This window comes from Triticum aestivum, chromosome 2B (genome assembly GCF_018294505.1).
Source record: "Triticum aestivum cultivar Chinese Spring chromosome 2B, IWGSC CS RefSeq v2.1, whole genome shotgun sequence".
In the NCBI taxonomy this organism is placed as follows: domain Eukaryota; kingdom Viridiplantae; phylum Streptophyta; class Magnoliopsida; order Poales; family Poaceae; genus Triticum; species Triticum aestivum.
The window spans coordinates 506,567,596-506,639,684 of NC_057798.1; positions in this window are offsets into that span (position 1 = coordinate 506,567,596).

Genomic DNA, 72,089 nt, shown 5'->3' on the forward strand with positions numbered 1-72,089 from the left:
AAAGGAGAAGACAAGATAATATGGACTCTTGGTTAGATCAAAAATAATGGATATAAGAGCCACTCAACATTTTCATCATGGTCTTCTCCTCTCGACACACAAAGAAAAGAAAAAGAAATTCAAAGAACAAGAAAAACTATTTACACGGGAAAGCTCCCAACAATCAAAAGAAGAACTGGAAATCTTTTTGGGTTTTCTTATTTAATTACTACTACTACAAGCATGGAAAGTAAACTAGCTAAAGGCTACAACTATTTTTTTTTGTTTTTTTCTAAAGGTTTTTCAAACACACAAGAAGAAAGCAAGAAAACAAAATAAACTAGCATGGATAGTACAATGAAAAAGTATGAACACCGACAACTAGAATGAGTGTGTGAACATGAATGTAATGTCGGTGAGAAATACATACTCCCCCAAGCTTAGGCTTTTGGCCTAAGTTGGTCTATGGCCACGGCTGTCCTGGAGGATATCCAAAGTTGTAGTCGGGGTTGTACTGAGATGCAACAGCTATTGCCTGGAGAGCTGCAGCCTGGAGGCGAGCTGCCTCCGTCCACCTCTCATATTCATTTGCCTCCTGCCTGGTTATAAAATATCTCCTGTTTGCCTGGAAGTTAAAAAAAGTAGGAGCAGGGAGAGTAATATGGACATCACGCCGTGTGTCAAAGATTAGTCGGTACTAGAGGAACTATTTGTTCCTCTCAAGAAACTGATGGCTAACCATAGCATTATAATGTAGAGAAGCAGGTGGCAACTCAATATCATTTCCATTTATAGGTACACCAAGATAATCAGCTAAACGAGTTGCATAAATTTCACCAAATAAATCCCCACTTTTACCATCAAGATGTAACCTCCGTGCAATAATGGCCCCCAAGTTATATTGTTTATCACCTAATACCGCACTCTTGAGGACACTAAGATCTGGAACGCACATGTGACAAAGCTCATCTTTACCGTAATGCATCTACCTATAAAGAGCGCAAATAATGTATGGAAGGGAACTGAATGCTCCCTATGGTAGCTTGTGTGATCTCTCTAGTTTCCCCCACAGTGATACTAGCAAGAAAATCTTTATATTCAGATTTGCGAGGTTCACTAAAGTTGCCCCACTGTGGGGTTTTACAAGCAGTGTTAAAATCTTCAAGGTCCATGGTATATGATTTATCACAGAGGTCAAATAAAACAGTGTGAGTGTTGCGCGTGGATCTCCTCACAAAGGAATCAGTGAGGTAATAGTATTGTCAGAACTTATCTGAGACGAAGTCCTCAAGATCAGCATTACATACATACGCATCAAATTCATCCTTGAAGCCTGCTTGGACCATAAACTCTTCTGACGGTCATTCACAAGGCCGCACTTGAGCTTCCCTTGGTGGTTCAAAGTCCGGCTCACGTATCGCGAGCCTGCTTCTTGCTTCCTTGAAGAACCACCTTGGTACATTTTCCTAAATATTTTTCTTCCTATGAAAAATTTCTGAAATTTTTAGTAACTCAAAATGAAAGTGAACCAAACTCAACAAGATTGATAGCAACTACACCCAGAAGTGCCTAGAGGCTATATCATGCATTAAAACTACTTTGGACCATATAAATTTGACATGCAAGCTCAAGAACAGGGTCACCTCAGCAACAAAAAATTGCAATAAATAAAGCACTAGAAAAAAACTAATTGGACCATTGGAGGAGTCACATACCGAAGAACAATCCCCCAAAGCACTTTTGTGAATGGAGCTTTGAGCAAGGAGATCAAAAATGGCAGCAAAACGAGCTAGAACATGGGTTTGAGCTACGGGTTGATTTTTTCTGGAGGAAGACAAAGTGTGTGGGTGCTGGAATAAGTGGAGGGGTCCACGTGGGGCCCATGAGGCAGGGGGCGCACCCCAGGGGGGTGGCCGTGCCCTGTACCCTCGTGGCCAAATGGTGGGCCCCCCTGGTGTGTTCTAAGTGCCAGAAATTCTTAAATATTCTACAAAAAAGCATACTCCATTTTCAGGGCATTTGGAGAACTCTTATTTTCGGGGTATTTTTTTATTGCACGGGTAATTCAGAAAACAGACAGAAAATACTATTTTTGCTTTATTCAAACTAAATAACAGAAAGTAAAAGGAGGGTACAGAAGGTTGTGCTTTCTAACTTCATCCATCTCATGCTCATCAAAAGGAATCCACTAACAAGGTTGATCAAGTCTTGTTAACAAACTTCTTCGAATAACATGAAACCGGAGAATTTTTGAATAACACTAGGTTACCTCAACGGAGATATGCATGTCCCAACAATGAGAATATCATATTTCTTTTTGACAGTAGGAAGGGGGAATTCAAAACCTCCAATAGTAATCATTGAAAATTTTCCAATAGAATTGATACTATGAAATGGAGGTTGTTTCTTCGGAAAGTGTACCATATGCTCATTACCATTAACATGAAAAGTGGCATTGCCTTTGTTGCAATCAATAATAGCCCCTGTAGTATTTAAAAAAGGTCTACCAAGAATGATCGACATACTGTCGTCCTCAGGAATATCAAGAATAACAAAGTTTGTTAAAATAGTAATGTTTGCAAACACAACAGGCACATCCTCACAAATACCGACGGGTATAGCAATTGATTTATCGACCATTTGCAAAGAGATTTCAGTAGATGTCAACTTATTCAAATCAAGTCTACAATATAAAGAGAGAGGCATAACACTAACACCGGCTCCAAGATCACATAAAGCAATTTTAACATAGTTTCTCCTAATGGAGCATGGTGTAATTGGTACTCCTGGATCTCCTAGTTTCTTTGGTATTCCACCCTTAAAATTATAATTGGCAAGCATGGTGGAAATTTTAGTTTCCAGTATCTTTCTTTTATTTGTGACAATATCCTTCATATACTTAACATAAGGATTCATTTTAAGCATATCAGTCAGACGCATACGCAAAAAGATAGGTCTAATCATTTCAGCAAAGTGCTCAAAATCCTCATCATCCTTTTTCTTGGATGGCTTAGGAGGAAAAGGCATGGGTTTCTGAACCCATGGTTCTCTTTCTTTACCGTGCTTCCTAGCAATGAAGTCTCTCTTATCATAACATTGATTCTTTGATTGTGAATTATCAAGATCAACCACATGTTCAATCTCTACATCATTGTTAGTGCTAGGTTGAGCATCAACACGAACATCATCATTAACATTATCACGAGGTTCATGTTCATTACCAAATTGTGTTTCAGCATCAGAAATAGAAATATCATTGGGATTCTCAGGTGTGTCTATAACAGGTTCACTAGAAGCATGCAAAGTCCTATCATTTTTCTTTTTCTTATTCTTAGAAGGACTAGGTGCATCAGCATTAGTTCTCTGAGAATCTTGCTCAACTCTCTTAGGATGGCCCTTAGGATACAGAGGTCCCTGGGTCATTCTACCACCTCTAGTCATAACTCTAACAACATTATCATTATTCTTATTATTTAATTCATTAAGAAAATTATCTTGCGCCTTAAGTACTTGTTCTACTTGAGTGGTAACCATGGATGTATGTTTACTAATAATCTTAAGGTCACCTTTAACTCTAGACATATAATCACTCAAGTGTTCAACCATATAAGCATTGCGTTTCAATTGTCTACCAACATAGGCATTGAAGTCTTCTTGTTTAACAATAAAATCATGAAACTCATCCAAGCATTGGCTAGCAAACTTAGTAGATGGGATTTCACACTTATCAAATCTATATAGAGAATTTACCTTTACTACCTGTGTCGGGTTATCAAGACCATGTATCTCTTCAATAGGTGGTAAATTCTTAACATCTTCAGCTTTAATACCTTTTTCTTTCATGGATTTCTTTGCCTCTTGCATATCTCCAGAACTGAGAAATAGAATACCCCTTTTCTTCGGAGTTGGCCTAGGAGTTGGTTGAGGAAGTGTACAATCATTATCATTACTCAATATATTATTAAATAGCAATTCAGCTTGCTCAACAGTTCTTTCCCTGAAAACACAACCAGCACAACTATTCAGGTGGTCTATGGAAGCATCGGTTAGTCCATTATAAAAGATATCAAGTATTTCATTTTTCTTGAGAGGATGATTAGGCAAAGTATTAAGTAATCGGAGAAGCCTCCCCCAAATTTGTGGGAGACTATCTTCCTCAATTTGCTCAAAATTAAATATTTCCCTTAAGGCAGCTTGTTTCTTATGAGCGGGGAAACATTTTGCAGAGAAGTAATAAATCATATCCTGGGGACTACGCACACAACCAGGAGCAAGAGAATTAAACCATATCTTAGCATCACCCTTTAATGAGAAAGGAAACAATTTAAGGATATAGTAATGGCGAATTTTTTCCTGATGAGTAAATAGGGTGGCTATATCATTCAATTTAGTAAGATGTGCCACAACAGTTTCAGATTCATAGCCATAGAAAGGATCAGATTCAATCAAAGTAATTAACTCAGGATCGACAGAGAATTCATAATCCTTATCAGTGACACGGATAGGTGAAGTAGCAAAAGCAGGGTCATATTTGATTCTAGTATTCAGAGACTTTTCTTTCAGCTTAGCTAACAGTTTCTTAAGATCATATCTATCATTGCAAGAAAAAAGGTTTCTAGCAGTTTCTTCATCTATAACATAACCCTCAGGCACAACAGGCAATTCATATCTAGGGGAGAATCTTCATCATCACTTTCATCAATATCGTCAGTTTCAGTAATTTCATTTTCTCTAACCCTAGCAAGTTGTTCATCCAGAAGTCCACCTAATGGCACAGTATTATCAAGCAGAGAAGTAGTTTAATCATAAGCATCATGCATAGCAGAAGTGGCATCATCAATAACATGCGACATATCAGAATCAATAGTAGGTGTAGGTGTCAAAAGTTTACTCAAAACAGAAGGTGAATCAAGTGTAGAGCTATATGGTAGTTCCATACCTCCCCTCGTAGTTGAGGGAAAAATCTTGGTTCTTTCATCTTTCAAATTCCTCATAGTGATCAATAGATATATATCCCAAGTGACTCAAAGAATAGAGCTATGCTCCCCGACAACAGTACTAGCAAAAGGTCTTGATAACCCACAAGTATAGGGGATCACAACCATTTTCGAGGGTAGAGTATTCAACCCAAATTTATTGATTCAACACAAGGGGAGCCAAAGAATATTCTCAAGTATTAGCAACTGAGTTGTCAATTCAACCACACCGGAAAGACTTAATATCTGCAGCAAACTATTTAGTAGCAAAGTAGTATGGAAGTAACGGTAAGGTGGCAAAAGTAATAGTAGGAGTTTTGTAGTATTGTAATAGTGGTAACGGAGAAGTAACGCAACAAAGATCAATATGTGAAAAGCTCGTAGGCAATGGATTAATGATAGATAATTATGTCAGATGTAATTCATCATGCAACAGTTATAACATAGGGTGACGCAAAACTAGCTCCAGTTCATCAATGTAATGTTGTCGGATTTTGGGTTCCACAAACCCTTGATAGGCTCGAACTCTGGGGTGCGTGCGGAGATCTCAACCTACCCAGTCTGCCTACTCGTGATCCTCTAGGCCTAGCACATCGAGATCAAAGGATAGAGAGACACAATAGTTTATCCTGGTTCAGGCCACCTTGCGGTGTAATACCCTAATCCAGCGTTTTGGTGGATTGCCTCGAGGGGCTGAGGATGAACTAGTACAGTGGATGGACTAGCCTTAGGAGTTGAGGTGTTATTGAGCTCGGGAGAGCTAGTGAGGTGGTCGAGTGAGAAAATGGATCTGATCTCTCTCTTCGCCCCCCTTCTATGTTGGTAGCTAAGTCCTATTTATAGTGGCCTCGGTCCTCTTCCCAAATGTTGGCGGGAAGGGATCCCACAACGACCAGATTTGAAGGGGGACAAGAAGTACATCCTATCCTGACTAAAGTGGTCTTCGCGTGTGAAAAGCCTCTAGTCGTGACGCTGCGGTGGGCTCGGCGATGACCTCCGTCCTGCCGTCCTGGCGGTCTTGGTCTTATTGCACCAGAATGGAAACCTTTGGCTGATTCCTCGGGACTCCGTGCCTGCTACTTTCCTCCTTTGCACCAAAGAGGAAACTGATACTCTACGCCCGCTGGCGCCCGCCTGGCCTTGGTCGTCATGGCTCACATCAGCTGAGCCTCGTGAGGTGCACCTTGCATAGAAGTCTCCGCTCCTCGGGAGCCATCCTAAGGAGGCCGATCCCCTTGGGGGTCTTGGCGTCATCCGCCTCGTGAGCCTTGGCCCCTCACGAAGGTCTTGAGTTGTTGATGCTGAAGCTGGGCCATAACAGGCCATCGATGGAGGCACGTAGTGGGCCACAGGCAGGCAAGTCTGGGTACCCCCGTATCCAGAACGCCGACAGTAGCCCCCGGGCCCAAGGCGTGCTCGGACTTGGCTTCTAGGCGAAGCCAAAGGGCAAGTGTGGTGCGCCGTGGGCCCTAACCGCCTATGGCCTTGAACGACGCATGGCGATTGATGGGACGTGGGCTTCTCCACTTCCCTATGCTGCCTCGACAACCATTTCCATCTGAAAAAGGGCTGCCACCTGCCGCCGTGCCTTCATTGCCTTCCCTTCGTCTTGCTCTAGATCCCCTTCTCTCAACACCGAAGAAATCCTCCAGATCTGCTGATTCTCCCCACCAAGCTTTCGCCCGATGGCCACCGAGAAAGCCAAAGCTCCAGCCCCGGCTGCTGGCCCCGCCTGGTTCGAGCTGACGCTTATCACGCCCTCCATTGTCGAGGAGAAGCTCTATACCGCGCTTCTCCTGACGGCGAGCGATGATAGTGAATGGGGGAAGACGGCGCCCCAGGTTGCCTCCGCTGTGTCGGAGCCCGCGAACAGCACCTTTTATCCCTTCTTCCTACACAACGTCTATTCGGGGTTGATTCCTCCCTTCTCCCACTTCTACTACGAGGCGTTCATGGGAGTGATGCCCTCCATCGCCATGCTCCGCCACTTCTTCTACCTCCACTTGACTGGCCACCAGCCTGTAGGGTGTGTTGGCTTCATCGCGGCCCATGGCCGCAACGCGATCTCCCACGTTGGGAAGAAGGTAGAGGACGTCTGGAACAAGTGGGTCCTTATGGAAGCCAAGTGCTCCCACGACTAGCCGGAGCTGCCGACCGAGCTCCCGACCTCCGAGAAGGGGTGGTTTTCTGAGAAGATCACCGAACCCCAGCTGAGGCCATTGATGAGGAAGATGGAGGCCGACCTGAAGGCCGAGAAGCTGACGGGGGCCATGATCATCAAGGAGTTTCTGACGCAGTGCCTGGCACCGCTCCAAGATCGCTCCCGCCCCTTGTGGAAGCTTGGGGGCGTCAACGGCAAGATCCGGCTGCGCCAGGACGACCTTCCTGAGGAGGAGCTGAGCAAGATGCTTCTTGATGTCGCTTGAAGCTACATCAATTTTTCCCCAAAGAGGAAGGGATGATGCAGCACATCGGTGGTAGGTATTTCCCTCAGATATGAAACCAAGTTTATCGAACCAAGCAACACAACATAAACAGCCCCTGCACAAAAAGAACAACACCTCGCAACCCGATGTGTTAAAGGGGTTGTCAATCCCTTTCGGGGTACGACGCCTCAAGATAGGCAATAGACGTGAGGTAAATTTGTAGATAGGATAAATAGATCGCGGAACAAATAAATTGCAGCAAGGTATGTTTTGTATTTTTTAGTTTAATAGATCTGAAAATAAATGCAAGGAAAAAGTAGTTTGCAAGGCAAATATATGAGGAAGAAGACTCGGGGGCCGTAGGTTTCACTAGTGGCTTCTCTCGAGAAAAATAGCAAACAGTGGGTGAACAAATTACTGTTGGGCAATTGATAGAACTTCAGATAATCATAACGATATCCAGGCAATGATCATTACATAGGCATCACGTCCAAGATTAGTAGACCGACTCCTACCTGCATCTACTACTATTACTCCACACATCGACCGCTATCCACATGCATCTAGTGTATTAAGTTCATGGAAAAACGGAGTAATGCAATAAGAACGATGACATGATGTAGACAAGATCCGTTTATCTATTGCAGAATATATGGATCCCGTCTTTTTATCCTTAGTATCAATGATACATATGTTTCGGTTCCCTTTCTGTCACTGGGATCAAGCACCGTTAAGATCGAACCCACTACCGGGCACCTCTTCCCATTTCAAGATAAATAGATCAAGTTGGCCAAACAAAACCCAAATATCGTAGAAGAAATACGATGCTATAAGACATCACGCATATAAGAGATCAAAGAACTCAAATAACTTTCATGGATATAAAAAGATATAACTAATCATAAACTCGAAGTTCATCAGATCCCAACAAACATACCGCAAAAAGGACTTACATCATATGGATCTCCAAGAGATCATTGTATTGATAATCAAGAGAGAGAGAGAGAGAGGAAGCCATCTAGCTACTAACTACGGACCCGAAGGTCTACAAAGAACTACTCACGCATCATCGGAGAGGAACCAATGGAAGTGGTGAACCCCTCCGTGATGGTGTCTAGATTGGAATCTCCGTGTTCTGGACTCTACGGCGGCTGGATGAATATTTCGTCGACTCCCCTAGGGTTTCTGGAATATTGGGGTATTTATAGAGCAAAGAGTTGGTCCAGGGGGCACCCGAGGTAGGCACAACCCACCTGGGCACGCCTGGGCCTCCTAGCACGCCCAGGTGGGTTGTCCCTTCCTCGGGACTCCCCCATGTGCAACCAGGGCCCATTGTGTTCCTTCTGGTCCATAAAAAATCATCGTAAATTGGCGTGGTATTTGGACCCCTTCTGATATTGATTTCCTGCGATGTAAAAAACATGCAGAAAACAACAACTGGCACTTGGCAGTATTTCAATATGTTAGTACCAAAAAATGATATAAAATCACTATATAATGATTATAAAACATCCAAGATTGATAATAAAACAGCATGGAATAATAAAAAATTATAGATACATTGGAGACGTATCAGCATCCCCAAGCTTAACTCCTGCTCGTCCTCGAGTAGGTAAGTGATGAAACAGAATTTTTGATGTGGAGTGCTATTTATCATGTCATATCATATTATTTTCTTCATAGCATGGACATTTGGACTTTTATGTGATTTAAAGCAATAGTCTACTTTTGACATAATAATTTAGATACTCAAGCATATCAACAAGCAACCATGTCTTTCAAAATATCAATGCTAAAACAAGTTATCCTGAGCCCATCATGCTCAAACATTGATCCAATCATGAAACACACTCGAATATTAGCTACACCCAAAACTTAAGTACGATCATATTGTCCCCCTAGTTAGTGCTTTTATAAGAGAGGATGAAGACTCAATTTCAAAAGTAAAAATTGCATAAGTAAAAAGGAAGGTCCTTCATAGAGGGAAGTAGTGATTTGTAGGGGTGCTAGAGCTCAAAGCGAAAATTTAGAGATAAAAACATTTTGGGAGGTGTATCCATCTGACCAACGAAAACAACTTGGACCATCCCAACACTTTCCATGCTAGATATATCATAGGCGGTTCCCAAACAGAAAATAAAGTGTATTCCTTTTTCCACCATATCTTTCACTTTCCATGGCTAACCGTATCCACGGGTGCCCTCCATACCAACACTTTCCAAGGAATTTATTATTTGACAACATAAAGTAAATTCATTTTTGCATTTCAGGACTGGGCATCCCTAATACCTTTGCCTTACTCTCGTACAGTGACAAGTGAATAAACACTCATCGTGAGAATAACACATCTAGCATTGAAAATATTAGCTACCCGTTACCGTTCCGTGAGCGAAACAAACACACAAAAGAGAAGTTCATTTTGAAAATTAGAGATGGCACATGCAAATTTGCTTAGAATGTCAAAATAATACCGCATATAGGTAGATATAGTGGACTCATATGGCAAAATTGGTTTAAAGTATTTTGGATGCGCAAGTAGAGGTCATACTTGGTGCAAAATTAAGGCTAGTAAAAAGATTGAGAAGCGACCAACCAAGAAACGAATAATCTCATAAGCAAGCATTAAGCATAATTAAGACCAAATAATTCACCACAAGTAGGATATAATTTTCATTGCATGATTATTGACTTTCGTGCATGCATAGGGAATCACAAACCTTAACACCAATATTCTTACTAGAGCACAATTACTCACCAATATGACTCACATATCACATCATCATATCTCACAACTATTACTAAGAATCAAGTTTATTTTGTCCAATGATCTTCATGACACACACACACACACACACATATATATATAATTTTTCTTCTTTTATCCTTCTTGGATATCTATCACTTTGGGACTAATTTTCATGTGTTGCTTCTCATAAGCTCAAACAAATATAAGTGAAGATCATGAGCACAACATTTTTTCTTTCTCTCAAAATAATTTAAGTGAAGCAAGAGAGAATTTCTTAAAATTTTTACTAACTCTCAAATAAATCTAAGTGAATCAAGAGAGCATTTCTTCAAAAATACTAAGCACACCGTGCTAAAAATGATATAAGTGAAGCACTAGAGCAAGTCCATTGCTCATAAAAATGGATGGGAGGGGGGATCTCAAACTTTGGGACACGCTTCTCTGAAATGTGGGAAAGTTACGAACTGATCTCTCGTTTAAAATTTCGGACATCGCGTCGGTTGGGGATAGGACGGTAATCTCGCATCTTCCAAATATTTGCCGATAAATATTTCAGGCGAGGAGAGGGTGTTTTGCCGCCCACAGTTGGCGCCCACGGTGTATGAACGGGGCTGACAGGTAGGGCGGTTGTGTCATGTCTGAGGGAAGTTACACATCTGCCCCTATTTAAAATATTAGCCTACATCGATTTCGGACGAGGAGAGTTTGTTTTTCCACCCATCGTGTATGAATGGGGAAATGGAGGGAGAGACACATGTCTTTCGGACGAGCTTGAATCAAATGTGTTTTGCCGCCCACGTTTCGCGCCACCGTGTCTGAATGGGCTCAGAGGCCGTCGTGTCACGTCTGATTGAAGTTACTAGTCTACCCCTATCGACAACAGTGTAAATCCGGTCGATTAGGATGTCAAGTGTCAGGGGTAGACAATAATTTCCATCTCGCAAACACTTGCTTTAGGCAGCCCACAAATTATAGTGGGTGTTTAGCCGCTTCGTTCAAAACTTGGGAGAATTAGCATTCATGTTTGCCCTGGGCCCTGGCAAACTAAATTCAAATCCAATTTGTATTCGATTATGAATATCCATAAATAATTCGATGTTTTGTTATTTATTTGTTCAAAACCACAACAAAGATTTATTCCACCTTTATATATGATTATGATTTAGAAATGCCGTGATCTTTGAATTCAGTAGGTTGGGTACACTTTGAGTCAAACAACTATTTCATCCAATACAATATGCTCACACAAAAAACAGTTCACCTTATGTCAATCATACAAGTACTGAGGATTACCTCTCCTAAAAAACTCGGATCATTACAACACATGGACAACATAGGGGATCTTACAACATAATCCATTCAGAGACATGACACAACATGCAAGTACAATAATCTAATGACAATTTCAACTAGTATCTAAAGAAGAACCGAGATTACCCTGGGCTTCAGATAGCAGAAATAGCAGGACCTCCTCCGTCTTCAAATGCAACATTCTTACTTCCTCCAATTCTTGGGTTGCTTGCATAATGCGTGCCGCTAATTCCATAATTTCCAGCCTCAAGATAAAGATTACCTCATTCATGGCAGCCACACCATCTCTTTCTGCCTCTAGTAGAGCCTCAAGAACTATAATATCTATGCTCAGACTGCTCTCTGGCGCTGTTGCCTCTGAACTGCTACCATCTTGTAACATGGATGGCGCACTGCTTCCACAAATAGATTCTGGGGTTGTACATTGTGTCCTAGTGTGAACGACATCCTGAAAGGTTTCCGCTGGACATAAGTAAGAAATAGTTATCACATGATCCAGGCAGTAAGCTTACATGGTAAACGACATACGAATTATTGCCGAGCATGTCAAGCTATATTTAAATGGTTCAAAGCAGCATCAACCAAAAAGAAACTAAAATGGTAAGATGAAATAGGGATGTAAGTGGCAAATAAACGACATCTGCCAGTCCCATCTAGTTAGTTTTTGCTAGCTCCCTAGTTCATTTTCCTCAAAAAAAACTCTTTTGAACTATCATACCACTAGTGGACTTTAATCGGGATTAAACGGGACCCAGTTGACATCCCTAGTTGAAAGGGAGTGTACCACCGCTATATTTAAGTTGCCAAGGCATCTAAGCAGTTGAAATAATATGAGAAAGCACTTAACAGTGTGGCCTCATATAAACTACGAAGACAGTCTTGTGATGAAGTTCAGAGGAAAAGTTAAGGACTCAAATGAACTAGGCATGCATTTCTTTACGATAGTACAGTAGGCACTGCTGACATATTGGCCAACTCAGGTATAGCGTAACAACAAACAAGCATTCAAATCAAGCAATACAGCAAAGCAGACATCTAAACTATTTGTAATTCTGTAGGATTATAGGTTGAGGGCACAAGCCAAGAAAGCAGCCCACTCGGATTACATTTCACCTATACTAAAACACACTAGCTTACCATATGTTGCTGTGAAGCCTCGCTGCTGTTGCAATGTTCTTTGAAGATATCGTCAGCATCCCGTGGTTTCAAATCTAGTTGTTGTAGTTTATTGTGCACCCTCTATTTAGGTAAAATTAATTTTAATCGCATGTTCTGGTCCGAATTGATCATCAATGGTACATTTGAACTAATGAAAGAAGGGTGTGTGCATACACGACAATATATCTGCTTCCCTCTATTTTTAAGCTTGTTCGAGGTGTCAGCCCCAAAAGAACAAATATTTTGCTTGATGGGGTTGGCAGCTTCATAATTAATAGAAGCATGAAATTAGTCATGCAACTTGGGAATATCAAAAACACACAAACAAGTAATGAACAGAGGCTCGGAGCAGTGATGTAATAGCTAGCATTAGAAAATGTAGGGTAAAACGAACAAAAAGCAGCGGAACCACATGCTAGTTTGCTGATGTGTAATTAATCATAGGGAACATTAAGCAGTCTGATGGAACCAATAGGTGACATCAGAACAACACCATTATCATAAATATAGCATTTAAGAAGTAAAATAGTAGGCAGTGATATCTAGGAAGTACAGTAATACTTAGGACAAAACTAAAGCATATTAACTATATGTGCACTGGTATGTAATTTAGCACATGTGACATGTTCACTGCCAGAAGTATGGCCCTAAATGTGCAACCAGAATAACGTGTCTCATGAAAAACTGAATGATGCCCTGAAGAAATTCAAAGGTGCGGTGCTTATGCTAAGAAAGTGAACGTAGGCGTCGGCCGTTGGATAATTGTACCTGATTCTCGGTGGTGTATGGGTATCGTTGTCATACTTGGTAGCTAAGGATCATCGATGGTGCTCATGTTGCGGTTGAGTTTGGGCCGGCTGTCATCGTCGCTGAAGCAGGTCCGGTGCTACGGTTGCGGCGCTTGTCGACATACAAGAAAGCTCCTTTGTGGTAAGTGAACAGTTGCACGATAAAGAGAAAAACTGAAGGAATACAAATCAAAATAACCTGATGAGGCTGCGGCGTCGTTAAAGCAGGGCCGATGGAGTTGAATATGGCGTCCGTGGAGCAGGTCCGGTGCAGTGGACGAAGGCTTCGGCGGGTGCGTCGTGTAGTGCTGTCGGTGAGGCGGATCTGTTGCGGCGGACGAGGGCTTGGATGAAGGGCCAGCGAAGGGGCGGACGAGGGAGTCAGTGAAGGGCCCCTACACTATGGTGGACGAGGGCGCCTGTTAAGCAAATCCGGTGCGGTGGACCATGATGGCGGTCAAGGAGATCTGGAGCAGTGGACAAGTCAGTCACTGAAGCGGCTCCGGTGAAGTGGTGAGTTGGCAGTTGGGGGTTCCAAGGTAAAGAAGGTAGATCCGGCGGGGTGTGAGGTCCACCGCTGCGGCAGAGGACTAGATTCGGCGGCTTGCCGTTGTTGGGGGGAGGGGTCGGGGAGGGGAAGGGGAGGGGTTCTGGGGAAGAATGTTGGGGGCAAAGAGGGGAAACCAATGGAGTTACCAAAGCAGCCCTTTTCCGTTCATGTGGCAGGGGCAAAACAGGAATATCGCATGGCTAAACTTTCGGGCATGAGATATTTCGATGTGAGCGGGAAGTTTGAAAGCTTTTGGCGCCTGAAGTTATATTCTGCTCTTGTACGGCTGACTATAATATCATGGCCGAGAATTTGTTTGTTTTGCACGCAAACAAAGTGCAAGTTTTGAAAATCAATGTCTCCAACTCGAAATTTAGATTGTCCATTCAATTCAAGTTTGGATCATTGAGCTACTACAAGCAAATACCATCATACGGTCCAATTCAAATGAAATTCCAAATGTGTTTATCCTAAATATGATGACAAAAGCAAAAATGTGTATGTGTATGAATAAAGTGGATGATTATAAAGTTTGAACATGCCCGTATGTGTATATCTCTAGGTTTGATATATGAATTTGAAATCACGAAATCCAGGCTTAAAAAATGTACCTTCGTTTAAATGAAATACAAAAGCTAATGATGGGGTCGAATTCCAAAATTCCAATCTTAGGTTTGTAATTCTGGTACATCAAGGTATATCACGCATGTTCAAAAGTATCGTTATCTCATAGTCCAAACCGTGAAACAAATTGATCAACCATGAGTGCACACACGATTGACCATGTATATCTCAATTACACTAAAGTCCCTCAAATATAGACACCTCACTCTTTATCTAAAGCCACCCCCTCGTCGCCCCCCACCCACCCACCCACACACACACATAAGTTGTTCTCTCCCCCAAACACCAATACACGAGCACATTAACACCCCTCTCTCTTCTAAAGTCCGTACCCCAATATAGGTCTCTATCACTTTGTCTCTCGGGCATGCACACATCTCTTCCCCCACTCTCTAGGTCTCTCGGCATCTCTCTTTCCTAAGCACACGCACTATGTAAAGTGTATCTTTCCCATACACACAAAACGTCGCCCCCAAACGTCTATCTCCCTAGTTATGTGGTTCTCGCACACTCACCTCACACACCACCCCCACTGCAAACAATCACACTTTGTCTCCTTGTTCACCACTCTCCTCTTTCTATCTCTCCCACATGCAGACCCGCCCCAACTCCTTCCATGTATACATATATGTCGTGACTCTTTCCATAGCTCCCTAATGTATCATCGTTCTCGATCTCGCACATTGTTCTCTACACCATCTATTCTAGATCTCTCATGAAGTCCCTATCACACACACACGATGACTCGCTTCCCTTGCGTCTTTGTACATAGGCCAATTTTGAACAACATCAACGTTGTTTCCCTATCTATATGCCATTTATGGACACAAACGACCCTCTCTCGCCCCCTCTCTTCCTCTATCTCTCCGTCGCTAGCTCTCTCTCCCTCTCAAGCTCTCACACCCCTCTCCCACACACACTCGATGTCTCTTCCAAATAGTCTGCTCCCCCCACACCCATGCTATCCCACTACTACACATGTCACACAATTCTCCCTTCCCTTATACTAGGTTTACATCATTAGTGGTCTCTCTACTCCACATACACACACTCCCTCTCTCACACAAATGCACGCACAAACATACACGACATGCACAAACACCCATTTATCTGGTTCCTCATCTCTCCCCATGTCCGCATGTGTATCTCACACACTCACTCTCTAATTATGTATATGTGTCTCCATGTTACACAACACAAAGCCCGATGCACATGTCTCTCTCTATCCTCCACACACATAGACACAAAGAATCTGTTATCATTGCCTCGGTCTCTAGACATATCACACACACACATTCTCTCTCTCTCTCTCTCTCTCTCCCTCTCTCTCTCTCTCGCAAACACGCTCAACAAGGGTTTCCCCATGAATAACTTACCGTCTATTCATCAACAGTTGTGGTAGTACAGCGAACACGAGACGTGGAAAAGAATAAATCTACACGTGCTTAGACCACCTAGTATGACTACTAGGACTAGAGCAAGCCAAAAATCTCGCCACCGTCACCCCCTATCGGCGATGGGAAAACCTTTGTTTTACACAGTTGAGAAGTCATTATGCTAAGGCCCCACATGCTGAGGCGTTGAATAGAATGTAGATGCTAGTTTACGGAAACAAGTATCGATAATATGTTTGTATCTCCATACTTATATTTCTTCTCTTATAAAAAACCGAGTTGGTGATGATGGTACGCGTGCCATCTTGCAATATAGACTGTCCGATCTATATCTGACGGATGGAAATTAAACTAAAAGATACCCGCACCCCTCTCCACATTTGCAGACAAGGCCTTCCCTCGCTCATCCTTATCTCCAACAACCTCATTGTTGAGCAATTAAGAATGAAATCCTTTGGAACAAACTAGCCTGGTGGCCGCTGCCGGCGTTGTCAATCCCCATGCCTCTGCTCAGTCCGACCACCAATCACCACCACGCCCCACTTCTCTTCACCTTATCTCCTATTTCTCGAGATATCATTAGTTTTTACACATGGGATTACTCCCGCATGGGTCAATCACAACAAGTGTTTTATAAAAAATGCATCTTGATGTTCCGTGCAATGCACGGATCTTGCTAGTACTCCTACAGAAGACTAAGTTGGTGATGATGGTGTTTCTGCCATCCGTCATTTCTGGCCATTAGATCTACATCTAACGACTGTGAGGTAAGTTGTTGCCTTTTCTCACCAACATCCCAGTTGTCTACCGATTTGCAGAAAAACCCAAAATTAGTATCTTAAAACCAACCACATCCCTCCCTAACCTCACCAAAACAGCCCAAGGAATATATTCTAATTGAAACATAATATATCTCTAGTGATATATGTATATCAAAATTAGAGTGTTTTGTATCAAGTTTGTGAATAAGTATTATTCTAATTATGATTCGTTGCAACGCACATGAAAATTGCTAGTATTTCCAACCATGCAATTTTGTTTCCTAGTATTCGATAGTTTCGAGTTTTCCATCAAGATATTAGTCACTCATGGTTGATATTTACTTTCAATCATGTACACATGTGCACTATGTAACTAGCCTTGCTTATTGGCTTCCAAAGCTTAACTTTCACTCCTACTTACAATATGTAGAATATTTAACAAAAAACTACCACTTTCAACCAGCCCTAGGAAGAATCTGTTGTACAAAAAATAGCAAAAACATACTCAAAATTTCTTAATCCACACCAAAAACTACTACCTAGTACTCCCTCCGTCCCACAATGTAAGACATTTTTGCAAGCTAGTTTAGCTTGCAAAAACATCTTATATTATGGGACAGAGGGAGTACCGATTAGGTTCGTTTAAACCCATTTAAGACAGGGTTGGCCCACATGTCCGTGCTGATGAGGCAGCTTAAACCAACACATTTTGTTTGACCGTTGACACGAGGGACCCACATCTGACCTTCTATCCTGTTATTCCCCCTCAAATCATTATTTTTCCTGAACAATACTTCACACAGTATTGATGCGTGTTCTCGGTGGCGCCGGTGATGGGCGAGTTGGCCGCCGCTCCGCCGGACGGGCCGGACGCCGCGCTGGCCTCCCCACGGGTTGGCAGGCTGGCCCGAGCGTGACTCACGAGCGAGCAAGCCGCCTCGCTGGCCTTCACTCGAGCCAGATGGCCGGCCTTAGCGCGGCACGCGCACGAGCAAGCCACCGCGCAGCCGTGCCAATCTAGCTAGCAAACCTTGCAGACAAGCAGTTGGACGGAGCTATCTTGGCTAGCTAGTGGCCATGAGCGCCGGACGGAGCTGGCATCCGGGCTACCGCAAGATGGGATCCACACCGTCGGTGGTTTTGACATCTCCTTCTGCAGGCGGCATTAGCTGCATCCCATGGCCGAGGATGACTAGGTGGACGGGTCGGAGGTAGGAGGTCACCCGGGGATTTTTGTGCAGACTGACATGTAGGTCCCACAAGTCATAACGCCCGGTCGAATAGAAGGCGTTGACTTAATGGGCGACATGGGCCCTGTTTGGATACTGTAAGTCAGAGGTTAGAGTTAGATTCTAACCCTGAACTAACTCTAACCAAAGTGGTGTTTGGATGGCAGGGTTAGATTGACAACAAATGTACCCAAACAGGGCCATGGGTTGAAACGTGCCTATAACGACACTTTGTAGAGTAGTCGTTTCTTGGTAGGGCTGGCTGGTAAGAGCATGTACAATGGTTGATAAGGTAGTCTTATCTTAAGTCTGCCAACTATGCAAGTGGTAGTAGTTTCTTGGAATTATTAGTGGTTTCTTGCATTATTAGGGGTTTCTTGTAAGGAACAATGTACTACTAGCGACAAAAGGCGATTCTAGGTTGCGTTGTACTCCAACGAGTACTACTAGTGGTCACGAGAGTGTGTAACTCGTTTTGTGGGTTTGATCCCGGCCGAACGCACGGCGACCTTTTTTAAATAGTAACTTTGCTGCGAGCCAATATTTTACACGGGTAGTTTGAGTTTTGAAGTCAAACGGATGTGCGGCACCACAATCTTGGTGCACTGGATAGCCTAGCCATGTGAACGGGCTTTCCTTCCTAGCATCTCGTGCCTCGCATGCTCGCCCTAGCCGCACCTCACTTGCAGCTTCATCATCAGCTAGTAGCATATTTAAACTAGTGCCTCCCAGTTAAGCACGAGGAGCCGGAAAAGCCTGGCGGGGCATTGGCAACTGTGCAATATGGCTCTGTACGTAAAGTGCTCTACTACTACTCTGTAGCTTGTGGCGTTGCACGCATGGACTTCACTCCATTATCAGCTCTACTATAAAAGAAATTCCTCTTGACGTGTTTTTTTCTGAAACGGAGAGCAGCTGAATAGAGCACCGAGAGTACCCACTAGGCCACTACGCAGGTGTACTTTCCCTGCATTGATAGTACATCGATTGTTCTAGAGAACACTAGTACCCTCCACTTCCAACTGTAGCTCCTTGGCCCTGAGATTCAAGAGTTCAAAACTGGTGCACTATACTAGACTAGACTAGAAGTACAGTACATCGCACTACTAGTTGAGAAAGTAGTACTAGTTCTGCTACAGTACGAGTATGTACTCCCGCGTCACATAATGTAAGACGTTTTTGGACACTAGTTGGCGTGTACAAAAAATAGCAAAAACATACCCAAAATTTCTTAATCCATGCCAAAAACTACTACATAGTGCCAAAAATTTCTTACTAGTGCTATTATTTACAGTATAATGCAATCCAATAACGTACCATAATGCTAGTACTAGTAGTAAATAATAGCCTCACCCCTTTGCTACTAGCCACAGTGGTAGTAACTTCAGCAGTAACATCGAGTCCAACTCAGCAAATTTTCTTATGTGCCAGTGAGTTAATGAGGAGAGAGGTAGTTATAGTAACTTAGCTAGTTACTGTAACATCACATGTCCCAATGCAATATGAGTCTATAACCTAATAAATGAAGCTTTGCATGTTACCACACTTATGTTACTACCTACTATGAAGGTAGTAACATAGTCTAGGGATATGTGTATGTTACTCACCATTGTGGCTAGAACGATCTACAGTTGGAAGAGACGAGGCCCTGCGGTTACTATGCTCTTATCTCCTCCTTGCTAGTTCCCCTCCCCACAAAGAAAAGGCAGTTCGTCACTGCTCCCATGGATTCGCCATGCGGTTCTCCTCCTCGTTGGGGCTGGGAGACCTTGGACGACAATCCTCTGGGAGAAATCGCACGCCGCTCCGACGTCCTCACTGCTGCAAGACTCGGTGCTTCCTGCACCAACGTTTTCAAGACGGTGCTTAAACATGCTTGGCAAAAGGCCATGCTTGTTGGTCTTCCATGCGTCCTCAAGGAGAAGGTTCTTCTATGGGACAATCATTCGAACAGTCCACCGCTCCCTGACCATGGTTGCACGTTGACTCCGCTAGAGTTGCCGACGTTGATAGGTACTGGGATTTTGTCCGATGAGCAGGTCAGTAATGGAGTTTGATCATGTATTACTTAGTTATTCCATTTCCATCTCATAATTTCTCCGTTGCCCACTGTCTTATATATAGGTCTGGGTCGACGCCAACAAAGATTGGCTTGCATACCTCCAGCGGGATACCACCATCATTTTGCACAACATCCACAACAGTGCGGCCGTTCTGGTAGACCCCGTCTCCACCATTGGGATCAGCCTTCCGGACTGGCTGGGCTTGAATACTATGATGATGCCTATAAGAGATTGAAGAAGATAACAATTGCGGACCCGCCAACAAAGTGATGTGGCTACGATGATTACTATCTCATCGCAGTGTTCGACCTAAGGATTGCCATCAATGCAAGAGGCGGTAACAACAGAGGCTGGCGCATGTTGGCGGCGGTAGATTTGTACCCCTACACGTTCGAAGATGCCGTGCGCCATCTAGACCGCATCTTCGTGGTGACAAGCCAGGGGACTTGTTTCATCCGGTTGCCATCCTACAGTATGGGAGATTACAAACGGAATGCACAAACCATCATTAGCATCCCTAACGGTACTCCATTATTTTGCAGGGACTAGTCATCCCCCGATCAAAATAAGATCGCTGATCCTGGATATGCATTTGCATTCGTGATTCGGTCTAACCTGGAACCTTGTAGCTGAATTTGGCATATTGGGATCAACTATCTTAGCAGTCGTTACCCATGGTACCACAGATGTGCAACATGGTCACACAATCTACCACGATCGGACCGTCACCATCTACCCAAGTATTCTATTTTAACCCTCTCGCCTTCTCTTTCATTGTTGTACTAGTACTAGTAAGTACTAGTAGGAGTACTTTTTACCTTGGAGGATGCGTATAGCTAGCTAGGCCCTTGAAGACTTGAACCGACTAGCTGCCACCATTTTTGTTTTTCCATGTCTTACTATCTCATCCATGTAGCCAAGAGTGGCTATATATAATAAGCCGGTTATTTTACTTCCTCTATACCGGAGTAGTACTATTTGCTGCACAGTATTACTGACCGCCATATTTGAGCACAACATTATTATGCTTGGACCTTGACTATGTACGTCACCATGTGTCCAGATCTGAGATGCCGCATGTACCATATGAACGGCGCCGAGTTCGACACCCGTGATGCTACGTTGGTGCCGAGGAACACTCTTGGAGAGTACTCGCTTTTCATTGGGGACAACTACCCCATTGTGAAGTGGATGCCACCTTCCGTGCACGACACGGAAGGCCTGCTGTTCATGAAGCATGGTTGTGTCTTCAGTGTGCACAACCGAATGAACGACATGCTGGGACACGCTATCCCTGATTTATGCCGCTTCAGCTTGGACGAGTCTCCATCGTGTGGAACCGGACTAGAAAGCTGTGACAATGATTTCCGTTGCCCACCACTATGGATCATGCCATCCATGAAGAACACCTGGGACTGGAACCTGGAGGAGGACATGTATCCCATCTATAACGTGTAAGTGGAGTATGGTGATTTGTGAACGGTAGCGCTGTGAATATATGTAGACTAGTCATGCAAAAATTTATCGCATGAATTGGAGATGAACTTGTGTGGCATACTGGCATTTGTCCTTTAGAATTTATTACTAGTAAATGTTATGTGTACGTGCAACTTGCGTGGTTGTTGTGCGGGCTCCAACACGCTCTTTGAGAAAAAAAAGGTGGCACAACTTTGGATATACATGACGTGGCGGCATCATACAGTAGCATCGTTCCCTTTAGTTGTACCAGTATAGTCCTACTAGGACGACAACTCCTATAAAACCTTGCGCTTGGCTCTTTGCCTCTTAGGGAGGTTCAACAGTTCGTACTCGTGTGAACCTTGCACTTGGCTCTTCACCTCTTCGGAAGGTCCAACAATGATGATACGACAGTACAATATGCTTCTAGCAATCTGACACCGATTGAACTACTGCACATCCACCGTGAGGGCGAGGGCGAGGGAGAGGGAGAGGGAGTTGTAGTCAAAACCCTCTCCTCGTCTTGTGAACCATTGCGCACGTGGGCGAGGGAGAGGCGTAGTAAGCAAGCTTCTCCTCATTTGGCGAGTTGACAGGACACATCAAAGCAATACTAGTACTAGTCCATTCTGCGTCCTTTCCGGTTAATATGGCTTAACCTAAAACAAGAAAAATACACTGGCGGTCAACGTATGTAACAATATGCTCTTTACGGTCACTATATATAGTTTTGCGGTGATTATACAATCACTAGCCCATCGTACAACACCGTATTGCACTCTACTGACCGGCCACATACTCCATGTGGCACTTTGTTGACTGGTTAAATTGTCACCTGGTTTCTGGGTCCCACCTGTCAGTTGGCAGAGCAAAGAAATCAGTTAAACAAAACTTTACGCAGGCGCACATGAGTGCAACCCTTGCATGTGAACCATCGTGGTTGTGTATGTGAGTGCATGCACGTGTACTCCCTCTGTCTTCCAACAAAGAGTGTACATTGGCTAAAAAACAAAGTGTGTAGTACATCTACACTTCCAATGCATTTAGCCTTTAATCTAAATCGATATTGATTAACTAATGCACCAACTTGTGCTCTAGGTATAGGCTACATGTCTATTCTTAATTACGGCATGCAACGACCTTCATTTAATCTTCTTCTCTCAATGGTCGCATGCACACATAAGTATGCTACTTTTGGACGTTAATTATGCCCTGATCAATGTGTAAATCTCTAAATGTACAGTCTTTCATGGACGTAGGGAGTAGGTTAAGCACTTGAGCGTGAGCGTGTGTGTTGCGTCGTGTGCTATGTGCCGCATGGGTGCGTGAGTGTTGCGTGCGTCCATGTGTACGTGTGAGTGTTGCATGTTGCATGCATGCATGCATGGGGCTTACTCCCTCCCATTGACATGTTCATATTTCAAGCTTCCTCTGTTCCCTCCACATGGTGATACTCCTTATGTTCCCAAATACGGAGTAAAAGCCTCCCTCTGTTCCCAAATATGGAGTATTTGTCTTTCTATATATTTCAACAAGTGACTACGTCTGGAGCCAAATGAGTGAAGTGAGCGTAGAGGCATAGGAAAGGGTTATGCCTGTTTTTGAAATATACAATTGGCCATGAGGCATGAGCCATCTTTCCTTTTCAAAAAAATCCTAGAGGCCTAGGGATACTGTAGAAAGGAAGTCTTCACGATCCGTTATTCCCCATCTCGGTCAGGAGAACTATTCAACTAGTCTTCGCGATGAAGTGACAATACACGCTGCAGCAGATGGGACACTTAATTAATAAGCTGAACCAACGTGTTGGTGTTACTAAATCAGCCTTACCCAGTACTGCCATCATGTTTGCCAGTAGAGCACGCTTCCGCAAATACGCCTACGCACCTCTGTCCTCCATTAACTGACATATGGGCCCTCTTGTGGTAGACCCACATGTCATCGGTGTAACTATTTACACTCCGAAGGACGGTATATCCCTGTAGTAGTACTAGTAGAATTGAGATTTAATGCACTTTCTTCCCCGTCTTTCAACTCTTCTTCCTCCTCTCTTCTTCTTCCTCCTATCTTCCCCATCGTCGTCCGCACACCATTTCCCCCCGCTCACTGCTCGCCCGCCTGCGCCATCTTCCTTGGTAGCTCGCGCGTACCATATCCCCCTACTCACTGCTCAACCACACGAAGAGAAGCTTCTTCGCTCGCCCGCCCAAATCCACTTCCCCGCTAGCTCGCAGGCACCGAAAACCCCAATGGCAGAACCGACTGACACACAGAGCCGTAATTGGAATTCCCTTCCCGATGTTCTCTTGGAGCATGTATGTAATCGTATGGACCTACTCATCACCGTCCGTCTGGCCACATGCTCGGTGTCTTTGTACCGTCTAATCGTCTGCAACCGGCCGACTCTTTTCAAGACACCCTGCTTGCTGATGCCCGATCCTCGCAGGTGGCCCAGACACCAACTTGATGATCCTACGAAGGTTGTCATGGTGCCCCTCGACATGCTACCACTACCCGTTCACCTGTCCTTCATGCGCGACCACTACTGGGCGGGCATGAAGGCCAACTGGATCGTCCTCATCCACCAATCCGGTAGTCCGTGGCGTCTCATGGATATCTACACCGAGCGAGAGATCATCCTTCCATTGTTGGATACCGCCGCCATCGAGCCTCGCGGCTCGCTGGACACTCCTGCCTACTACGCACGAGACGCGTCACGCTTTTGGCTCGACCTCTGTTTGCTGAAAGTTGTAATCTACGAAGTGCCCACACCATCAGAAGACTACATGGATTACAAGCTCATTGCCTTGTTCAACATGGGATTAGTCTATCTGGAATCCGGTCGCCATACATGGTTATGGCTCATCGTCAATCTTGTTGAGGCAACATTTCTGTCTGATGCTATAGTGCATGATGGCATCGTTTACGCGGCCGACGCACAGATTGGCTGCCTATACTGGTGGAATCTATCGTTGTGTAATTGTTCTATCTCATCTCATCTTTACGTTATGAATATGACTGCCTATTCATTGTTACAAATTTAGAATAGATAGTATGTCTATAACCACATCATTGCTATATGTTCCTCTCATTTCCTAGATTTTTATGACCACACATGTTATTGTTAGAGTTGATATGAGAACAATTGCGGCATCTAATGATTGTTAGAATAGATATTATGAGCATAACATCATGATTGCTATATGTTACTCTCATTTCCAAGATTTTTATAACAACGCTTGTTATTGATTAGAGTTGATATGGGAACAGTAGTAGTAAGTGCTATGGTAGAATATGAGTAGGCTCTGTCATAGCTGTTTTCCTCTCATTGTTACATGATGTTTGAACCATGACATATTGCTAGAATATGAAAGCCATTGACTTGTTTTTTTAACTTGGGGTATGATTATGACCACGGCATTGCAATTCTCTGTCTATGATATGTGTCACCGTTATAATAATCTCAATTCCACACATACTCTGAACATGATTGTTTATTTTTGTCCTTTTGGTCTCCAATTTGAATTGTTGCAGCAGACGCAAATGCGCTGGCCTTCATGATTCTAGGACCTGGAATCATACCAGCCGATGGGTGGTGGTTTATCGCTTGTTCAGCTGATAGCGGTCATTTGATGCTCATTTGCACGTACCAAATTGACCAAACCATTACATCAAACCACATGCAGTACAATGCCTGGGGCGTTCGTTCCATTGGGCCAGGCGTATTCAACTGGAGGCGGCTTTACAGCCTTGGCAACCACTCCATGTTCTTCGGGCTCAATTATCCGATCATCCAACCAATCATCGATCATATCGCTGGCGATGATTACCGTGCTATGCAACTTCCATTCGGGGGGACTGTGTTTACACATCATACCATGGGTTTCATGAATCACCATCTCCAGAGATTCATCAACACAACTTGTTGCCAGATAATCTTTAGTGTGTGAAAGGCATCAAGCTTCCATGCGATGGATGGCTTTTGCAAACCTGACATGCGGCGATGTGGTTCATGCCAACAGCAAATATGCACAACTTGATTTGTACTGATATATAGACTGAGCCATGTATTCTGCTGCTGTAGCACGACCCTCTTTTGTTGGATATTATGTACTGTTGTTAGTTTGAAGCACTCCTCTGGTAAAATGTGACACTAAATACGACTAGTAAGTAGTACAGTAGCAGTACTAGTATATGTCGGTCAAATTATTCATCATGTCCACACATTGAATTGGCGTGACAACACGCTACGCGTGAGGTGACACAAGAATCCGGCGGCGTGTTCGGGTATTCTGGACTTCAGATTTGGAGTACCACTTATCTGTCGAAATCTTTCATCATTCATTTAAAATAGTCGATTGATCATACATTGAGTACCATATAACTGGAATTAACCGACGCAAGTCGAAGAAGGATTTGTCGGTGCTGTCGGATGGCGTCAAGTTCGATCCCACGGATCAGGAGCTGATCGAGCACTTTGAGGCCAAAGTGAGTGCTGACAGCGCGAGATCTCACCCTCTCATAGATTGGTTCATACCAACCATCGACAGTGAGCACGACATATGCTACACCCATCCTGAGAAACTTCCAGGTAAGACATCGATCGGCCTTCTACTTGCACAAACATATTCCTTTGTTTATAGCTCTATTTTTCTTTTTAGACGTAGACATGGTGAAGCAATTACAATTTGATAGTTAATAAAAAGTGAAACAAGTGACTGCAACATGCCAAATATGTTATGAAAATGCCAATTACGTACACTAAAACCTGTATTCGACAATACTATAGGTATCACATTGAGTGGCCTAAGCAAGCGTTTCTTCTAGCGCAATTCCAGGGCGTTCAAAAGGGGCACATGGACGCGTCGCAAGATACAGTCGGAGTGCGGCATGCATGCGATGTGGCACAATACCGGCAATACCTTGCCGGTGATGGTCAACGGCCGGCAGACGGGCAACAAAAAGGTTCTGGTGCTGCACACCAACAAGAACTTTGACTAGCAGAGGACCAACTGGGTGATGCACTAGTACCACCTCGGGGACCTGGAGCAAGAGAAGGAGCGGGAGCTGGTCCTCTGCAAGATTTTCTTCCAGACGAACATTAGGGCCAGGAGTAAAAAGATTATAAGTTACTCCCTCTATCCCATAATGTAAGACGGTTTTTGACACTATGCTAGTGCCAAAAAACGTCCTATATTATGGGACGGAGGGAGTAGTTTGGTATTGGAACTTGTACTACCTTGTCGTCCGCGAGTTGGTATTGTTGTTAATGATCTTTTGGTATGAACTTGGCATTTGCTTCCAACCATCATGCCGAGGGTCGACGTGGATATAAAGCTGAATCATTTGTTTTGAAATGAATTTTCAGGCACCTGATTTTTATTTGATGGGTAGCATAAACACCTGCCGTTCAAATTCCCAGTTCTCCATTTTTTTTGAAACAAATGCATGCACTTATTATCACGATGAAAAAAATTATCCCTGCTGCATCCCAGTTATCAGTCTGTACTTGCAGAATTCTCTCATTTATTGAGCACTATATTGTTTTTTCAGGTCGAGCAAGTTTCAACTGGGTCGTAAACTACCTAGGCTTGGTTTTGCTTTTAACAGGCCTAGCCCATGACGACAACGGGGCACAAAGATCCAGAAGGTATCTACTGGCCTCTGGCCCACCAGCGTTAGTTATATTTTGTCTTACAACATCCGCAGATAGTTTTTTTTACTGAATCAAACACACAGCCCAGTTCTATTTTCCTCTTGAAACGCACGTCCTACATCCGTTTTCTAATCTCTACCTATAGTTTTACTAGTTCATATACACATATCATTATATCGAAAATACATAAAATTCCCTTTTCATATTTATATCCTTATTTTTGTTGTTGTTTCCCTCCCAGTGCTGGTTTTTTTACCACTAGTTTTCCCTTAAACCAACTCAATTGTCCCACGTCTTATTTGCTTACAAAAACAAAATGATTTTTTTGGCAAATCAATAAGTTCTTAAAAAATGTTTATCATTTCGGCCGACACCATTGTCAACCTATGTAGTCAATAAATGAGAGAATTGCACAAGGAGTGTCTGGCAACTGGGACCAAGCAGCTCGAGCAATATTTGCGCTTTTGAGGTGTGAGCACTGTAGAGTTTTTCTTGAGCGATGTTTAGCCCAGATATTAACTAAGGCGGTCTATGGCCTGTCTAGCCCAGGCCCGATATCCAGCCCAGATATTAATCTTTTTCTAGCTGAAAATGGCTAGCCTAGCTATACTTTTTTTAGGAATACCCAGGCAAGGTCAAATTGTTATTCTCCGCCCCGCTGGGCTGCAAATCTTTCCTAGGAGGGATGCATTAGGCTTAACAAGGAAATGTTCTTTAAGAAATAATAAATGGGATGTAATTATAAAAACTAGGCGGTAACTATAAAAAAATGCACCAAACACGTAATTACTTTATAAAATATTATTTTTGGATATTGAAAATTTTAATTTCATTAATTATTGCGCATGCAATGTTTCGTTGGATTTTTATGTAATATAAGTTTATATTGAAATTGTATTTAATCTGACTAAAAATTTCGGGATAAAAATATTTCGGATCCCATCAAAATGTGGGAAATTTTATTGAATCCTGTTTTGAACGGTTGGTTGAAATGGGCTGTACTTTTAACAAAATGTAAATGGGCTGTAGTAAATTCCATTAGAATTCAAAAATGGGTTGCACATTCTTAGAAATCTCAAATGGGCTATAAGTTTTGTGCCACACACTTGTGGCCTTACTAAGTTGACGCGTTCCCTAAAAAAAAGAGTTGACGCATATGCAAGGCTTTGTCAACTTATAATCAACACACGGTTCTAGCAGCAGTGGCCGTTGGATGTCCATCCAACGGATTCCGTGCTTGTTCTTCGATCTTGGATATTCTAGCTTCACCCACCCAAAAAATCATTCCTCCCCCTGACATCTGGGGTGCACCATTTCAGAAGCCGACCTGTGGGCCTACTAAGTTGACGCGTACCAAGGGCTTTGTCAACTTAGTCAATATAAATGATTCTAGCTGCAGTGACTATACGATGTCCATCCAACGGCCGTCGTGCTTCTTCAACCTCTGGTATTCTTGCTCCAGCCGCCCAAAGCAGCACCGGTCGTGTCGCCTACTCCCGCCTCTCGTGGCCGGCTATGCTGCCCCGGAGGCCTCACCGCCCCCTACTACTCCCACTGCTGGCCAGGCCATCCCTCCACTCACCCACACCCCCTGTTATTCTACGGCGACGACATCCTCACACCACAGCCGAGCCAGTGAACCCGCGTTCTCCTCTCCGCGTGGGCATCCACTGCCGCGTCTTCCCTGGCTCCCCGTCATCCCCTTCCTAGGCCTCATCGTCGTCCACCACCCTGGTGCTCTTGGTGCGGCGTGGTCAACATGGTTAAGGAACGACTTCCATCGGAAGAGTACTGTATGTTGATAGGCTGATAGCTGGGTCCAGGGCAGCCGCAAGGAATTGGCTCCTTATTACGCGCCAAAAAATTATTCCTCCACCTGACAGCGGGGACCCACCAGACGGGCCACCATATTTCGCAAAAAAAAACATTTCCCTCCGGACAGCTGGAACCCACCAGCTACATCTTCGCACGCAAGGAAGTGCGTCCGGGCAAAAAAAACAATTCGCCGCCCTGACTGATGGGACCCACCAGCTACATCTTCGCACGCAAGGAAGTGCCTGACAGTTGGGACCCACCTGGTCAAAGCATACATAGTATTGTCATTCTGGTCACGAACGTGTATGTTGGGGATATGACTACTGTGTTTAAACCGCCCAGGAGGGGCCGGATTACACTCACAAGTAGTCATATATATAGAAGCCCATGAAGACGTGGGCTATGGTGCTTTAACTATGAAGGCTTAGAGGCTCGGAGCCCAATGGCGGATTAGGGCCCATAGATATAAACCGCCATAAGGCGTGTGACTTGTGTTGTAAGATAAGGAATGGAAGAAACCGAGCCAGACACTTTTATGAGCCGGCCTCGGGATTCTGTAGACCGACCGGGCGTCAACCTGTGTATATATAGGGACGACCCGGCGGCGGTTCAGGGACAAGAAATAACAACTCGAGAACTAGGCAAAGCGTATTCGCTCCCTGGCTATCGACACCACATCAATTCCACCACAACTGGATCGTAGGCTTTTACCTTCACCGCAAGGGGCCAAACCAGTATAAACTCCCCGTGTCCTTTGTTCGGTTTAACCCCTCTAAGCTAACCCGATCGCGATAGCTCCACGACTAAGTCCTCACACTAGGACATCTGACGTGATAATTCCACGACAGTTGGCGCCCACCGTGGGGCTACCGCGTGATGGTTTCAAGTTCTTAGAGGGCAAGTTCGAAGGGCTCAAGGGATACATAGTGGGCTGGATGACCAAGAGTTGTCGCGGCAAGCTCTACATCGACGGCGCAGGCTGGGGCCCCGACGCCGGCTCAATCGAGTACGGGTACCGGGTCCCCTTCGGAGGAATTCACGTCTTCATTGGCAAGATCGGTGAACCGGGCCCTGAGCCAGACATCTGCACCGATCTCATCGAGACGGCTCAGCGTGCGAGCCCTGCCCAGGTTCAGCCCGCCATGAAGCGTGCGTTCGTAGGATTCATCCATGGTGCCGGATCTGAACCGACATCCGATGGTGAGACAGCCGTCTATTCCGATGGTGAGTCGTCCATCGGCGAGACCAAATCTTTGTATCAAGTGCAGGATGGCCTGTTTGGGGGTTGTTCCAACGGCGACAGTATTCCGGACCCCCTCGAACCGCCAAACCGGGTTGCAATCTTCATGGCTGGCACACAGCTCACCCCGCAATCTTCAACAGCGGCGGCGATGATTTCCGGATCAGCGGCCGGGGCAGGAGGCCCTGCGCGCCCGCTGGTTCAAGTCTTGTCTGGGTTATTCGATGCTTTAGCAACATTGTTGACCTGAGTTTCTGGATAATTGGGATGAGCATAATGCAGAAGTCAAAAAGTTGCGAGATCAGATAGCTCAGGCTAAGGAGGACATGGCTGCTGAGGAGACCAAGATGGCTGAGGAGCGGATCGCTTTGGATGCTCAGGCTCAGCGGGTTCATGCGGAGTCTTACCGGCTTATGCTGGACTAGAATGCTTCAAACGAGGTGATGAGGAGGAGGCACCAGTCTCGGCTGCCACCGGTTTATGAAGCAAGGAATCTATTTAATACGCTAGGAGCGGGCACCAGTAACCCGCCCGTGGTGAACCGGGTTGAAGCACCCAGGACAGGAGCACCGGATCAGCCGGGCATGATGGGCCCGCCTCAGCAGAACCGTGATCCGCCACAATACGTGCCAACACCACTAGGTCACTTTCCTACCCTTTGGACAATATGATTGTTGCGGCGTCAAGATTGGCTGCTATTCCAATGGAAGGTGACTCCCCCGCGGCGATTGAGACACGACGGGCTAGAGATCTAATCCAGACAGCAATGGTTCAGCAACAGGCTTATTCATATAGTCGGGACATGATTCACTCTACCCCTCGTCCAAGCCGGAGTTACAGCAGGCATGTTGAAGAGCCAGCTGTGTCAAGCAGTGGACGGAATCATAATCCGCCATGGAGGCCTAACCCGGTAGGGGGAAGGAATGAAACACAATATTTAGTGGACCAAGGACGAGCGCGCAGCGGCACCGGATTGACTGCGCAGGGCGTAGAACGTCAGCTTACGCCGGTTCGTGCAACTACTACAGTGGAGCCAGGAGTTGCTTTTACCACTTTGGGGGTGCCATGTCTCACACCGGCCCTACATAATGTACGTTTACCCAAGGATTTCAAGGGTCCTCGGAAGGTTCCCAATTACACTGCTGACTTGCACCCCGAGTCATGGGTAGAAAGCTATGAGATGGAAATGGAGATGCTGGATGTGATGGAGCGGCATGTGCTAAGTTCTTCACTATGAATCTAGAAGGAACAACTCGCACTTGGCTAAAGAGTTTACCACCTAATTAAATCGGGTCATGGGATGAGTTGAAGAGCCGGTTATCAACAACTTCAAATATACTTGCAAACAAACAATGTCAATTGTTGATGTGGACGCTTGTGTTCAAGGAGAGGGTGAATCGACTACCCATTGGGTACGCCGGGTTTCTGAGATCTTACATTCATCTGACCGCATCAATGCAGATTCGACAATCATAACATTGGAGGGCAATTGCAAGTTCAAGCCTTTGAAGTTTAAGTTGGGGCGGCTCAAGCGTCACTGCAATGATATGGGAACACTCATGGGGGCTCTGGTTAAGTATGCTGACTCTGATAGTACCAAGGATCCCGAGTCTGACAAGGAAAAGCCGGGGAAGGGAAAGAAGAGCGGCAACACCAAGGGACAGCAGCCTAATCCGGCGGGCAACAACAACAATGGTAAACGCAAAGCGGACAATTTAGATTTTGTGGCTAACACCAATGTGCAGGGCAATAGTCAACATCGTAGGGGTAAACCGACCCAGTGCGGTGGCGGTATGAATCTGGAGCATTTGTTGAACCAGCCTTGCCCAAAGCACGGGACAAAGGAGGTTCCAGCCACGCACCTCTGGAAGGACAGTCTCATTATGCGAGAGTTCAAAAATTCCGATCTTTTCCGGTATGATCACGGTCCATCTGGCGGTTCAGGTCCCGGATCTAATGGGCCGGGTTACGGTGGAGGTGGTTCAAGCTCAGGTTTCTAGAATAATCAGGGTAGTCAAAACAACCATGGTGGTTACAATCAATATAATAATCAGGGGAACCAGCAGTAGTCGGGTTATCAGAGTCACCCGAAGCAATTGAATAGTGGGTAGTATCATGTTTTCACCACTAGCTTGTGCAAGCACGACCAGAAGCTTCACAAGAGGGCAGTAAACGCTGTTGAACCGGCAGTGCCACGTTACTTACGTTGGTCCGAACAGCCCATTGTGTGGAGCAGAGAGGATCATCCACCCCGGGTTGACAATCCGGATCATCTAGCTTTGGTGGTGGCGCCTCAGGTTGGAGGTTATAAGTTTACCAAGGTGCTCATGGATGGAGGGAGCAATATCAATATTCTGTATTATGAAACCTTCCGGCGCATGGGATTGACAAACAAAATTCTTAAACCGTCAAACACTATTTTCCACGGCGTGGTACCAGGTAAATCGGCATACCCAGTTGGTAAGATAAATCTGGAGGTGGTATTTGGAGATGACCGTGATTCCAGGTCAGAAACCTTAACCTTTGAGGTGGTGAAAATCCAGAGCCCATATCACGCCCTGTTTGGACTGCCGGCTTATGTAAGGTTCATGGCAAGGCCTTGTTATGTTTATCTACAGCTCAAAATGCCAGGTCATAAGGGGACCATTACAGTACATGGGAGCCGTAAGATCGCTTTGGATTGCGAAGAGGGTGATGCGGCTTATGCTGAGTCGGTTTGTGCGACAGAAGAGTTGAAGTTCTACAAGGACAATGTTGATCCGGCAGATATGACTCCTCTGAAGAAGCCCACCACAGAGCATGATCCAACCCTGAAGTTTAAACCGGTTGATGAGACTAAACTGGTTGATTTTGTTCCTGGCGATTCATCGAAATAGTTTAGTATCAGCACTAATCTGGATTCGAAATAGGAAAGCACGCTCATCGAGTTCATCCGTGAGAACCGGGACATCTTTGCATGGAAGCCTTCTGACATGCCAGGTGTGCCGAGGGAACTCGCTGAGCACAATCTCCATATTGATCCCAAGTTTAAACCAATCAAGCAGTTTCTTCGTTGCTTGAACGAAGAAAGGCACAAGGCCATTGGTGAAGAGGTAGCCCGACTGTTAGCTGTTGGGTTTATCATTGAGGTTTTTCATCCAGAATGGCTGGCCAATCCGGTTCTAGTGCTTAAGAAGAATGGCACCTGACGCATGTGTGTGGATTACACGAACTTGAACAAAGCTTGTCCGGCTGATCCTTTTGCTCTCCCCCGTATTGATCAGATCATTGATGCTACGGCGGGTTGTGAGCATTTGAGTTTCTTGGATGCTTATTCTGGTTATCGTCAAATCAAGATGGCAGTTAAGGACCAGGAGAAAACAACTTTCATCACTCCCTTTGGAGCCTTCTGCTATGTATCTATGCCTTTTGGGCTCAAGAGTGCCCAGGCGACTTATCAGCGCTGTGTGCAGAATTGTCTTCATACACAAATCGGGCACAATGTTCATGCTTATGTGGACGATATTGTGGTAAAGTCCAGGAAGAAGGAGATATTGATTGACGACTTAACGGAGACCTTTGACAATCTTCGGGTTTATAAGATGTTGCTCAACCCGACCAAGTGCGTCTTTGGTGTTCCGGCAGGCAAGCTCTTAGGTTTCGTGGTGTCTAACAGGGGCATTGAGGCTAATCCGGAAAAGATCAAGGCTATTACGTCTCTGGCTAAACCGGCGTGTATCAATGATGTTCATCGTCTGGCTGGTCGAATTGCAGCCCTATGCCGGTTTATCAGCCGTTTGGGAGAGAAGGCAATCCCTCTATATCAGATGTTGAAGAAAACAGACACTTTTGTCTGGAGTAACGCTGCTGATGCGGTGTTCGAGGACTTGAAGAAGCAGTTGGCTGAACCGCCAGTCCTTGCCGCTCCGGTTAATAATGAGCCGCTATTATTGTACGTGGCTGCTAATGCCCGGGCTGTCAGCGTGGCTATTATGGTCGAGCGCAAAGAGGCTGGGAAGGAATATCCGGTTCAAAGGCCGGTTTACTATATCAGCGAAGTGCTCACCGAGTCAAAGCAAAGATATCCGCATTGGCAGAATCAGGTGTATGGGGTTTTTATGGCGAGTCGGAAGCTTAAGCAGTACTTTCAGGGCCACCCCATCACCGTGGTTAGTACTGCTCCTTTGGGTGATATAATTCAGAACAGGGAGGCAACTTGCCGGGTTGCAAAGTGGGCTATCGAGCTTGGACCGCACGGCTTGAAGTACATGCCTCGGACATCTATCAAATCTCAAGCGCTCGTGGACTTCATCAATGACTGGATAGAGTTGCAGGCACCACAAACCGGATAACAAATACTGGACTATCCACTTCGATGGGTCCAAGCAATTGGAGGGCTCGGGGGCTAGAGTTGTCCTTACTTCCCCTCGAGGTGATAAAATTCATTATGTCTCTGTTTAATGTCTCCTTGTACTAACAATGCAGCTGAGTACGAGGCCTTGCTCCACAATCTTCGCGTGGCTAAGGAAATGAACTTAAGCCGGGTACGATGCTTTGGAGACTCTGATCTGGTGGCTCAGCAAGTTTCTGGTACCTGGGATTCTAAGGATCCACTCATGGCAGCTTACAAACGAGAGGTGGATATTGTGGCTGGTCACTTCAAGGGTTATCATGTTGAGTACATTGATCAACACAAAAATGAAGCAACATATGCTTTAAGCCGGCTGGGGTCTCAGCGTAAACTGGTGCCACCCAATACCTTTCTGGATGTCCTGCATAACCCATCAGTTAAGTTGCCTACAGATGAGGACTTGGCTATTTCTGATCCGGAGGCACAGTTGGTGGCTCCTTACATATTATTGCGGATTGGATAGTTCCATATTTGGCGTATATGAACCGGGGCGAGTTACCAGAAGATGAAGTTCTGGCCAGACAGATAGTCCGGCGATCAAAGTCCATGGTTATTCACAATGGCGAGTTACATCACTACAGTGTCTCAGGTGTGTTCCAGCGCTGTGTTTCTCCTGAAGAAGGCCGTGAGATTTTGCGTGAGATCCAAGAAGGAGACTGTGGTCACCACGCCAGTTCAAAATCTTTGGTTGCTAAAGCCTTCCGTCATGGCTTCTATTGGCTGACGGCTCATGCTGATGCCGAGGACTTGGCAAAGCGATGTGACGCTTGTCAGAAGTTTTCATGCCGAGCTCATGTTCCGACTCAAGAGCTAAGGATGATTCCAATCACTTGGCTGTTTGCTACTTGGGGGCTCGATATGGTGGGACCTTTTAAGCGGTCCAAAGATAAGAAGACCCACCTTTTGGTGGCGGTTTATAAGTTCACTAAATGGGTTGAGGCGGAGCCAGTAAGCAAGTGTGATACAGCCACGGGGGTTCAATTCATAAAAAAGGTGATCTTCCGCTTCGGTTTTCCACACAACATCATCACAGATAATGGCACGAACCTCTCCAAAGGTGAGATGGATGACTTCTGTCAAACAGAGCACATCCGGCTTGATGTGTCATCAGTGGCCCACCCCCAGTCGAATGGTCAAGCTGAGAGAGCTAATAAGGAAATCTTGAAGGGTATCAAGCCCCGGCTTATGGTTCCTTTGAAAAGGACGCCGGGTTGTTGGGTGGAGGAATTACCTTCTGTGTTATGGAGCATAAACACCACCCCCAATCGATCTACGGGATATACACCTTTCTTCATGGTTTATGGGGCAGAGGCGGTACTCCCAAGTGATATTCGTCATGACTCGCCCTGAGTTGCCAATTATGTTGAAGCAGACAACGAGCAAGCACATCAAGAAGCACTGGACTTGTTAGATGAAAAGCGGGACATGGTGTTGGCTCATTTGGCGGTTTATCAGCAAGACCTGCGGCGTTATCACAACCGCCGGGTTAAAACAAGAACCTTTCAAGAAGGCGACTTAGTGCTTCGGCTCATCCAGGATCAGACCGATATGCACAAGTTATCCCCACCTTGGGAAGGACCCTTTGTGGTCAGCAAGAATCTGCACAACGGATCATATTACCTCATCAATGTTCGAGAGCACGCAGACTCACGCAAATCTGAGGAGGAGACCCGGCAGCCGTGGAACATAGCTCTCCTTCGGCCTTACTAAACTTGAGCCATAGGCTTCTGTTATGTACATAGATTGACAATGTATATATTATGATCAATATAATAAACCAGCATCCTTGCTAAACGCAGGGCCTCTGCCGTTTTTTCCAATATTTCTTGGTTACATGGGGGCTTCAGCTGACAAAGCGAAGTTCTGTCCATTAATCCAGCTATCACGCCACAACACATCTTGGGAGCTCCACACCCAAGGGGCCAAAGAGATTCTTGTTGCTACGCACAACTCAAACATAGGCACCCATAGAGCACAGGTCACAAAGTTACTTGGGGGCTCTTTGTGCAACGCAACAAAGAGTTTGAAAGGATCCTTGTAATAGGCTATCAAGCCTGGCTTGGAAGCCTGGTGTATTCACCTAAAACCCCAGGTTAACCTGCCTTCCTCAAGTAAGCCACTCCTTCCAGGTAATCCTGGCATGACCTGCCGAACGTTTGACAAGTCAATCTTATACAGACCGTGAACTTGTCAAAGTTAAAACGACGATTGGTTAATTGGAGGCCCATCTTGAAAGGCTTTGCAAAATGGTTTAACTCAGCGGCCTAGCATCCCATGAAAAGCCTCGAATTTGGGCCTGGCAGCCCTTGAAAAGCCTCGACTACACAACTTTATTTTCCTTTGTCAAGATATTTTCTCTGTTGATAAGGTTTTATGCTGAATCGGCGTCTATTGACCCGGCATGGCTTTCAGCTACAAGTTGTCAAATTAACCCGGTGTTTGTTAACCCGGCTTGGCTTTCATCTACAAGTTGTCAGACCACATGCAATTACGAACCAATGATTGTTAACCCGGTTTGGCATTGACTATACGTCGCCAGGATGATCATCCGGTGTTTATCATAACCTGGCATGGCTTCTTATACACCAGCACAACATGGCGGAAGTTATTAACACTCAAAATTCGGGTTGTCACCCTTACTACAATCAAGTTGGTAAACCAACAATATGATTCAATATCACAGGTATGATTATTTCATATTTTGATATCTTGGCAGCCTTGGTTATAAACCGGGCTTTATATTGGGCGTTATGACCGGTCCGGTGGTAAACCGCCAGGACAATTTTTCATGTGCAGAAACATGCATTTATGAAATTGCTAAGGCATATAAGGAAGCACAAGAATAATCCTGAAGGATCAAACAGTATCGTGCAGCACTGCACGATGGCGGTGAATCAAAGTATTTCAACTAGCCTATTACAAGGCCCTTGGATGCCCAAAAGAATAATTGTTTCTCGCATAGAATTCAATCTGTGGAAATTAAACCAGTTGACGGTTTATGATTCGTCATCAGGCTGACGCGAAGTTGATGGACCGTTTGTGCCGGTTCACCCTCCTCCTCCCCACCCAGTGGCTGGAAGTCAATAGTTGCCCAGTCAATTCCAGACAAAGCTCGGAAGACAGCTTCATCGCTTATAAGATGTTCTGGTTCAACATCAGGGGCATAAGTGTGCTTACGCTTTGGTGGGATCAGATTCTGGACTTCATAAACCGATGCATCAATCCGTCTGTTGTCTACATCATAGATGGACCGGTGAAAAGACAAATCAGCCTCTTGGGCTAATTTACTTGCAAGTGGGCGTATCTTGTTTGTTAAGGCTTTCAGGGCATCATTGTCAAACTCCGACCCATCTTATTTTTGGCTAGGATAGCCATTTCCAATGTCCTCTGGATCAAGATCAGCTATCCAAGCTTTAGCCCGAGTCAGTGCAGCTAAAGAGCCAGCTCTCGCAGCTGACCTCTTTACTTCCTCGAGCTGGGCAGGTGTCATGGATAACCTGGCCAATGTGTCCTTGATCAAAGTGGGGGGCGGTTTATTGTATGAAGCTGCACAGATGACCAGTTGAGCACCGGTATAAAGCTGTTCTATCAAGGTATAGGCAGCCTTCAACTTCTTCTGCATATCCGAGCCAAGATGAGCAACACGACTACCTACAACGGTTTAAGAAATTGCTGTTAAACCGGCAGTGTCAAAGATGTTCACTAAAAAGCTGAAGAAGAGTACTTACCAAAGACAGCAGAAGTCATTGATTGATTTTCCGCTTTAAGCCACTCAGCTCTTCTGTTACCGGTTTAAGCGCCGCTTTAGCATCCTCTACCCGTTTCAGCAAGGTGGCTTTTTCAGTCTCCTAGCCTGCCCGCTCGTTCTTGAAGCTATCCTTCAGTTGCTCCATGGATGTTAAAGCGCCCTTTAATTCATCTTTGGCTTTGGAGGTTTCGGCTTGCTGGGACTTAATGTTTTTCTGAAGGTCGGCGATTTGAGAATCCTTGTTGGTTAAGTCAGCCTACAAAAGACAGATAGTAAGTTGGTAGTACTTTTTCAAAGTCCCAAGCACATAACAAGTTATACACTTGGCACTTGGGGCTAGTGCGGATTGTTTCTTCCTAACTGCTATTTTAAGTCCCAAGGCACAATACAAGTATTCATCTTGGCACTTGGGGGCTAATGCTTATTTGATCAGATAAACCGGATGTGAAGGAACTCAACAAGGATAAGCTTTACAACAGGAAGTACTGGTTCATCTTCAAGAGATAAACCAGTCCTTGGGGGCTACACAGTTGAAGTTTTTCTTCTTAAAGTCCCGGTTTCATCTTGAAAAGATAAACCGGCCCTTGGGGGCTACATTGGAGTTAATATAAAGCAAAAGGAAGAAAGGTTTATGAAGCATTCGAACAGGAATTACCTCATAGCGCTCCTTCATCAAGTTGACTAAACTGGCTTCATAATCACGACTTGTATATAGGCGGTTTAGAAATCTAGAGTGGAGTTCCTGAGCATTGAGGTTAACACAGCTGGATAAATCTATTTTCCACTTGCCTTTGCCCATAGCAGCAAATTCTTCCTTGGCACTATGCTTCGATAAGGCAACCGGGTTACCAGGAACAGTATGACCAGTGCCAGTAATGACAACATCATCATCACCACCTTTGGCTGGGCTTGGCGGATTGTCAGTATCCCTGGCTGGGCTTGGCGGATTATCTTCATCCTTGGCTGGGCTTGGCGGATCAGCAGGCTGGTTCATGACATTTCTCTCGTCCGGTTCAGCAAAAGTGTCCTGAACCAGAGGTACTGGATCTTCCCGGACAGCATCAGCATTTGGATCATGAGGTTCATGGGTCTTCTCTGGTTCAGGGGTCTGATTATCATCAGTTGGAATAGTCAGCTTGGCTTTCTTGCTAAGTCTGGCTTTGGCACTGAAAAGAGTAAAGTACAAATATTAGCACAGTAAACCGGAGCAACATATAAAAGTAAGTCTATTATTCTTACCTAGGAACGGTCTTGAGTGGAGGCATCTGTGTGGTTGATGAATCGCCAGCCGATGAATTGGAAGTTCCCTGATAATTCGAATCAGACGGATTAAGAGGATATTGAAAGCAACCCGCCTTGGGATAAGATGTATTGGAAGTACAAGAGACCTCTGGACGGTTGAGGGAGTCCCGGATTAGGGGGTGTCCGGATAGCCGGACTATGACCTTTGGCCGGACTCCTGGACTATGAAAATACAAGATTGAAGACTTCGTCCCGTGTCCGGATGGGACATTCCTTGGCATGGAAGGCAAGCTCGGCGGTACGGATATGTAGATCTCCTCCCATTGTAACCGACTCTGTGTAACCCTAGCCCTCTCCAGTGTCTATATAAACCGGAGGGTTTTAGTCTGTAGGATGAACGACAATCATACCATAGGCTAGCTTCTAGGGTTTAGCCTCTCTGATCTCGTGGTAGATCTACTCTTGTACTACCCATATCATCAATATTAATCAAGCAGGAGTAGGATTTTACCTCCATCGAGAGGGCCCGAACCTGGGTAAAAACATCATGCCCCTTGTCTCCTGTTACCATCCGCCTAGACGCACAGTTCGGGACCCCCTACCCGAGATCCGCCGGTTTTGACACCGACAATGGTGTTTGCGAACCGGAGAGTTTGGTAAACTGGAAGAGGTGACTTGTTGACCACTGTGCCGGGTTGTGCGACGAGCTTCATGTTGCCGTGTCTTCAAAGAAAAGTGCGGATCCAAATAAGCGAGAGGATGAGAACGTTTTACTTTCCGGATATCGCGACAGAGTTTTTGTACTGGCACATGATCTGAATCGGAGGAAAGGGAAATTACCTCTACATTGTCAGCACGGCTGGCTTCCGCATCATCCTGATAATGATCATTGTCAATAAGGTGCATGAAAAATGAACCAAGTGAATCAAGTTCTACCTCTGATTCTGAGTCATCAACATCTTCGGTCGGATCAGGGGACTCGGTGGTTCTCTTCTTGGCTGGCCTCTTTGTGACCTTGGACTTAGCCCGAGGCGCTCTCACCGTTTTGTCTTGTGGCTTTGCCGGTTTGTCTTGAGATTTCCTCTTCCAGAATGGGTCATTGCCCTACAAAGATGAATAGAAGACCATCAGAAAGTATCAAAAGGAGGGCGGATTAAAGCAGAAAGTTACAATTCTTACAGCTGGCTGTTTGTTGGCAGCATAAAAGGGACGCAACCCAGTCTTGCTGCATTGAGACATTGGTTCATCCAGCATCTTTTTCATAGCTTCAGTAATCTCGTCATCAGTTAACTGTATATCAATGTGTCAGTGAGGATCCTTGACATCTCCACAATACTCGCACATTAAACCGGGACACCGGCTTAAGGGCCAAATACTCCATGAAACCCAGCAGCAGACCAGGTCAATACCGGTTAAACCATTTGCCATAAGAGCCCGAATGTTGGAAATCTGTGGTGCATATTTTGATCATTCCTGGGCTGTAAGCCGATGAGGCAATGGATGTTCATTACTAAGCCGGTGAGCACGATAACCCGGCAGAGGATTTTCATCTTCAGGGGCGGTGTTTCGGAAGTAAAACCAAGTTTGGTTCCAGTCCTTGGGATGACTGTGGTGTTTAGCATGAGGAAAATTGACTTCTTTCCTTTTTTGAATTGATACCCGGCCAAGTTCAGTATTGGGGCCGTCGGTAAATTCAGTACGGTAGTTCAGGTGAAAGAAGTCTCTGAAAAAGTCAACGGTTGGTTCTTCCTGCAGATAAACTTCACAAAACACTTGGAAGTTACAAATGTTGGACACAGAGTTTGGTCCAATATCTTGAGGATGGAGTTGGAAGATGGCAAGCACATCACGGATTTTTTTTTATCTGGGAGGGCTAAACCCTCGGTCCATATGATGTGCAAACACGACTACTTCCCCGTCTTGAGGTTCAGGAGGATTCTTAGTACCCGGGACTCTCCAATGAATGATTTCTTGCCTTGCTAAAGAGCCAGTCAAAACATACCCAGTAAGTTTCTCTTCTGTAACCCGGGAGGGAACCCAATTGCAAGAGGAGAATTGTTTGTCCATTTTTGATGACAAGCTGTAAAGAAGTTCCGACACCGGTTTACAATTTAAGACTAACATGCATAAACCGGCATCAGGCCGGGGGAAAGACTCAATCAAAGCATATGTGAACATTAAACCGGATATTGATGTTCAAGAAAGCTGGCGGTTTAAGTGAGGGCTATTGGTACCTGGCGGATTATCACTTTCTAACAAGTTAAACCGCCTATAGTGGTATGGAACAAGCAAATCTAAAAATTGCTAAGGGCTGCAGAAACAGGTTTCACAGGCCAAATTTGTAATTATGGATCTAGCGCAGTTCAAGAAAAGGAAAAATATCAAAACCCTAAAGTGGTGACAGCAGCATAGCAAAAGTCCAGATGGGATCTGTTCATGAACGAAGGGATACTACGGCAAGGAAAGGGAAAACTATAGTTTCGGCCGCGTGGAGAAGATATCAAGTTCGTCAAGATACGATGGGGTAGTAAGGAAAAGCAACGAACGCTGTTGAACACTGACGAACATCAACGAAAGTGTGAAAGCCTAATGCAGATCTAGGGTTGAAGAAAGAAGACTTACCGGCTTCATAGGAGCGGCGGAGAAGTGCTGCGTTTATCTGGTACGTTCAGGTCGATGCAGCGGCCAGTGGTGATGAAGAGCTTGAAGGTCGAGGGCGGCGGCGGAGCTTTATGGCTCGGGCGTCGCGAGGAGGAAGAAGAGGCAAAAGGCACAGGAGGGAAAAGAGAGAGACCGCCTGGTCCTATTTATAAGGAAAATGGATAAGTAAGCCGGCGCGAGAATCGAGGAGCCCAAAAAGGAGAATGGGGCAGAGCTGTTGCCTCAATCTTCGGAGATCAATTAATAAAGGGAAATATTTATAAGTTTTTTATGGAGATGATGTCATGGAGGTTTATGACGATTCCAGAAGATGACGTCACAATGATTTACAAGGTCAACACGAAGATGTTCAAATTAGAATTTCTCAAAGTTGAAGATTGACATGAACAAGTTCAAACCAATCTGGGGCCTAATGTTGGGGATATGACTACTGAGTTTAAACAGCCGTGACGTCATCTCCATTTTTTTGTAGTGCATGAGGTGGTCGCGGGAGGGCTCGCAAGGGCGCGAGATGTTCTTAGCGACAAAGCGCTGGTCAGGCAGTTGATAATCTCAAGGTAGCTTGTAAAGGAAGATGAACTAGCTCTGGTAGATGCAAAAGGGGATACATGCCGCAGGGATGGACCCATACGGCTTGGGGATCATGCATCCCGTGGGGCGCCCCCAAACTGAACGAACTAGAGAGATGTCACCTGGTACCGTCGCTGAAGAGATGTCCGGGTAGCAGAAGACGCGCGCTGCTAGAGTCGTTCCTCACGAGCCACCCTGGCCCCGAGCCTCAGGAGGCCCAAGGGGCTTGGGAGGCTCCCGAAGACGCACCTCCATCTCCGCCTGGGTTGCCTGGTGCCTGGCCTCGCGAGCCGCCAGGGCGTCCCTTGCGCAGCGCTGGAACGCCACAGCTGTGCCTGGCAGGCCGAAAGGCATGTAGAGGTAGCTGTGGGGTGGACCCTCGCATCGGCCGACACGAGACAGCCAGAAGAGCTGCCGAGACGCGACCCTGTTGAGCCCTGGGATGTCGATGCAGACGCGGAACTCCTTACCCTCGCCAGGGCAGTGAGCCGTGCCTCGCGGTAGGCGACGATCGCCTTGCAGAACTCTTGCCTCTTGAATTTCCTCGATTGCCTTGCTGATGAACTCCTGAACGCCTGGTGCCTTCCACCTGACACCTTCTCCTAGGAATTGTGCGCTGAAGCGTGCCTCCACATGGTGCCTGAGCACCTCCCTCGTGACTCTGGCTAGGTGTGAGGCCCTCCCGAGGAGAGCCCCCGAGCCCAGCCTGAGAGGGGCACCAGGCACGCCTTCCTATGCGATAGGTGAAGGCGCCTCGTCCAGGGATGCGAGGCTTAGCGCGGTGTCCTCGGGCGATGCTTCCTCGTGAGATCCCTGACGCAGCTGTAGCTTCTTTGTCTTGGGGCCCCGTAGCTCCTCCCAGGACGAGACTGATCCCATGGGGAGATTCAGGAGCCAAGAACGCGCTCCATCCTTGAGGGCCATGGGGAACCAGTTTGTCGTGATCTTCTCGTCGCTGCTGGCTGCCTCGATGCTTAGCTCGTAGAGCTGCAGGAACACAGCGGTCTCCTCGGTGCCGTCGTAGTGTGGGGGAAGGTCCGGTTTGAACTTGCTCGGCCATACGACGTTGCGAAGCTACGAGGTGAGCATGCGACATCCTGTTGTGGCCACAGGGGGCCGTCAAGGGGGTGGAACCTGGTCCTAGTGCATGCACGCCGCCACCTCCCGTGGTGGCACACAGGCTTGACATGGGGGTGCAGGAAGCACACGTGCTTCCCCTTGAGGCCGCTTCACCACCTGGCAGCTCACCTCTTCCTGTGCAGGCGCCTGGCGTGGTGGGTCGTGTCATGGTGCCACACGCCTTGGCTCGATGATGAAGCCCTGGGCAGGAGGTGGTGGAGGAGCCCCGTGAGACACGTCGCCCGTGGCAGGCGGCTGTTGAGGCAGTGAGCGAGCTGGTGCAGTGGAGCCCCTAGCCGCGCTGACGAGCACATCGATCCGCTCAAGCCATTCCTCATAGAAGTCGTCGACCGGGCAGTAGCGAAGGAGCTCTCGCTCCATGAGCAGAGTGGCCTGCGCGTTCTCTAGGCCGTGACGCGTGTGGGAGGATGAAGCTGCCGGGGTCAGTGACGGAGTGGCGGTTTGCCCGTCGCGGCACACCGAAGGGTGCAACGAGGAAGCTTGCTGCTTGTGGCCGGCAGGGCCCGTGGCGGCATTGGTCACCGGAGATGGAGCACGACAAGCACAACCATCTCCCTCCGGAGCCGTCTGAGCAACATGAGCGGCGACTGCGGCCCGGCGCTCGGTGGGAGCTCGACGTGCGTCAGCCATGGAGGTGTCGGAGTGACGGTGGATCGATCAACGGAAGAGAAGATCCGACACACCCCTACCTAGCGCGCCAAATTTCGGATTATGGGTTCCGCAAACCCTTGAAAGGTTTGAACTCTGGGTGCGTACGGAGATCTCAACCTACCTAGCCTGCCTACTCGCGACAAAGAGACACGACAGTTTATCCTGGTTCGGGCCACCTTGCGGTGTAATACCCTACTCCAGCGTTTTGGTGGATTGCCTCGAAGGGCTGAGGATGAACTAGTACAGTGGATGAACATGCCTCTGGAGGTGAGGTGTTCTTGAGCTCAATAGAGCTGGTGAGGTGGTCGGGTGAGAGTGGATCTCTTCCCGTTGATCTCCCTTTTTCCCTCTATGGTGGTGGCTAAGTCCTATTTATAGTGGCCCTGGTCCTCTTCCCAAATGTTGGCGGGAAGGGATCCCATAACAACCAGATTCGAAAGGGGACAAGTAGTACCGCTTATCCTGACTAAAGTGGTCTTCGCCTGCGAAAAGCCCCTAGTCGTGATGCTGCGGTGGGATCAGTGATGATCTCGTCCTGGCGGTCTTGGTCTTGTTGCACCAGAATGAAAACCTTTGGCTGATTCCTTGGGACTACGCTTGTGCGGCTTGTCTCCCTTGCACCGAATAGGAAACTAGCACTCTGTGCCCGCTGGCGCCTGCCTGGCCTTGGTCGTCATGGTCATGTGAGTTGAGCCTCGCGAGATGCACCTTGCATAGAACTCTCTGCCCCTCGGGAGCCAGCCTGAAGAGGCCGATCCCCTCGGGGGTCTTGGCTCCATATGCCTCAGAGGCTTGGCCCCTCGCGAGGGTCTTGAGTCGTTGATGTTGAAGCTGCGCCGTACCAGGCCGTTGGGGGAGCCACGGGGTGGGCCGCAGGCAGGCAAGTCAAGATACCCCCATATCTAGAACGCCGACAGTTTGTCATTTTGATGGACGATATACATGAGCAAGGCTCTCCCGAGTATGACCATTGGTGTTGAGCCAGGTGAATACATGCTCGACGTTTGCGGAGGCCTCCATCAAATGTCTAAACAGTAATGTCAGGCACCGCCGGGGCGCGCAGTTGATGGGCTCGCCATTTGTGTTGCGCCATGAGCAGGACTTTGATTGAGAGGGCGACGTGCATGCATTAGCATGGTTTGACAGCGTGAGCGTGAGTGCACGCTCGCATACATGCTACTTGCCTCTATGGACGGTGTGCGCTAATGTGTGCATCACATATAGTATAAAAAATTCTGTTTGTGCATTTAACAAAAAGTATTTCATTTTCATTTGGTTGACAAGTGTGCGTTGCAGCGCCGAGTCCGTGGTTTGATTCCTCACATACACATAATTTTGGTTTTTATTTCTTTCTCCACTAACAGGTAGGCCTGCAAAGATAGGTAGATAAAGAACACGAGTTCATGAGGCGCATGTGGACTGTTTGACTGGTCAACCAGACAAATACGGAGCTATACGCTGAGCCAGTGACCGTATAATCACCATATCTCGTATACAATGATCAAAGTGAGATATCAAGACAAGTTTGATGACCGCCAATGCATTTTACTTGATAATAAATGACCAGGATTGAAGGGGAATCCAAATTTCCTTCATCTTCTGTCCTTGAGCTCTTGACAAACCAATGCACTATACGGTTGTCCGGCCACTCCACCCCAGAGCTCTCACCAAGCGTCGTTCATGCCACCGTGCCGCACACTAACCAGTAAGGAAGCGATGGCATCCCGCCATGCCAAGTTCCTCGCCGCCCACGATCGCACTCAAAATGGTAGGGAAGCGATGGCATCCCGCCGTGCCGAGTTCATCGTTGCTCAGGACCTCACACCTATGAGGCGGAATTTGAAGCTGCCAAGGCCGAATGGGCGGTAGAGCAATAGGCGGCCAAAGCCGCGCAGAGGTAGCGGAAAAGTCAGAAAGCACTTGAGAAAAGAGAGGCCCGCCGCCGCAATACAGAAGAGGACACACGCGTTGCTGCGGAGAGGTCGGCGGAGATCCAAGCACGGTGGGGTGTCGTCAACAAAGCCGGGAAGGAGAATGACGGTTTCTGGCCAACATGTGAGAAGTAGTAGTACTAGTAGTTAGTGTGTGTGTGTGTGTGTGTGTGTCTGAGTACGAGCATGTACCAGTACTACTAGTTACTACCGTAGTTTTTAGAGCAAATTACTAGTAAATTAGTCTAGACTCAATGGAAAAATTCCTATCCAATGCATCAAATGGCATCTCTTTCTCTATAGGAATTGACATGCATGTCATCTCACTTCCTATGATTTTCATATTCCTATAAAATTCATATCCTATGAATGAAAGGAGGCCTCTGCTGGAGTAACTACTGTAGCTAGCAGTACTGCTGGTACAGTAGTTTTCTTCAAGAAGCGGAATTCAACGAAGTCATGATGGTTCCTTCGTGCGAGCAACTTCACAGTGGGAAAGGTTGGGCCTGTGATTTGACGGCTCATTAGTGATTATTACTACGTCGCGACAACTGAGGTGACTCTCCCTTGGAGTTCTACGTGCATGGCAAGTGGACCAGGATGGTCGACGTCCCACATGTTGGTGAACAGAAGTATTCTTTTCGATATCAAGGAGCGAGGAAACTGCAAGGTATAGTATCACTGCTGATTTATATTTATTTTTTATTTCCGATGAATGCTAGCTTTTCAAATCTTACGACAAAGGAGTGCCAAACACGGCATGTGCTGGATGTCCCACATGTCAGCGAAAGGAGTGGGACATGAACAGCGTGGTAGAGTGTCTCCGCTTCTTCCACTTCTGGGTCGGAGACCACACATAGTAGTACTAGTGGTATGAACGATACAAAGTGCGACCCGGAGAGAAAGACACGTCTAGTTAGAAGGTCTCGAGGAATACACGTAAACAAATATAAAAGCTAATATGTGCCTCCAACTAATATAGTAGTAGTAGAGTACTTAGCCACGTACTCCATAACATCACCGTGCATCACACGTACAACATTTAGTGGTACGTAGTAAGATACAAATGCCTATATGCCATGCATGGTCATACTATTTGTGCCTTTCTACTTCACTTACTGCACTACATTACTTAGGTTCGTACGTCCACTCCGGGGTACATGTCTGTCTCGTAGTTCCAGTCCCACGTGTTCTTCATATAGATGGAACGATCCATATCATCGCAGTTAGTGTGGCTCCCCATGATGGAGACTCATAAAACTATGGCCCTGTTTGGATCCATGGGTTAGAGTTAGTTTGAGCTAGTTGGGGATCAAATAGCCCTAAAGTATCCTAACATGAGGGTTAAATTGGAGCAAGTTAGACTTGTTCGGTTCAACCGCCACCCTAGGTGTTTGGAGAGGTATTGGCCAGCGTGAGGCGGTTCTATAGGTGGGTAGGCGGCTTGTATGCAAAAGTGTCTCCTTGTGCTGCGAGCCATCACGCACGCACTAGCAAGGGAGAAGGCGTAGTAAGCAAGCTTCTCATCATTCTGCGAGTTGACGGGACACATCAAAGTTGTTTAGTACGCACTCTCTCCAAAAAAGGGTTGACCATGTCATGGCTACCATCCCGTGCTCCGTCGTTGAGTACGTGCACTATTCACATGCCATCGAGGAGAAAAATTATTGCGTAGTAGGTGCCATTGAAGTGCACGACTCACTTACGCGCTGCTTATCTGACTATCTCCATTTTCTTGCATGACACGTGCACCTTGATGCTAGATGTCTCGCGTGTTGGCAAAAGGATGAACAAAGCTCACGTCAAAAAAATGAGAGTGGAAGAACATAGATTCCCGACGATCGAGAAGGAGCAAGGAACCTCATGGTGGAGCGTCTACACTCATAATATTTTACATTATTCAGCGATATAAAATCAACCAATCATCTCCACAGTGGACTGGAAGAGTACGAAACATGGCAGCCCAGTGTAGTTACATCATACTACATGGCTAACCCACGCTATCACCATATTTATTGGCTTCCGCACGACACCTAGCTCTAGTAATCCAGCAGCCCGTATCGCTTCTCGCTCCTTATCTCTCTCAAAGTGCGGTGGGCTGGCGTTTTTGCCGTCTATTGAGGTCGGTTAACTCATCACATGTTAGCAACATGCCAAGAGCATTCTAAAAAAATATTATACTCTATTGTTATGCCAAGAAGAGGAAGCACTTTGACCGACGGACCAAACGAGACAGGCGTGCCGTGCTGTGAGTGGGTCCAGTTTCTTGTTTTGAACTCGTTTAGAACACTTGGTTTTGACTATTTATAAGATTTTATATAGGGCCTAATGTATTCTTCGAGGATGCCTTTGACTATTGATAATATTTTATATAATTTGAAAATTATATCATTCGAAGATCCTTTCACGTTCCGTTTAAAAAAAAGATCCTTTCATGTAGGAATTTGACTGTATGCTTTGAGCAACTTGCATGTCCTATACTGCTCTTGTTTGGATACTCTAACTTAGCTAGAGGTTAGACTAACTCATGACTAACCCTGAACTAACTGAAGCCAAAGAGGTGTTTGGGTGATAGGGTTAGATTGACAACAAATGCAGTTTATGGAAAGAGAAAAGTGATTTTTCAGTGGGCTCAATGAGAATTATCTCCAATTAGCACCTCTTGGGTGGGATAGTTTTCTTTTTGGTGGGTTCGGTGCAACTTGCTCCAATTTCACCCTCATGCTTGGATACTTTTGGGCTATTTGAGCACCAACTAGCTCAAACTAACTCTAACCCATGGATCCAAACAGGGCCTATGGCCATCCTCGACACAGAGTAGTCGCGTGCACCGGGAAGCTGCACTCTCTCGGCCATCGCGCTGCTTCAAAGCCGGCGCTAGTGAGAGGTCGCCTCCGCTCTGGTCGGGCATTAATGCGGCACTGACGCTCCAGGGCGACACTGACCATTTCACGCGGGAAGCGCGCGCTGGCAAGGGAGTATTGGTTTTGAACCTTTTCAGGTGTAGTACTGGTAGTTTGCAAAATTACTCAATTTATTGCACTCAGTTTCCTAAGAAATTGTGGTAAAAAACATTACTCCACAGCCCGCTTCCCTTCTCCTTCCTCTTCCACCGCCCGCGCACGTCCGCGGGAAGCAACCGGTCAACCCTTATATAGGAGTGCTAGCACAAAAAGATGCATGCATGACCACTAAAATTTCCAGATTAAAGCGCCACTCCGGCAGGAGTATGGCGTATGACGTTACCTTCGACCGGGCCATGGCTACCGGGCGACGGGGACCAGAGAAGAGGTGGCGGGAGGGGAATGAATGCAGCTACTATTTGGGTTCACCATCCAGCTTAAATAAATGCGCACCATCACGTGTACCCGCGGGTGCACAAATTGTAACATACGTGTCTGCTTAAGTGGGCGTCACGTAACTAGTGTGTGTGTGTGTGTGAGATTCTGAGAGACAGAGTGCGTGTGTGCGACTCTACTCTTTGGACATGTACTCAGCCTTTTGCATCAGGATATAAGTATAATGGTATTACACTTTAGCTAGTGATTTACGTGGCCATGTTAACATGGTTGTGTAAAAAAATGCCACTTACTACTCGTGATTTGTGTTATATAATTACAAACAAGATGCTCGTGCATTGCACAGAACATGAATATGCATTTTTTACAAAACACCTGTTGTGATTGACCCATGCAGGAGTAATCTCATTTGTAAAAACTAATGATATCTTGAAAATTTTATCGGAAAACTGGTATCTCGAGAATTTCATCGAAAAAATGAAAGATGAGAGATAAGGTGAGGAGTGGAGCATGGTGGTGACTGGTGGTCGGACTGGGCGGTGGCATGGGGATGGACGGCGCCGGCAGGCGACATCGACCACCATGATAGATTGTTCCAGAGACTTCCTTTTTTAATTGCTCAACAATGAGGTTGTGGGAGATAAGGATGTGGAGAGAGGTGCGGGTATCTTTTGTAACATTATCATAGTTTGCTTTCTATCCGTAGATATCCATCATCACCAACTCGTTTTTTTATAAGAGTAGAGATGATAAGTTTGCTAAGTACTAAAGTAAAGTGGAATTTTTCCATGTTATACAAGTAAATTAAGGTGATTGTTTATCATACGGGTAAGGTTGGATGAAGGATGGTAGGAACAAATGCTCCGCCTAGAGCATGTGTGTGTGAGATGGAGTCTTAGTGTGTGTGTGTGTGGGGGGTGCGCGCGTGCATGTGAGAGAGAGAGAGAGAGAGAGATGGAGTCTTAGTGTGTGTGTGTGATGGAGTCTTAGTGTGTGTGTGTGGGTGCATGTGTGTGTGTTTGTGTTTCTGCATGTGTGGGTGGGTGGGTGGGTGGGTGCGTGTGTGTGTGTGATGCGGGGTCCTCGGTGGCAGGTGTAATTTAAGTGTGCGTGGCTTCATCATAGAGAGGTGATGTGTATGGCAGAGGCCACCAACGATGGGGTGCGAGAGAGAAAAGGCCCGTAGAGAGGGAAGAGAAGGTGTGTGCGCGTGAGAGGAGTCGACATCGAGATAACGTGTTTGTTTGAGAGACACCGAGGAAGACTACTATATATCGATGGTGCATGTAGGCGGGAATTAAACAAAGGGATGGTCTTATTGGTTTCGGGGATATAGGGGAAGAGTGGGAGGGGGGGGGGTAGCTAGAAGGAGATTGTTAAGTGTGAGTGTGTGTTTTACCCATCCAGGCGAAAGTTATGTGCACACAAGAAGAGAACGATTCGATGTGGCTTTTAGGGTTGAGGGTAATTAACTACGTACGGAGACATAGAGACCTTGAACATGCATGTGCGAGAGGTATACATGTATACATGGGATATGTGTGTGTGCGCGTGCGCATGATCGAGATAAAAGAAAGAAGACATAAGTCATAAGATCAACGACATGGGAGAGACAAATCGGTATGACAATATGCATTCATGTGAGAGTGCAGGGAACACTAGTAGAAAAAGGGTCAAATGTGAAGCACAATAGTGCCGGTTTGAATTTCAGCCGGCACTAATGTGTACATTAGTGCCGGTTCGTGGCAGCGATCAATAGCACCGGTTCGTGGCGAACCTTTAGTACCGGTTCATGCCACGAACCGGTACTAAAGAGGCTGTGTCAGCCTGCGGTCAGGATATGGTCCCACCATCACCATTTAGTGCCGGTTCGTACCATGAACCGGTACTAATGAGGTTATGGCAAGCTGTTTTTAGTCCCACCTCGCTCCCCTAACAAGCCTTTTACCACCTTAAATATGTTATTTCTCAAACTATCACAAGCACTTGGTCTTCATTGAACTCTATGTGTAGAATTTGTGGCCGCAATATGAGTCTTCATCGGTTTATAAATCGTTGATGACTCATATTGACAATTCAGATTGTACACACAAAGATCATTGATGATCAAAGTATTTTTGATGTTATAAGATCATATTGACAATTTAGACTGTAAAGAAATATAAGATCATGATCTAAATGCTCTTATATTTTTTGCGTTCAGTATGCACCAACTGCTAGGCGGGAGGAGCTGTTTAGTACCGGTTCGTGGCGAACCTTTAGCACCGGTTCGTGCCACGAACTGGTACTAATGAGGTTGTGTCAGGTAAGGCTAGCTGGGGCCGCACGAGCACCTTTAGTACCGGTTCATGGATGAACCAGTACTACAGTTTCTTAGTAAGCTGTTTTTTAGTCCCACCTCGCGAAGAGAGAGGGACTAGGAGCGGTTTATAAGCCCTGAGTGCAGAGACGATGAAGAAGAGGCTCAATGCTCACGTTGCTTAGCTTCAAGCCTTCAGGAATATGGTAGACTGCACGGAGCTATGCGCAGTGCAGTTTACACTATTCCGAAAGGCTTGAAGCAAATTAACGAGCATTGCACCTCTTTTTTATTTTTAATAACTTATTACAACTCCGGACTTCTTCTGTTATGGCAAAAACTAATTGCACGTCGGCATTTCTTTTTTTAAACTTTGGTTATAACTCCAGACTTTGACCATCAAGTTTTGCAGAAAAGAAAAAATAGCAGGAAAAAAAACTATAGCTGAAAAGAAAAAAACTATATAAAATGACCGTGAAATTGAAAATCACTACAAAATGAACTCTGAAAATGTTGAATTTTGGCAAACTAGATGAAAAACTACTCAGAAATAAATAGAAGAAAATAAATATAACAGAAAAGAAAAAACTATACAAAAAACTACGCAGAAATAAATAGAAGAAAATAAAGCAGAAAAGAAAAAAACTATAAAAAAATTGGGGCGCTGCCCTGTGGGCCTGCTAGGCCACGGGCGTGCAATTACAGGCCTTAAAGGCCCAGCAGACTCACAGGGCAGCGCGCAGAATTTAGGCCCACAAGCCTGCTATATAGAGGAGTTCAAAGAGGTAGCCGCGGCTGGGTTTATAAACCAGTGCGGCTGCCCTTCGCCCGGCGAGGTGGGACTAAACTTTGGGGTGGCAGCGCGAGGCCTTTAGTACCGGTTGGTGGCTCCAACCGGTACTACAGATCACCCTTTAGTACCGGTTGGAGCCACCAACCGGTACTAAAGGCCTGCTCTTCCCGCCTCTTGGCCTGGCCAAAGTTGGCCTTTAGTACCGGTTGGTGGCTCCAACCGGTACTAAAGGCCCATCCTATATATATAGCACTTACGAAAATTTCAGTTACATCTCCCCACTTTCGTCTCCAACCTCTCGACATCGCCGCGCGCCGCTCGATCCCGTCGTCGCCGCCCGTCGCCCGTCGTCCGTCGTCGTCGTCGCTGTCCCCGCCGCCGCCCGTCGTCGTCGTCGTCGTCTCGCGCCGCCGCCCGAACGCCGCCGCCGTCCGTCGTCGTCGCCGCGGTCCCGTACGTCGTCTCTCGCACCCGCGCGCCGGCGCCCCCGCCCCGTACGCCGCCGCCCTCGCCCCGTACGCCGGCGCCCCCGCTCGTACGTACGGGGCGGCGGCGTACGGGGCGGCGTACACACACATACACACATATACACACACTACACACATACACACACACACACACACACACATTTTTTACTTATTTTCTGTTTTCTGTTTTTTTTAGAAAATTTAATTAGATATTAATTAGCTAGGTATGTGAGATTTGAACTAGTTGAATAATTAATATAACTAGTTTATTTTTAGTAAGAAAATTGTCGAACTAGTTTATTTAGGTATATGAGATTTGAACTAGTTGAATAATTAATATAACTAGTTTATTTTTAGTAAGAAAATTGTCGTATCTGAGATTTGATTATCTAATTAAAATATTATAGTTAGATATATATTTGAACTAGTTTATTTTTAGTAAATGCTTAGTTGAACTAGTTGAATTAATATATAGAACTAGTTTATTTTTAGTAAATGCTTAGTTGAACTAGTTGAATTAATATATAGAACTAGTTTATTTTTAGTAAATGCTTAGTTGAACTAATTGAATTAATATAACTAGTTTATTTTTAGTAAATGCTTAGTTGAACTAACTGAATTAATATAACTAGTTTATTTTTAGTAAATGCTTAGTTGAATTAATAGAATTAGTAAGTAGTTGAATTAATAGAATTAGTAAGTGTTTAATGTTTCGCCTAATATGAACATAGGAAATGTCGTCTGACGACGGAAAAAATTTCGGTATGTGCACATACTGTGAAGACGAGCGCGGCCAGTGCGACAGAAATTTCCTTGTTGATGGTAGGCGATTCAGCATCAAGCTGGATGAGACTTTCGAATTCGATACAGTAAGTCACAACGACAAGTCTGTTTTCGTAATTAAGCATGACTTATATATGCTTCATTTGCCTGACTTATAATTTTTAATTTTCACTATTCTACTAGCGCATCCCATGCCATGCAAGAATTTTTGTCTTGGATAAGATAGGTTTCAAAGATATGGAAACTATGGAGGTAAAGAGAGCTTACCTGAAAACTGAGCATGATGGTTATACTTTCAACGTCAAAGTATACAATGCACACACGTACACCTATTTTGAATGCAAAACTTGGCAAGCACTATGCAAGGCTTATGCATTTGAGCCTGGTATGGTTATCACCTTTGATATTCGTCCGGAAGATGATATTGAAGGTAATAGAGACATATGGGTCGATGTGCAGACGCCTCCAGTTCTACCATTATGTGAGTTCTTCTCAAATATATTTTTGTCTTTGATATTGCTTATTTCAAAAATAACTGACAACTAATTTCTATTGACAGCTTATCTCCATTCAACCAAACATGTCCGGCGCTTGGTAGACAGGACCTTCTACTGTCCCGGAGCTGAACTAAACTGCGAGGAGATAAGTCATTATGTTTCATGGCTTGAGGATCTTCATACTGTCAAGACAAATTTTTTTCCTGCACTTGGAAATGTTAGTACTCAAAACGTGCGACCAATAGTGATGGTATTGAACTACGGTCACATCTATTTAGGAATGATGGTAAGATATTTACTATTTGTCCTCAGTGCATATTTTGCATACATATTTTTTTAAACTTTCATTGCTGAGTATATTAATTAAGTACTATACGATGTTCTTCAACAGGGACTCCCGATGACAGTTGTGCCTCAGGGGATCGAGACTAAAGGTCAGATGTCAATTGTTAGCTTAAGGCCAAGATATCCTGCATTGCACATGAATGCATTCAGGATTTCTAGAAGCGATGAATGCTTAATAGTGAAAGATTGGAGAAAAATTGTTAATGATCGCAGAGAAGTACTAGGGGGCAGCAATGAGAAGCGCAGCCCACGATTAGGAGACAGGTTCATCGGCATGCTCCAGTATGATCAATCAGGAGAGCTATACATGTTCTATGCTATTTTACCAGAGAGAGAGTAGCTAGCAGGAGTGATTTAGCTAGTTCTTCATGCTGCTCTTAATTAGTACTTGGCCTTTCATGTCCGTGTTCTTCGTTCTGAACTTAAGTGATTTGCTTTTGTGGTGTTATATATGAACTCTTATAATATCATGACAATCATGTTGAACTCGATGATTGGTTCTACTAGAAATTCTACATATATATATATATATATATATGCATAACGTTTACAATGTGTAGTATCGTAAAATACCAGCGAACGAAAAAGAATTAAAATGGAAACCCAAAATTAAATGAAAAAGAAATCATAAAACTAAAAAACCCCAAACCTTATAGTACCGGTTGGTGTTACCAACCGGTACTAAAGGGCTCCAGGCCCCCGGAGCTGGCTCGTGCCACGTGGTTTCCCTTTAGCACCGGTTCGTGCAGAACCGGTACTAAAGGGGGGGGGTCCTTTAGTGACCACACTTTAGTGCCGGTTATGGAACCGACACTAAAGGGCCTTACGAACCGGTGCTATTGCCCGGTTCTGCACTAGTGGAAGAAGGCCTGACAATTGAGCATGTGTTTTTGTCTTTAAGAGATAGTGGTGTAGGCTGGAGCATGCATCTATGGCGAGCAGAGGGAGTGAGACACAAAGATTGTGCAAAAGAGATCAACCTATATATGCATGTATGGAGAGACATATATAGTGTGGGTGATAGGAAGCAAGAGCGCATCAGAGAAAGAAATATTGACGGAGAAACTACATATAGATATAGAGATGGAGATGCTAGCTAGAGGGACATCCGCTAGTTTGAGTGTTGGAGATGACCGCCGGGTGGTTTAGAGCGTGAAGTTATGTGTGTGTGAGAGAAAGATAAAAAGAGGGCACTTGACTGCATGTAGAGAGAAACATATGTAGTGTGCGTGATAGGAAGCAAGATTGAGGGCGAGAAAGAAGGTTGATGGAGAAATAGATAATAGAAAGATAAAGATGCTAGCTAGTGTGTGTTAGAGATAGGAGTCGAGTGGATCAGAAGGCTGAGTTATGTGTGTGGGTGTGAGAGACATAGAGAGATGGTGCATGTGAGTCACATACAAACAAATATCAGAGAGAAATGAGATCCCGAGAGACAGAGTTTTGTGTCTGCGAGAGAGAAAGATTTTTCACAACGAGAGTGATATCTAGACATATGAGGGAACGCAAGATATCTCTAAGGAGAGAGAGAGAGAGTGTGTGAGCGACATACAAGAGAACAATGAAGAAATATGAGACCCTGGGAGACAGAGTTTGTGTTTGTGTGTGGGAAAGAGATATTTAAGAGGAAGACTCATAGCTTCTCATACCTAAGGAGCGAAAGACATCTCTGTGTGAGAGGGTGTGTGTGAGTGGCACATTGGGGAATAGTAGAGAGAAATGAGATGCCAGGAGACAAAGTTTTGTGTTTGTGTGAGAGAAAGAGATTTCACATGGAGAATCATAGTTAGAGACACATAGCAGGGAGCGAGATATACTTAGAGAGAGATAGAGTGATGAAGGTCGAGGAAGAGAGTACCGCAGTGTGTTATGAAGATAAAAGACCATTGTCGACATACATGTAGCACGAGAGATACCCGAGAGACGATGAACACGTATAGGTCTAGAGAGATACTCCTATACAAGCATGAGTGATAGCGATATGCGACAAATATCTGGATTAAAGGGGATTCAAATATTTAAACTAGAGATCACGACATCGATAATATCATAAAGCAAATTGGTGTATCAAACATGCATATTCATTTGAATTTGGGGACATGTGTAATGTTATATAGTTTATCAATATTAGTGATCCATAGATTCTTTAATTAGAAACAATGCATGGTTTGTATGCAATTAATGTCTAAACGGGGTTACACTATATGTTGCATGTGTGAAACACATTATACATGTTTGAGAAGTAAAAAAACCTACATGAAGCACACATTAATTGGAGACAGTTAGCGAGGAATGCATACATTGGATTTCAACATAATTGGTTTCAAATATTTGAAAATCCAAATTAAGATGGATACAACCTTATGAATATGAGATCATGCCATTTGTAAACCATATTTATGTATAAAGGGTGTTGTGCTTCGGGCCTCTTTGATTCGTAGGATTTTGTAAACATAGGAATAGGATTTGTAGTGGCCTCCCCACTTGAATCCTATAAGAATAGCAAGGAAACGCGGGGAGCTGTGTGCCTTTGAGAGTTACGTTGATATTAATAATACCGCACCTTCAGTTGAAGAGAGCTAGTATCCGAAACCTTTCTAGCCGTACCGGCAATACTAGCACATATATTCCAGCAAGTTCTAGTTTGCTAATTTTACTCCGATGCTTACGGTTTCCCGTTATATCTACACTATGATCAGTGTAGCTGCTTTGTGTCGCACTAGCAGCAGTCCACTCTTGAAGCTAAACACTTCAATGACTTACAAAATTGGCACCAAGGCATTGAGTGCCATTCTGGATGCAATGAAACTCATACACTCCCCACCTATTTATTCTTGTTCAGAATATGATCCTAATGACTATTCTAACCTCGAGGAGTGAAAGGCAGATGGCCTTTCCTGTTCCCCCATCAAGGTGACTGTTCTAATTTGGCAAGGCTTTATTGATTGCGCGTATCTTGCATATGTTGTCTTGCATTTCTTCTACATTCTTGCACCGCCATCTGCTTAGTTTACTCATCATATATGTCGAGATGCCATGCCCATCCATTATCAATACATATTCCATCTGTCATCATACCATGTTTTTCCACTCAAATGTTGTTCTTGTGCATCAGACATCAAAAAGGAAGAGGGTTATTTCCGAACCTGAAGGAGCACCAGCAAAGTCCTAGAAAAATGTGGTGGTGCCAGAGAAATCAGATAGCACCCCACTTATATTGGTTGTACAACCAGTGACACAAAACGTAGGACCGACTCCAGCAGACTGTACCCATACTTCACTAGCCACACCACTAGCCCCACCACACAGGACCTGCACTCCAGCAAACGGTATGCTGATTTCAGTTGCCATAGCACCAGCCATACCACGGAAAAATCCCACTCTAGCAAAAAATATAGCAAGTCCACCGGGCGAAGACCTATCCCAACTGCAGAGATGGCCAATTCCTGCAGATTGGAACCCCATTCCAGTTATTCCCATTTTAGAATACAATGCTTTCAATGTTGTTCGGGACTACGTGCACATATTCCCATCATGGGAAGATTATAGTGAAGACAAACACCATTTTCACATCTTCATGTCCCACTTACGTGTAAGTGCTATTATTCATGGTGATTATTTTCTTGTTTTCTGCTGATTGAACACATCAATGATTTACATTACATTGTTGTAAGTAGGCGAGGGTCAATCTGGATATTCATGACGAGCAAAGCTTGCTTGCGCTTTTCAAGGAAGCATTGCAGTAGTATCAGTGTTACCTGAGGAAATCACACTTTGATGGCAAGTCTATAAACAAATTTCTGGTGAAGTCTACTATGCTAAATTTATAAGACATTGAATGGAAAAACCTTGTTATGCACTGGTCTAGTTCCTAGGATGAGGTACTGTCTATTATATCACATGACAATTTGAACTTCTACTTTTTTGCATGTGCCTTGCGGATCTTTTTTGCAGGAAATCTGCTCGAAGAAGAATTTCGGTTTGAAAAGAATGACAGGATATCGCAAATATGATGCTCGCTGCTTTGCTCTTGTTAGTACCTGTTGTCCTGTATCACTGTACTTGCATACATACCTGGTTCATTATGTGACAGCAGTGGATAGCTTGATTATCAATTGTTCGCTCCAGATTATCTAATCTGTATGAATGGTTACATTAGTGTAGAATATATCCGATGCCAATGAATTTTTTTAGCTCTGCATTGTTTTTGTAAGTACCTGCTGTCCTTTATCAGTGTACTTATATTGACAGATAGTTTTTCATGTACCATCACTCTGCAGCTTATTTTCCTTTGCCCTCCATTTTCTACACATCAGATCTATATTTACTCTTACCATAAGGTTGGATAACACGAATGGTACTGAAGAAGTTTAGCTCTGCATTGCTCTTGGCTGTACCTTTTGCCTGTATCGTTGTACTTACATTTATAGCTACTTGGTTATGTAGCATCACTCTTCATCTTATCTTAAATTCTCCATTTTTGTTATATTATCACATCTATATTTACTCTTAACAAAATGTAGAATAAAGGCAATGCTTATGAAGAAGATTCTGTGGTAAACTTCTTGAATTGCCCCCCCCCCCATCAGCATGGAAAAGGGCTTTATAGAGCTTGTCTTCACCAATAATGTAAGTTTGTCCTTCTCAAGCCTTCAAAATTTGTTGTGTATATTTGGTTAGGCATGACTGCAACAGCTGTTTATTTTTGGTGTTTGCATCAAATTGCATGTTTAAAGTTTATTATGTAGTTCATAAACAAAAGTTTGTCCTTCTCAATTTAAGTTTTCAGTTGTACAACCAAGTTCCTTCTTCATACCATGTAAATTAAACTATACAGAGCAAGTGATCTTCTTTTGCACTACATGTATGCTTCTATTCTTGATCCGTACTCCAGTGGTGTGGTGAACCTACCCACTACAGCACAATGTCATATTCTGCAATGTCTTAACTATGAGCAATGTCATATCATTCTACTATTATTTAAACCGTCTCTTTATTTGCCAATCTGAAATGGGATAAATTGACATCACACTAACCATTGATACTTATGAGTTCTTTATGTGTAATCAACTGGTGTCGTGAAGCTGCCAACTCCTTCATAATGTCATTTCTTGCCATGTCTTGACCTGAACAATACCATATTGTGTTAATGTTATTTTAAAATGTGTCACTTTATTCGCCAGTAAGAAATGTGATGAATCGTCAGCACTGATACTTATATGTTAAAAAACTGTCATCTGTCTGCTTGTTTATCTTTCAGAGTGAGGAGGATATAAGTGTCAAACAAGCACAGTATCATCATCTTGCTCAGTTGCTTGCGCTGCAGCTCCCAAGCAAGGCTAACCTTTCTTGAACTCTATTGAAGTGTTGTCTGTTTTGTATATTATTTTGTCGGCGTGTTTATTTGCACTGGTGGCATCTTTGATGCCCAGTATATGTAATCTGTTGTCTGCTTGTGCTTTATTATCATAGTGGCAAACTTTCATGCCCAATGGATGTAATATGCCATAATTTATTTATTGTATAGTCTAGGTTTTTTCTTATTCACGATGCTGCAATTATTTTACTGTATATATATCTTGTCTTCGCAGTAAACCGGCCAAACCATAAAATTACGGTACATAATTGGGCCGTCATGCAAATCACTATGTATGATCCGCATCATGGGCCCTGTCATCTTGGTCCGTTATCAGGCCTAAATGTAAACTGGCCCACTAGTAGATTCGGGCCTTTAATAGGCCGAGTAAACCGCCGGCCCTATTTTTGCAAGGAAACTCAATGGGCTTTTAGGAGGCTGAAAAGTAGGTTGGGCCTAAAACATGCTGAATAGCTCATGGGCCGATAGCAGGCCGAAGTAGACCCTGGCCCATGATTGTGCCAATCACATCACGGGCCGTTACCTGGACAAAATTGTCTCGGTCCTTGTTTGGCCCAATCAGATTATCGACTGTGAGCAGTCCAGATGCAAACCAGGCCGTAGTTAGGCCCAACTATATGACGGGCTTTTAATAGGCCGAAATAAATGTAGGGCCAAAATGTTAAACGTGCCATTAACAGGACGAAACTAATATTAGGCCGAATTACTAAATGGGTTTTAGCAAGTGGGCCCAAAAGCATAGCGTCCAGTTGACAGGCTGAATCTGATATGGGCCATAATTTAGCACAAAGCCTCGTAATGGGCCAGATCTGATCTAGGCCGTAATTTGACCCAGAACGTGGTAGGCTTTAACGGTCCGGATCTCATTTGGGCCTTTATTAGGCCCGAAACGTGGCAGGCTATTAATGGAATGGATCAAATATGGGCCGACATTTGGCCCAAAACATGGCAGCCTATTAATGGGCCGGCCCACTAGTGTCCTCAAAATCTTGTCGGCCTTTAGCTGGGCCGGCCCATTATGGTTAGTGAAATCTTGTGGGTCTTTAGCTAGGCCAGCCCATTATGGTACACGTAATCTTGTGGGCCTTTAGTTGGGCCAGCCCATTTAATCTTTATGCGCCACTTTTGGGCCGGTCCACATGTGAACATATCATAGGCACATCTCGCCCATTGGATGAGTGACACATGTGCCAACATGGAGCTGGCATGTGTTTCCTCCGACCAATGATGATTTTACGGAAGTGTATTTTTTTTAGTGTGGTGCTCGCGCACTGCCGCCATCACAGGCGGTACACGGTCTTGACATGGGGGTGCTGGAAGCGCACATGCATCTTCTTGGGGCCGCTGCACCACTTGGCAGCTCGCCTCTTCGCGCGCAGGCGCTTGGCACCGTAGGTCACGCCGTGGTGCCACCCGCCTTGGTTCGACGATGGTGCCCTGGGCTGGTGGTGGAGGTGCCCCGTGAGCCACATCGCCCGCGGTAGGCGGCTGCTGAGGTAGTGAGCGGCCCGGCACAGTGGAGTCTCCGGCAGCACTGACGAGCTCGACGATGTGCTCGAGCCACTCCTCATAGAAGTCGTTGATGGGGCGGTAGCGAAGGAGCTCCCGCACCATGAGCAGAGCAGCTTGTGCATTCGCCAGGCCACGACGTGCATGGGAGGACGAAGCGGCCGGGGTCAGCGATGGAGTGGCGGTGCGCCCGTTGTGGCGCACCGAGGGGTGCAGCTATGGAACTTGCTGCTCGTGGCTGGCAGGGCCCGTGGCGGCATTGACTGCTGGTGACGGAGGACGACGAGGACAGTCGTCGCCCGCGAGAGCCATCTGATGAGCAAGGTGGGCAACAATCGCAGCCCGGCGCTCAGTGCGAGCCTGACGTGCGCCAGCCATGGAAGTGTCGGAGTAGCGGTGGGTCGATCGACGGACGAAAGGATCCGATGCGCCCCTACCTGGCGCACCAAATGTTGGATTTCGGTTTCCGCAAACCCTTGATAGGTTCGAACTCTAGGGTGTGTGCGGAGATCTCAACCTACCCAGCCTGCCTACTCGCGATACTCTAGGCCTAGCGTGTCGAGCTCAAAGGAATAGAGAGACACAACAGTTTATCCTGGTTTGGGCCACCTTGTGGTGTAATACCCTACTCCAGCATTTTGGTGGATTGCCTCGAGGGGCTGAGGATGAACTAGTACAGTGGATGAACCGGCCTCAGGAGGTGAGGTGTTCTTGAGCTCGAGAGAGATAGTGAGGTGGTCGAGTGAGAAAATGGATCTGATCTCTCTCTTCACCCCCTTCTATGTTGGTATCTAAGTCCTATTTATAGTGGCCTCTGTCCTCTTCCCAAATGTTGGCGGGAAGGGATCCCACAACAGCCAGATTTGAAGAGGAACATGAAGTACATCCTATCCTGACTAAAGTGGTCTTTGCCTGCGAAAATCCTCTGGTTGTGACGCTGCGGTGGGCTCGGCGATGACCTCTGTCCTGCCGTCCTGGCGGTCTTGGTCAGGTTACACTAGAATGGAAACCTTTGGCTGATTCCTCGGGACTCCGCGCCTGTTGCTTGTCTCCTTTGCACCAAAGAGGAAACTGGTATTCTGCGCCCGCTGGCGAACGCCTGGCCTTGGTCGTCATCACTCATGTCATCTGAGCCTCGTGAGGTGCACCTTGCGTAGAAGTCTCCGCCCCTCGGGAGCCAGCCTGAGGACGCCGATCCCCTTGGGTGTCTTGGCGTCATCCGCCTCGCGAGGGTCTTGAGTCGATGATGCTAAAGCTGGGCCGTACCAGGCCATCGATGGAGCCACGCAGTGGCCGCAGGCAGGCAAGTCTAGGTACCCCCGTATCTAGAACGCCGACAAATATAGGCATGTATTCTGAATATAGTCATACGTGCTTATGGAAAAGAACTTGCATGACATCTTTTGTCCTACCCTCCCGTGGCAGCGGGGTCCTATTGGAAACTAAGGGATATTAAGGCCTCCTTTTAGTAGAGTACTGGACCAAAGCATTATCACTTAGTGAACACACGAACTCCTCAAACTACGGTCATCACCGAGAAGTGTCCCGACTATTGTCACTCCGGGGTTTGCCGGATCATAACACGTAGTAGGTGACTATAACTTGCAAGATAGGATCAAGAACTCACATATATTCATGAAAACATAATAGGTTCAGATCTAAATCATGGCACTCATTCCCTAGTGACAAGCATTAAGCATGACAAAGTCATAGCAACATCAATCTTAGAACATAATGGATACTAGGGATCAAACCCTAACAAAACTAACTCGATTACATGGTAAATCTCGTCCAACCCATTACCGTCCAGCAAGCCAACGATGAGACTACTAACGCACAGCGGTGAGCATCATGAAATTGGTGCTGGAGGATGGTTGATGATGATGATGGCGACGGATTCCCCTCTCCGTAGCCCCGAACGGACTGCATATTAGCCCTCCCGAGGAAGATAAGGGCTTGGTGGCGGCTTCGTATTGTAAAACACGATGAATCCTTCTTTCTGATTTTTCTGTCCCCGAAATTGAATATATAGAGTTGGAGTTGATGTCGGTGGAGGTCCAGGGGACCCACGAGGCAGGGGGCATACCCCAGGAGGGTGGGCGTGCCCTGCACCCTCATGGACAGGGTGTGGGTCCCCCTCTGTTGATGCTTTCGCCAATATTTTTTATTAATTCGAAAACATGACTCCATGGAGTTTCAGGTCATTCTGAGAACTTTTATTTCTGCAAAAAAATAACACCATGACAGTTCTGCTAAAAACAGCGCCTGTCCGAGTTAAATCCATTCAAATCATGCAAGTTAGAGTCCAAAACAAGGCAAAAGTGTTTGGAAAAGTAGATACGTTGGAGACATATCAGGTTTGTCCTACTACCAATGCCTCGATAGTCGAATACCTGCAAAGGATACATCTCAGAAGAGAAAAATGTCCCATGCTTCCTCCCCTCCCGTCATTGTCGCACCAGCTTCGATCCAGCGGCAACATGCATGACTTGTCGCCTCTATAGGAGGCACCACATGTAGCACCTGCCGGCAGCAGCCGTGATTTGACACATCTGCATGAGTTGTCTTATGTAGCACCTGTCGGTGATAGACATGACTTAGCGCATCCACAAGAGTTGTCGTGTGTGGAAACTATTGAGCCAGATCAAACTGTTTCAAAGTTGGAGGAGGTTTCCCATACCAACGCCAATGTCGGAGAAGGCCATCACGATCTCCAGATCTGACCATTGTGCCGTCCACACGACGATGGTGCCGACGCTTTCCAAGAACTAGGTTTGCTGCCCCTCCCCCTCAACCCCACTCGCTTACCTCTTCGACACTTCCTGAAAATGAGATAAATATATTGGGCGCACGGGGCAAGGAAGAAGCGACGCGATAGAGGTAGCGACGACGCGGGTGGGTTCTCATCTCTCACTATCATCCTCTTTATCTCCTATCTCTTGAAGGTCTCCTCCATCTCCTGCCACCCTCCTTCTTCTCCCTGTCTCTGGTAGGCCTTCTCTTTGTGGTACATCTCCCGTTATCCTCCCCTACCCGCCTCATGTCCATATGTCCCCTGTCGCCGATTATCCGCCCCTGGATGACCCTCTCCCGACCCTATGATCAGTAATCCCTTCTCTCTCCCACCCCTATCCTCTCTTCTCCCTCTCTGAGCCAACCCTAATCGCATAGCGGTCCCTCATAGTGAAGATGTGAGGACTGGATATGTTGCGGTAAGAAATTTATCAATTCCACGTTGTATTATTTGTATACAAGACACCTATGCATTTATTTGACAACTTCTATGTGCACGCAGGCTAACAAGAAATCATCATTTTATGAGAACAATGTCATTAAGAATTGGGATGATATCACAACCATATAGTCAAAATATCATGCAAATGGTGAAGGTGCCATCACATGCACTGAAACTGTTGTACAACCAACTGAAGCCTCTCCTGAAGTGCCACACAAAAAGCAGTGAACCAGTGATGCTATCATGTGCCTACTTGGGGATATGAAGAGCTAATTTGATGATGCTCTGAAGTCATACGATCTTTTACCTATGCCCTAGGTTACACCTCCTACTAAAATCCTTGGTACACTTGAAATGATCACTAATTTGACTCATTGTGACATATTGTGATTGTATGATAAGTTGATCCTTAGCGAAATTTTGATTCAAGCGCTTCTAGAGCTTCCCCATGAACTTCAGGAAGGAATGGTTGTTGATGATGAATAAGAAGAATGGATAGTGATGGATAGTATGTATGTGTGTTGCTAGTTTATAATCTCTTCTGGTTTGTATTAGAGTTATGAACTTGTTATCCTAAAATTGCATTGTCGATGCACATACAAAACTTGTAGTGTGTTTTGATGATGTGAGACTTGTTATAATCTGTATGTCCTTGGCAAGCTTAATATAATATGTTTTTGTTGATTTTCTTGGATAGTTGATGTTGTTGTGAAGTTCATCATAAGATGCTTCTGTTACATACAATTTCTAGCCAAAATTTTGATGTTTTTTGAAGAGTTGATGTTGTTGTCAAGTTCATCATATAATATGGTATTGTTGCATAGAGTTTCTAGCCCATTTTGTTTGATGATTTTTGAACATTTGATGTTGTTGTCAAGTTCATCATAAGATAATGCTATTAAAAATAGTTTTTAGCCTATTTTTTCAATTTTTAATAGTTGATATTATCAAGTTCATGATACCATGCTCCTGCTACATATGTACAGTTTTCAACATATTTTTCATGTGCTTTGGACAATTGGTGTTGATTGTACCATTTTCTATATATTTGCATGCAGTTTTACTGTACTAGATGACCCGTTGCACCAATTGGCGTAGAGACCAAACTGCAGGCCGAAAGTTAAGAAACTATGTGCAACATAAAATGGAAGTCAAATGAACTATTTGAAGAGACCAACTAATCAACTACAAGTCAGAAGTTAAGTGAACTATTAGAAACATAAAGTGGAAGTTAAGTGAGCTGTTTGAAGAGACCAATTGTAGACATTATTGTGAATGTATCTCTGTTATTACGCCCGGTGTAATGGATGATGGCGCATATGACCCGTCGAAGGAAGTAGGTGTATTTCTTGGCTTTGTTTCTTCGAGTCAATTTGCATTTATGTTTGCATTGGCACTTTTATTTTAGCATAGTTGATATTAGAGCTAGTCTTGAAATAGACCTTGTTGGTAAAAAGAAGAACGTATTGGTAGCTCTATATGTGCAACACTATGTCTGTCTTATAAATAATACGCAAAGGCCATTAGCATGGGTAAAAACACACATGAACGATATCCGAGATGGGATTGCTCGAGTCGTCCCATTCTTTTTCGTGCGTCATAGTATAGGTCTCTGATCAAGCTCCCGGGCACGTACTCTTTGGAGCAGCTATGGGTAGTAGCCTAATCACCCTTGGTATCCAGACATGCCTTGCCATTTGTGCTTAAGAATATCCCAGCTACCTCCCAAGAGTGTGTGGGCATGGGGCAATAGAATTGGTGCTTTTTTGTACCATTATGCCTAGCCACCTAAGTCGTGGGCTAACATTTCAGGTCTATATGCCATTTTTGGGGGTCATCGCATGTCTAATCTGGATGCAAAGGGGCTCGCCCACCCGGCTTTTCATCATCGTGGGGCCTGGACGACTAGCGTTCTTTCGAATACCTGCCCAGATTTCTTACGATGCTAGGCCCAAAATCTAGCACAACATGGTCTGTGTGTATATTAGCACCATATGTCATTGGCATGCTCATTGATACCATAGGCATAAAACGTAGTCGAATGTTCTCTATCTTTGATCTGTCCCTGCCAAGTACAATTTTTAAAAGAAGGCCTCTTGGAGCCATTGGCATAGAGCTAAGGACACTAACAGTGGACCTAGTGTTGGAAATATGCCCTAGAGGCAGTATTATTGTATTGTTATATTTCCATTTTCATAATTAACAGCTTATATTTCATGCTACAACTATCTGCGACACTTAGCGTTTCGGAGTACGTCTTGTCCACATGAGTATAAATGGGATGAGAAGTGTAAGACAGAGATGGTCAGACCATGTGTGCAGATAACACTTGGTTATCTTGAAGTTCTAGAAGAATCGTTCTGAGCTTGGAGCACGAAGCATCGAAATGTGAACAAGAGTCGTATGGAGATATGATCGACAAAGGTTTTGCCCACCGGTTAAAATTCTCATGATCAGTGATGTCCAAATCAATGACTTAGAATAAGATTAGGATCTTGAACCACTCATTATCAATTATGAGAGATGTTGATTTGAGTGGGAGTGAACTTTATATCAAAATTGTTTTGAACACTAGTGTGAATTTAATTATGCATAATGTCTAAAGTGAATCTTGTGTTTATTGTCGTAGATCAATGGCTCGCAATATTTTCAATTTAGCACCTTTGTTTGAGAAAGAAAAGTTCACTACAAATGGTGGAAGCTATGAGGATTGGATCCACATTCTGAGATATGTTCTCAGAAGTGCTAAGAAAGAATATGTGCTGGATCAACCACTTGGTGAACACCTAGCGTCTGGAGCATCTCAGGATGTATCAAATGTGTTTATCTCTTGCAAGAATGATTTCAGTGTTGTCAAAAGTATACTGCTATTATGCATGGATCAAGTATTACAGAATCGTTATCAACAACTCAGTACCATCAGGATTGTCGAGGCACTGGAAGTTCTGTACCAGAAAGATCAACCCCTCCAAGCTCGACCTTCGCCTCTATGGAAGTATGCCCAGGCCACGAGACCTCAGTCATCCTAGGTTTCTATAGGGGGAAGGACATTGGTGGGATGCAGACCCTCCTCTTCAAGACCAAGGGCCAAACCTTTTGGGCCGAGGGGGATAATATCGGCAACTATGTAGCACATCGAGCCACCATGGTTGTCCTTTTGTTTTTCTTAATTAAGTTCCATTGTGCCGACCTCAGCCACATGATTAAATCCGAGTCACGGTATTGCAGGATTGGTACACTTTTGCCAAATCAATTGGATCACCAGTTCCTCAGCCTAAGGAGCCCATGAGCACCGATTTAGAGCAACTGCTGACCATGGACCCATATGTGTCCTCGGCCAATCCAAAAAAACCACGGAGACTAGAGCCTCAAAGTGCACGGTCATCCGAGATAGCACCCCCGTGCTCCCTTTGGGAGCCAGCAGATCTCGGGATCTGGGTCCAGTGCCGAGGCAGATCAAGAGGAGTCCAGTGAGGTCCCACCACCCCGTAGCGGGAAGAGTACTGACACGTCTCCAACATATCTATAAGTTTTGATTGTTCCATGCTATGATATTATCTGTTTTGGATGTTTTATATGCATTAATATGCTATTTTATATTATTTTTGGGACTAACCTATTAACCTAGAGCCCAGTGCCAGTTTCTATTTTTTCCTTGTTTTTGAGTTTCGCAAAAAAGGAATACCAAATGGAATAAACCCTTCGCGATGATTTTTCTTGGACCAGAAAACACCCCAGAGACTTGGAGATGAAGTCAGAAGAGCCACGAGGCGGCGGAAAGGGGGGAAGGCGCACCTAGGGGGGGGGGGGTAGGGCGCACCCAGTGCCTTGCCGCCTCCTCAGGACTCCTCTGACCTAACCGTTGGCCCTATATATTCACAAATATCCTCAAACCACCAGAAGCGTCCACAAAAACACTTTTCCACCACCGCAACCTTCTGTACCCGTGAGATCCCATCTAGGGGCCTTTTCCGGCATCGTGCCGGAGGGGGATTCGATCATGGAGGGCTTCTATATCAACTCTATTTCCCTTCCAATGAAGCGTGAGTAGTTTACCTCAGACCTGCGGGTCAATAGCTAGTAGCTAGATGGCTTCTTCTCTCTCTTTGATACTCAATACCATGTTCTCATTGATGTTCTTGGATATCTATCCGATGTAATCTTCTTTTGCGGTGTGTTTATCAAGGTCTGATGAATTGTGGATTTATTATCAACTTATCTATGAATATTATTTGAATGTTCTCTGAATTCTTATGTGCATGATTTGGTATCTTTGTAATTCTCTTCGAAGTATCGGTTTAGTTTGGCCAACTAGATTGGTTTTTCTTCCAATGGGAGAAGTGCTTAGCTTTGGGTTCAATCTTGCGGTGTCCTTTCCCAGTGATAGTAGGGGCAGCAAGGCATGTATTGTATTGTTTCCATCAAGGATAAAAAGATGGGGTATACATCATTTTTCTTGAATTTATTCCTCCACATCATGTCATCTTACTTAAAGCGTTAATCTGTTCTTCATTAACTTAATACTCTAGATGCAGGCAGGAGTCGGTCGATGTGTGGAGTAATAGTAGTAGATGCAGGCAGGAGTTCCTCTACTTGACACGGAAGTGATGCCTATATTTCATAATCATTACCTTAGATATCGTCTTAACTTTGCACTTTTCTATCAATTGATCGGTAGTAATTTGTTCACCTACCGTATTATTTGCTATCTTGAGAGAAGCCACTAGTGAAACCTATGGCCCCGGGTCTATTTTCCATCATATAAGTTTCCGATCTACTATTTTGCAATCTTTTACTTTCCGGTCTATAAACTAAAAATACCAAAAGTATTTACTTTATCTTTTTTAGTTTATTCCATCTCTACTAGATCTCACTTCTGCAAGTAACCATGAAGGGATTGATAACCCATTTATCGCGTTGGGTGCAAGTTGTTTGATTGTTTGTGTAGGTCTTGGTGATTTCTGCGTTGTCTCCTACTGGATTGATACCTTGGTTCTCTAACTGAGGGAAGTACTTATCTCTATTTTGCTGCATCACCCTTTCCTCTTCAAGGGAAAAACCAACACAAGCTCATGAAGTAGCAGGAAGAATTTCTGGCGCCGTTGCCGCGGATATGTACGCCAAGTCAAGACATACCAAGTACCCATCATAAAACTCTCACCTCTTGCATTACATTATTCACCATTTTCCTCTCATTTTCCTCTCCCCCATTTCTATAATGATTTTTGAAAAGATTTGCCTTTTTATTCGCCCTACTTCCATTCATCTTTTCGTTTGCCTTTATGTCTTACTTGGTTTGTTTGCTTGTTCTTTTGGTATAATTGTGTGTTTATTGAAAATCAAGAACCAAAAGGTTTATGGATCCTCATCCACTTGCTAATCTTTTTAAAAGATACAATTATGATGAACCAATTGCTAGTGAGTTGAATGCACTAAATTATCTTTATGAGGTTTTGCTTGAAATTCATGAATCTGAAAATTGTGATGAAGTGTTGAAAGAAGAAAATTATAAAGTGATTCATTATAGTTCCTTGATTGAAAAGCATGATTGCGATGGTGTTATTATAAATTCCATTAATGTCAATTGTGTTAATGATATGCAAAAGCCTAGGTTTGGGGATGCTAGTTTTGCTATATCCACTAATTGTTGCAATGATCATGATTGGGGTGAGTCTTCTTATGATCTTTAAAATTTATTTAAGCCTCATGATGAATATGAGATTGATAATAGTGTTTGCAATAATATTTAAAGTGGGTTTGGAAGAGTGTCAACTTTAGATCCCACATATTTGGAGAATGTTCAATCTTATGAAATTTTTGATAAAAGGGGGTTTGGAGAGGTCATGACTTTAGTTAATGTTATTTCCACTATTTTGGAATAGTGTCAACTTCACATGCATGTGGATCGTGTTGAGAATATGTTATGTGACAGCTATGTTGTTGAATTTGCTTATGATCCCACATGTAATTATTAGATCTGGTTGTAGAAATTTTCATATTACTAAATTACCTCTCTTCATGTTGAGATTGCTATTGTTTCTTTCTTCTTCCTTGCATATGGTGGTTTTTGCTTGTCTTGATAATTTGCTTGCTTATAAAATCCCTACGCATAGGAAGCGTTAGACTTAAACTTGCTTGTCACATGTTTTATGATGCTCTCTTTGTGTTTCAATTGTTATCTTTCATGTGAGCATCATTAAAATATATCAATGCCTAGCTAAAAGCCTTTAAAGAAAAGCACTTGTTGGGAGACAACGCAATATTTTCCCTTGCTGTTTTTGAATAAATAATTCATATAGCCTCTGGTTAGATGTGTTTTTGTGTTTTACTTAGTGTTTGTGCCAAGTAAGACCGTTGGGATGGCTTACGGTGATAGTTGTTTTGATCTTGCTAAAAAACATAAACTTTTTTCGCTGAGGAAAATAATTTTCATAATACACATGATCGTGCTTTTGATCTGATTCTTTTTGCACAAGATTGGTACACAAATATACCAGGTTGTCCTAATTTTTCATATTTTTTTGGAGTTACAGAAGTATTTCAAGTTTCCAGATTCCTACAGATTGTTCTTTTTTTGATAGATTCTGTTTTCTATTTGTTGTTTGCTTATTTTGATAAATTTATGGGTAGTATCGGTGGGTATGAACCATGGAAAAGTTGGAATACAGTAGATATTACACCGATATAAATAAAGAATGAGTTCACAATAGTACCAAAAGTGGTGATTTATTTTCTTATACTAACTGAGCTTATGAGATTTTCTGTTGAGTTTTGTGTTGTGATGTTTTCAAGTTTTGGGTAAGGATTTGATGGACTATGGAATAAGGGGTGGCAAGAGCATAAGCTTGGGGATGCACAAGGCATCCCAAGGTAATATTCAAGGACAACCAAGAGCCTAAAGTTGGGGATGCCCTGGAAGGCATCCCCTCTTTTGTCTTCGTCTATTGGTAACTTTACTTGAGGCTATATTTTTATTCA